At 37.9% G+C, this 72089-nt stretch overlaps 1 protein-coding gene across 1 annotated transcript; it reads right to left on the bottom strand.

The window, feature by feature from the left end:
* Positions 1-20986: 20986 nt before the first annotated feature.
* SYDE2 (synapse defective Rho GTPase homolog 2) lies at positions 20987-55923 on the bottom strand. Its single transcript, XM_029231173.1, has 7 exons — positions 55209-55923; positions 46489-47184; positions 40218-41320; positions 36448-36574; positions 29761-29942; positions 26743-26974; positions 20987-21981 (listed from the first exon to the last, which is right to left on the bottom strand). The coding sequence occupies exons 1-7, from the start codon at positions 55906-55908 to the stop codon at positions 21485-21487; spliced, it is 3537 nt and encodes a 1178-aa protein (XP_029087006.1). The 5' UTR covers positions 55909-55923; the 3' UTR covers positions 20987-21484.
* Positions 55924-72089: the final 16166 nt, after the last annotated feature.

Genomic DNA, 72089 nt, shown 5'->3' with positions numbered 1-72089 from the left:
AGCGAACACCAAGGCAGGACTAGATGTGCAGGAGATTTACCGGGAGACTGAGCAGGAGATGCCAGGGAGAGCCTTCAGACCTCAATGCAGGTCTGTTACCCATGGAAGGAGAGAGGGGAGGAAAGAGAACTGGGTAGGGTGAGTCTCAGACCACCCAGCATGCTCACTGAGGCTTTGGAATTTGGGCACACTCACTGTGCTGCCTCCTCCTTCCCTGGGATGAGTTTCTCCAAGGCTCTTCAGCTCCTCCAACAAATGTCTTTTTCTCTGGCTTGGATCCTCCATTTGGCAGACAAGGCCAGACCTGCTGAATCCCACCAGAGAACACAGTTGAGACTCAAGCTGGGAAGCTCTGGCTGAAAGTGTAGGAATATTGGGTGTGAATGAAAACAGAGTTGTGTCTCCTTTCAATTCCCACAGCTCTAGCCGTTCCCCCTACTGCGTTTTGGGTCAACCCAGTCTTCTTTGTCTGCGCTTAAGTCTTTTGGTCTGGTGTACAGTATAGTGAAAAGAAAGGGGTCTTGAGATCCTAGCAGAACTGAGTGCTAATCCCAGCTTCTTCACCCTAAGCGAACTGTTCTGTCCCCCAAGTCTTGTTTACATTATCTGTAAAATGGGGATAATAATCATACCTACTTCCTACAACAAAAATGTATATAAAACATCTGGCATATAGCTGGTGCTCAATAAATGGTGCCTCTTTTTCTTGCTTGGTGTCAGGTGTACACACTCACACACCAGAGAAACCATAGTGTTTCCTCTTTGTCCTATGTAATAATCTCTCATTTTCACATTTTTGTTATTATTATCATTATTATTATTATTTTACTTTTTGGCTGCACAGCGCAGCATGTGGGATCTTAGTTCCCCTACCAGGGATCGATCCCTTGCCCCCTGCAGTGGAAGTGCAGAGTCTTAACCACTGGACCACAGGGAAGTCCCCATTTTTGTTATTATTAACCATAATGAGAATGTCTCTCACTCCCAAATATGACCTAAGCGGGGGCTCTGCACACCTCGTTTAATATTAGCCTATGATCATTTTAGCACGAGACATGTTAGACATAGTATTTAAAATCTGAATGGTAGCTTTCTTTTTTGTAGAACTAAAATGCTTATGACTATTCTGAAAATTAATCATTCTAATAAGACTTGATTTATTTAGCCTAAATTTAATTATCATTCAGCTGTACAAACTGCTTTTCACCCACCAAGAAATGTTGCATAATTAAACCAGTGTATTTTCAGGCCCTCAGATAAACACATTGTGTGTGTGTGCTTTGGAGGAAAAGGCCATTGACTCTAGCACACATTGGCCCCGCCACACTTCCACAGCCTCACTAATCCACCACTGTAAATAATTAACGTCTCCCTGTGCCCTGCACCCCAGAGCCTGCTTGGGGTAGCTTCTCTGCACCCAGTTGCTAGGCTGCCATTGCCAGGTCAGATACTATGTGACTGAGCAAGGCCCCCACGACAGAAATTAAATATCTCAGTGAAGGGCAAATTAAACCTGTGTGATAAATTCACTCCTTCCATGGCTGGTGAACTGTTTGAGGGTCACAGGCTCATGTAAAACAGCTTTGCACCATCAGAGTAGAATCCCAAACATCAAAGAAACCAGCCATGGAAATCTACTGGGCAATTGATGGTTTAAAAAAATTGTGTAATTGCTTCCAAATGCTTTCTTTTTCACAAATAGGACACTAAAAATATATGCAGCGAGTATGGTAAATAATATAGGTTGTGTTTCTCTGCAATAATGCCAACATTCTAAACTTAAAAGGACAGAAAATAAGGTTTCTCTAAGTCACCTGTACATGTGATATTCTAGACTGTTTTTATACTTTTATTAAAGAGGAGAAGGAAAGAAGATATGAAATAGATTTCCTATTCTTCCCTGTCAACTAAAGATACATCTTCCAGTCCTTTTTAGAAGCCATATTTTTAAGAAGAATAATTCTCTTTTTAAAAAACCACTCTAAAAAAAGAAAACAACTCTAAATTGAATCTAATATATGGCAGGTGTCTGCTTTATTTCAGCCTGAATAAACAAGCTAAATTAACCACTGAAACTGATAATAATTTTTCACTATTTTTTTTTTTCGGTACGCGGGACTCGCTGTTGTGGCCTCTCCCACTGCGGAGCACAGGCTACGGACGCGCAGGCTCAGCGGCCATGGCTCACGGGCCCAGCCGCTCCGCGGCATGTGGGATCTTCCCGGACCGGGGCACGAACCCGTGTCCCCTGCATCGACAGGCGGACTCTCAACCACTGCGCCACCAGGGAAGCCCAATTTTTCACTTTTAATGAAGTTTCTTGACTGTATGGATCTAAATATAACAAATTAAAAAAAAAAACAAACAGAATACATTATCTCAATTATCCAGAAACCTAACCAGTAACTAGAACTTCAATGTGTTCTAGTTTGGCAATGAACACTTTTGACAACAAAACACACAAAAAATGTCTTATTATTAGGTATTTTTTATTAGCGACCAATTTCAGGGTCCATGCAAATATCAGTAGGATTCAGTCATGTCTGCAGGACGGAACAATAATTTCTTTTTTTTTTAATATATATTTTTAAAATTTATTCTATTTTTTTGGCTTCGTCGGGTCTTAGCTGTGGCATGCGGGATCATCGCTGAGGCATGCGGGATCTTCCGTTACGGCGCACGGGCTCTTCGCGCGGGCTTCTCCCTAGCTGTGGCGTGCCGGTTTTCTCTCTCTAGTTGTGACACGCAGGCTCCAGAGTGCGTGGAATCTGTAGTTTGCGGCACGCGGTCTCTCTAGCTGAGGTGCGTGAGATCAGTTTTCGTGGCGTGCGGGCTTAGCTGCCCGCCCCTCCACCCCCATGTGGGAACCTAGTTCCCCGACCAGGGATTAAACCCGCATCACCTGCATTGGAAGGCGGATTCTTTACCAATGGACCACCAGCGAAGTCCCCTGAACAATCATTTCTTTTTTTTTTTTTTTCATTTTTTCTTTTTTTTTTTTTTGGCGGTACGCTGGCCTCTCACTGTTGTGGCCTCTCCCGTTGCGGAGCACAAGCTCTGGACGCGCAGGCTCAGCGGCCATGGCTCACAGGCCCAGCCGCTCCGTGGCATGTGGGATCTTCCCGGACCGGGGCACGAACCCCCGTCCCCTGCATCAGCAGGCGGACTCTCAACCACTGCGCAACCAGGGAAGCCCGAACAATCATTTCTGATTGTCATTAGTATAGAGACAGTCAAGTAGAGTTTAAGCTCAGCTGCTCTCAACCTTTGTAATGTTGGGCAAATAACCTTTCTGATCCTCCATTTCTTCATCTAGTAAATAAGGATAATAATTCCCACTGCACGGAATTATCATGAAGATTATAGTCAGATAAAACATATGAAAGTTCCTTGTAAAATCTAATTGCTTTAAACGTAAATATGTACAATAATAATAATAGATAGTGAACTATTTCAGAATTGTAAGGTGATTTTGTGAATCATCAAACAAGTTTACTTATGTTTACTGTAGTATATTTTTATTACATTATAATTCCTGATAGTGTTAATTAATATTTAGCTAACCAAGATGTTCCATTCTCTTACCCCACCAAATATAAACAATTTATCTGTGTTAGTAGCCAATTGATTTGGCTTAAAAATTAAATGGGTCTTAAAGTCTGAAACTTAGGGGAAAATTAGACATTATCTTAGGAAAGAGAGCTACCTGTTTAAGAGGTCAGAAGACATTTTGTATGTGCCTCTCAACCCCATCCACGTCAACCAGAGAGCCATGTCGCCAATCACTCAGTTGCATGGGTTTTATTTTTTGAGACTATCAGAATTTTCTTTGTCTGCCCTTCTCCAGCCTCAAGAGTGAGCAAACCCCAGAAAAACACCCGGGCTCTAACTAGGGAGCCCTGGTGAGGCGACTGTGCATCCAGAGGGGTCTAGTCCCCAGAAATGACACACTGTAGACAGAGTTTGAAACAAATAGATTCTGCACCAGTTCATTATGAGAATCTTAATTTTAATTGATTCATAGTCATCTGGGCGGGAAACGGGTGACAGACACCATCAGTGCTTGTCAAACATCCACATGCACCTTTATATTTTCCAGCTTCCTTTGCAGTTAGGTTGGGGCTATGACTGAATTCTGAGCAACAGGATGTGGGTAGAAATGGTAGAAGCCACTTCCAGACTTTGCTTTAACTCATCTCATGAAATCCTCTGACTGTACCTTCCCCTGTTACGTGTATCAGATGCCATATTTATAAAATAGAGAAAAGTCTCTCAACCTGTTTCGGACTTCCCACAGGCAGGAAATAAACCTTTATTGTATCAAACCACCAAGACATCAGGGTTTATTTGTTACCCCTTCATAGCCTAGCCCATCCTGATGAAGTCAGATGAATGAGAGGACAGTCTCATTAGAACACATGTGCATAACTGTTAGTTGGAAATCAGGAACTGGGCTTAAATCTGTGCACATTTAATAAGACACTAGGAAAATTTAAAAAGCCATAACTAAAGATATCAAAAGAAAGAAAACTGTCTTAAATTGGAAATTACCTGGGTCTATGGGTTGAAAGAGTACACTATAGTCCAAGCAAAGTCCAACTTATTCAGTAAGTGGGTGAATTGAGATTTACATATTACTCCAAATCTCCTGTTTTAAGTACTCAACACTAAAGCCAAAGTGGTCATTTAAAAATCAAATCTGAGCCCCATCACTTGCCCACTTAAGACCTTTCAATGGCTGGCCCTCATTGGCTTCGGGATAGGGTCTAAGTTCTTTGCCTGCTTATGACACAGCCTGCTTGCTTTTTCAATCTTACAGGTTTGCCTTCCCTCACTTCCCCTCCAGACATTGCAATCCATGCTGTTCTCCACAAATGCTGTGCTCTCTCTTACCTCAGCTTCCTGGAAAATGCTATTCCCCTTCCACGGATAAAAAGCTACCAAGAATTCAAAAATGCTCTAAAATGGGGCTTCCTTGGTGGCGCAGTGGTTGAGAGTCCGCCTGCCGATGCAGGGGACACGGGTTCATGCCCCGGTCCGGGAAGATCCCACATGCCGCGGAGCGGCTGGGCCCGTGAGCCATGGCCGCTGAGCCTGCGCGTCCGGAGCCTGTGCTCCGCAATGGGAGAGGCCACAGCAGTGAGAGGCCCATGTACCGCAAAAAAAAAAAAAAAAAAAAAAAAAAAGATAGACTCTATTTCCCCTCCCCTTGAAATTGGGTGGGGCTTTGTGGTTGCCTCAAAGAATAGAATGCAGCAGAAATGATACTGCATGACTTCTGAGGCCAGGTCATACAGGGCAACACGGATATAGCTTCCATCTGGCCCACTCTCACTGGACGGACACTCACTCTTAGAACCCAGCCACCATGTTGTGAGGATGTCCAGGCTACATGGAGAAGGCACATGTAGATGTTCTAGGCAACAACCCCAGGTAAAGTTTCACCCAAAGGCCAGCGTCAACCACCATGCATGTGAATGAATGAGACTTCAGATGATTCTAGCCCTGAGCCGACGAACTACCGCAGCTGACGCTGCATGGAAGAGAGAGGAGTTATCCCTGCCAAGATCTGCCACAGACCAGATTTTTGAGCAAAGTAAACACTGTCACTATGTTAAGCTGTTAAGTTTTGGTGTGGTTTGTTACATAGCTACAGATAACGGGAAGAACCGCCTTATATGGCTCTTGTGATGATTAAATGAGATAAAACACAAAAAATTCCTAGTACAGTGTCCAAAGCATAGTAGATCCTCAATAATGTTAGTTTCCTATAATGTGTCAATAATTATGGAAATTATTCCAAAATAGTATATTTATTTATTTCTATCCCTACTTTGTTCAAGGAAGGGTTATAAGAAGCATAGTATATAGTGTCTCTGCTTTTAATACATATAATCTAGTAAGACTATTAACTATATACTCAAATGACTACAATAGAAAACAGAATGAAATAAGTGCTATGCACCTTAAAATTTGATAAATGTCCTTAATAAATATCAAACTATACGTAGTGCAAACCTCTGGTGAGTAGGATTACTTTTAAGCAAGTAAAGAGGGGAAACAGGTGCATAAACGAATATTCTTTCAACTGCATACTCCTCTGTACTGTTGGAATTACTACAGGAAACATGCATTTCTTTACTTATTATCCTCCTTTTACTGAAGTGTTACAAACAGTAGAGTGCACAAATTGTAAGCACGCAGCTGACTTAGTTTTTAGTTGTGTATACTCCCGTGTAATTATGTAACAACTACCCAAGCATGCATTAGTTCAATAAGCATTTTTTAATTTGAAAAATTATTTAAGGAAAAAAAAAAAGGGCTTCCCTGGTGGCACAGTGGTTGAGAGTCCGCCTGCCGATGCAGGGGACACGGGTTCGTGCCCTGGTCCGGGAAGATCCCACATGCCGCGGAGAGGCTGGGCCTGTGAGCCATGGCCTATGAGCCTGCGTGTCCGGAGCCTGTGCTCCGCAACGGGAGAGGCCACAACAGTGAGAAGCCCGCGTACCACAAAAAAAAAAAAAAAAAAAAAAATTATTTGCAACACAAACTAGACAGTGGATCAGTACCTCTAAAACACAAATAACTTATAAATTCATAAGAAAACAATGTCTAAGTAGAAAATTGGCAATTTATAAATGTAGAAATACAAATGGCCAAAAAACAAATAAAAGAAGTACATTTTTTTAAAATTTTGGTTTTAAATGTAAAAATTTTGTTTTTAAATGTACTTCTTTGCCTGTACATTGGTTAGGAAAGAAAGATTAATAATTCCCAGTATTGGTGAAGTTTTAGAGAAAGCAGCACAGCAGAGGAGTGGAAAGCAGTTTGACAGGATGTATTTTTAAATGACTTCCATTTACAATTGCTCTCTAATGTGGAGGTCTCTATGCTGAAAATTACAAAGTACTGATTAAATAAATCAAAGAAGACAAATAGACTTACGTTTATAAATTGGAAGACCCTGCATAGTAAAGATGTCAGTTCTCCCCCAAATGATATACAGATTTAATGCAATTCCTATCAAAATTCCAGCTAGCTTCTTTGTAGACATAGACAAGCTTATTCTAAAGTTTATATCATAAGGAAAAGACTCTGGGATAGTGTATTAATTATACTTTTAACTTCTGTAAATTGATGCTTTGACATCTACAAAATGGCTACCAGTTGTTCCCAGGTAAACCCTGGTCCACCCCAAAATATCAGGAGATTTGAGATAGCTCTGAACAATAGGCTCTAACAGTCACAGTGAACACAAATTTTGCAGGGTGCCACTTTCAAATGCACCTAGCCAGTCCTAAGCCAGCCTACCCCATCTCATCCACTCCTCCAGCAGGAATCACAATAAAGGCTCTTGCCCACGGGTCTCACAACCTACCCCAGTGCTTCCCCTGAGCGGCCTTGCGTGGTAGCTGCATCCCCCAGCCTTGCCCCTCACTCCCCGGAACTGTGAGCATAACAACGGTGAAACTCTTTCTGCTTTTTCTCTCTTGATCTGTGTCTGCCCTCACCATACCTCACCCAAGCTAATACGGTTAAAACAGCTAGCCCAAACAGTTTTATAAAAGAAGAAGACAGCGGAGGAACCACTCTTCTCGATGTTGAGATGATGTATAACTATATTTATCGACCAGGAAAGATACACAGAATATGACACTGAGTTAAAAAATACGTATAGAACAGTACATATATGGTCCCAGTTTTGTAAGATGTCATATATGTCACTACATAACTATTACATGGACTCTGAGTTGTCTGAAAGTATAGTCACTGACATGTAACCAATCCATATTTCGGATGTTCAGATAATTTTTACTTTCGTCTTTGTACTTTTCATGTTGTCTGAATTTTTAAAAGCAAACTGTTCTTATTAAAAAGAAACAAAGCCAGCTTTTTTTTTTTTTTTTTTTTTGCAGGACGCAGGCCTCTCACTGTTGTGGCCTCTCCCGTTGCGGAGCACAGGCTCCGGATACGCAGTCTCAGCGACCATGGCTCACGGGCCTAGCCGCTCCACGGCATGTGGGATCCTCCCAGACCGGGGCAAGAACCCGTGTCCGCTGAATCGGCAGGCGGACTCTCAACCACTGAGCCACCAGGGAAGCCCAAAGCCAGCTTTTAAAAAATCTATTAGCTTTAAACAAATATCATGCAAGAATAAAAGATATTAGAGAAATATTTCTGATGACTTTGAATACTTTATTTTGTAGTATCAAAACTCTTGCTCAAGCAAAATGTGCCTTAGAAAGGAATGAATACCTGCAAGCATTTGCAAAACAGCATTCTAAGCTTGGACATGCCCAGGTTGCTTTATTTTTGCCACCAACTAGCCCGAAGAACCCCAGCCTAGAGCAGGGGTTCTCAGCCTGGCTTGCATGTGAAAATGACCTGCGGTGACTATAAAAGGACAGATGCTCAGGCAGGGTTAAGAATCACTGGTCCAAAGCAGCAGACATAGGAGAACCAAGCAATCATAGGAAGGCATCTATTCTAGCTGCTTCTGAGGAAGCTCCTTCTGAATTTAGGCCTGAAGAGTTAGGCAGGTGAAGGGGAGCTGGGATGGAGGAGCTGAACAGGGTTTCTCAACCTTTGCACTGTTGTCATCTGGGGTTGAATCATTCCTTGCTGTGAGGGGCTGTCATCTGTATTATGGGAGGTTTGGCAGTATCCCTCTACTCACTAGATGCAAATAACATTTCTTCAGTTGTGACAACAAAAATGTCTCCAGTTATTGCAACTGTCCCTGTGGGGGAAGTGCGGGCAAAACTGGCACCTCTCATCCCAAGAACCACTGGGCTAGAAGGGAAGCAGGGAGTTCTCTGGAGCGGGAACTTCACTGCAGAGATGTAGGACCGAAGTGAAGCAATGCCCCAGCAGCTTGGTGCAGGGAGAGTGGGGACGGGGAAGGCAAGAAGCAGGTGAGTTTAGGAGGTAAGGGAGCCACTACCTATGTCATAAAACGCCATGATAAACTCATATTTTCATCACATTTTCAACATACAATTTTGCTCTGAAGTCTGCAAAACTGAGAGAAAAACAGCTAACCAAAACAATTAACAAGTAACAAATTTTTAAAATAGCAAAACTTAATCGCAAAAGACTGCGAAGTAGACTTCTGTGTTAGTTTCCTAACAAATTACCACACACTTAGCAGCTTAAAGCAATAGAAATTTGTTCTTTTACGGTTCTAGAGGCCAGAAGTCCGAACTGGGTCTCGCAGGACGGCTTTCTTCTGGAGGCAGTGGAGACCCTGCTTCTCCTTCTCCTGGCATCCCTCCTTCACAGCTCGTCACACAGCTCCGCCTCCACCTTCACTGCCCTTCACCTCTTCTGTGGTCAGACCTCCCTTGGCCTTTTATAAGGACACTTGTGTTTAGATTTAGGGTGCATCTGGATAATCCAGGGACATCTCCCCATCCCAAATCTTTCTCAGGGGTGGAACAGGAGATGAGGAGAAGTGGGTGAGCATTCCGCTTTAATGAAGACAGCTAATCTTCATTAATGGCTACATGGCTCATCTCCTTGAATCCATTATACCCATCACTCGAGATTTTTTGAAGCAAAGGGACATTTTTTAAGAGGTCTGTATCACTTGAGTATTTTATAACGGGCCTTTATGATTTGACAGTGGTTGTCTTTACTGCTGAAAACTGTTCATTGATGCCACCCTACTAAGAACGATAGCTAACATCTCATGAACCCTTACTAAACGCTCCTAAATGCTTTATTTTTTAATAAACACCATTGAATTGTACACTTTATTTTTATTATTTATTTATTTATGGCTGTGTTGGGTCCTCGCTGCTGTGCGCGGGCCCCCTCTAGTTGCAGCGAGCGGGGGCCACTGTTCGCTGCGGTGTGTGGGCCCCTCATCACCATGGCCTCTCTTGTTGCAGAGCACGGGCTCCAGGCACGCAGGCCTCAGCAGCTGTGGCGCACAGGCTTAGTTGCTCCGCGGCATGTGGGATCCCCCCGGACCAGGGCTCAAACACGTGTCACCTGCATTGGCAGGCAGACTCCCAACCACTGCGTCACCCAGGAAACCCCTAAATGCTTTAATATATTTTAATCCCCTCAACGATTCTGTGAAGTAGTCGGTACCATCCCCATTTTACAGTCAAGAAAACTGAGACAGAGAAAAATCAAGTTACTGTTCCAAGATATATGAGGCACAAACCAAGACTGGCTCCAGAGTTCCTGCTCTCACAGGCCATATTATGCTATGAATCTCAGAATATTGTGCTACTTGAATCTCATATGTACAATACACAAATATACACACATACACACCTTTAACAGTGTTACTAAGGTATAATTTACATGAAACACACTGTATATATTTAAAATATACAACTGGTTAGGTTTTGACGTATGTAAACACGCATGAAATTATCACCAAAATCAAGAAATAAACATCCATCAACCCAAAAGTTTCCTCATGCTCCTTTTTAATAGCTCCCTCTAGCATCTTCCCCTCAGTTCCCAGGTAACTGCTAATCTGCTATTTCTATTACTATAGGTTAACTTGTATTTTTCTAGAATTTTATATAAATCGAATTGTATGGTATATACTTATTTTGTCTTATTCTTTCACTTTTGAGATTCATCCATGTGTGTGTATCAATAGTTCATTACTTTTCATTGCTGAATTGTATTCCATTATATGGATATACCACAATTTGTTTGATGAACATTTGGATTGGTTGTTTCCTCTTTGGGTTCATTACAAATTATTCTCCTACAATCATTCCTGTCCAAGCCTTTTTATGGACATATGTTTTTTTTTTTCTCTTAGATAAATATCCAGGAGTAGAATGTCTGGATCATATGGTGTGGATAGATATAACTTTTTAAGATATTGCCAAATGTTTCCAAACAATTTTACACTGCCACCAGCAGTGATGGGAGTTCTAGTTCCTGTACGTTCTCACCAGTGTGGTCAGTCTTGTAAAATTAGCCATTCTAATTAGGATGTAGTGGTATCTTACTGTAGTTTTAATTTGCATTTCCCTAATGACTAATGCTGCTGAGCTTATTTTCATGTGTTTATTTTCTGTCCACATATCTTCTTTCATGAAATGTTTGTTCACATAGTTTGCTCATTCTTTTCTTTTTCTATTCAGGTTTGGGAGTTTTCTGTATACAAGTCCTTCACCAAATACATGCAAACATTTACTCCCACTCTGGTTTATCTTATCATTCTAACAGTGTTTTTCAAAGGGCAGAAGTTTTTAATTTTGATGAATTTCAGTTGAGCAATTTGTGTTTTTTTTAATGGATCATGTTTTTGGTGACCTGAGAAATTTTTGCATAACCCAAGTTTTTTTTCTAGAAGTTTTATACTTTTAGGCTTTACATTTAGATATATGATACTTTTCTAGCTGATTTTTGTATATATTATTGAAGGTGGGATTTTTTTTTTGCATATGAATGTCCAGTTGTTTCAACAACACTTGTTAAAAAACCTATCCTTTCTCCCCTGGATTCCTTTTGCCAAAAATCAGTCGTCCATATATGTATGAGTCTGTTTCTGAACTCTCTATTATGTTTCATGGATTTATTCATCTATCCTGATGCCAATACCATACTGTCTTGATTACTATCACTTTATAAGTCATCTTAAAATCAGGTAGTATTGGTTCTCCAGCATTGTTCTTTTTTTTTTCAATGTTGCTTTGGCTAGCCTAGACCTTCATATGTTAATTCACATATGCAATTCTGACTTTCATAAAATTTCCATTAAGTGATTTGCTAGAAACCCAAGCCCTTTGTGACTTGGGCCCTGTATAAATGCATTAAGGATAGAGCTGATAATGGCTTAAGTACTCTTCTGTGATGGCTGAGGATGTAAGTAGATATGGGAAAGGGAGACGGCTCATACAAAAGCTGACAATCTTCCAGAAGTGAATGTGACATTGGAAGCGTAACAGCAGCAGCAAGGGAGCCCACAGTCAACAGAAAGAACTGAGAGAAAATAAAAGAGTTCCTCTGACATTTTCTTATACATATTGTTTAAAAAGGGGCTTAGTAAGCTCTCATTTTACAGTCAGTAGTGTCTTTTTTTTTTTTTGCAACCCCCCGTGGTTTGCAGGATCTTAGTTCCCTGACCAGGGATTGAACCCTCGCCCTCAGCAGTGAAAGTGCCAAGTTCTAACCACGGGCCACCAGGGAATTCCCCCGCTGTCATTTTAAAATAAAGCACAGATTAAACCCTGTCATCAACACCCTAGTGTTTTACTCAGTCGAGGAGACTGCATACTTCCAGGTGAGCCTGTAGGACCAGATGGAAGGTGACTTTTCCCTGGAGGCAGAGCAGGAGGGGGAGCCAGATTCTTCTGGGCACAGGGGGGAAGGGCAAGACTGCTTGGGCCCCTGGGGCTCGAGGCTCCGGAGCTGGCACACGGCCTCAGGGCCTTGAGGAGAAAAGGACTGATCAAGAGAGGCGAGAATATGCCGAATTTCGGCCACTGTGCAGATTAACCAGGGTGCTGAATGGCAGCAACTTCCTAGCCATTACTCGGAAAATCTTTACATGTTGTTTCTGGCTGCCAACATGCAGTTCGGAGTTTCTATTTCCTGCTCCATTTGACCAAGGGTCCCCAGGTTCATCCTGTGACATTTGGTCACTGGAGGAGGAAGCAATAGGAGGTAATTGTTGGGCGATAACATTCTGTTCTTCTCCTGTTTCCATAAAAGGGAGGGAACTTCCCCACCTCTCAAGGGGAAAGAGTACGGGAGGAACTCTTCAGCTTCTCTCTGCCCCTCATTTACTGTTCCCCAAGTCACAAGAAGATGGACTTATCCGAGTGGGGAGTGGAGCAAGACACGAGCCTCCTTGGCTGGGTGCTTCCCTGTTCCCTCATGCTCAGAGCCAGCCTGTCGGTAATATGCACTTGTTTTTATATCTGTGACAGGCTCTACCTCTGCCAGGGGAGGCTTGATTTTAACCAATGCTGCCAGTGACTGGTGGGGACAATCAGATCACAGGGATGTAGAAAGAAGCCCAGTTCACCATAGACCCAAGTCGCATTGTCCACTTTGCCTTTATCAGTAGTGAATCTGATGGGCTCTAATTTCAGGAGGGAAAGATAGGCGTGTTGACGGTCTCCTACCTCACCTATGTTAGCAGAGGTAGTTGAGAGGAAGGTGTGCTGGCAGGAGAGGGCTAAACGTGTAAGAGGAAACAAAATGGAAAATGTGGTCAGGGCCACAGCGCTGAGAAGTCCCCAGAGTAGGAACTCAGGCTGCAAGGATTGGACTTTAGCTCTGTTCCTGCTGGTGTGGGTACTGTCGGACCACTGGGGTTGACAGCATAGGGCTCATGAAGAATGGATCCTGCTTGGGTCGTATGTCAGACAGGCTGCAGACAGATCCTTCCTAGCCCTGCTAGGAAACTCTTCACCCCTCTCATTGCCAGCTCAAGGTGAGATTCGGGCAAATCTGCATGTGGTGCTTTTGTCCCTCAAAAAGAGAACAGCCTGGTGTCATCTGTGTGTCCAACTTCCAATTCAGCTTTGACTTTGCGTGTCCCAATATTTGTGGTAGGAAAATTGGATAGAACAGGGACTATAATTCAGTATTGCCCTAAGTGTGGTATGCATGCCAAGGTGTACATTATGAATTTGTTTTAGTGTATTGAAAAAATATATGTAGTTAACTTGTTTATAACAAATGATACTGGTTTTCTGTTTATGGTAGCAGTATGAAGTTTTACTTTAATAATAAATTTAATTGAAAAAAATTTTAGAGAAAATTAGAAAATAATATTACACATGGTACTTGAATATGGCAGAAATTGTAGAGGTTGTCTGTGAATGATGGAAGTCTGGGATAGCTAAAAGTAATGTGGAAAGGAACACAAGACATCCAAAGTACGCATTACTTTTTAGAGGATTTTCACAGCAATTGATCTTTCTAATGATGATGAAACCTAGGATTTGCAGTGAATTCACATATTCCATGACTCTTTTAGAGGTTAATTATAATCACACAAAGTTGATCTCCGATTCAATTTTTTGTGGCGTCCAAAATGACACATTGTGACATGTACAGGAATTCTGTGACTTACTGTAAAATGTACCAAAAATTAAGAGAGATAATGGTGGATACATGGATATTTGATCAAGCAAATACATCAAAATGCTTACAATTAGAGACTCTAGATGATAGATATGTGTGTTCACTGTATAATTTTTAACTTTTCTTTATACTTTAAATGTTCATAATAAAATGTTGATGGGAAAAGATATTAATGTGCCTTCTTTTATGTGTAGATTGATTGACTTTACAGGTGACTTTTGACATCATGTACAGATCAAACACAGATTCATAACCTAGGACAGATGGCACTTCATGCTCTGACATTTCTCATCTACCTGGTTTAGACAAGCTGTTTTCACTTACCTAATGATTCAAACTTGCTCTTGGGTTAAATGTGGGCTTTACACTGGCGACAGGGGGGAAAGTCAGGCAAGAAGAGATGCAAAGAGATCCCTTTTCTTGAACAAAGGTCAGGAACAAGGGGTCACTGTTCAGTATCTTGTTGCTGTGAAAAAATGTGAGCTGCAGGCTCATCACTTTCACATAAACACCTTGAATGCAAATAACTTTCCCTTTTCTTGATTTAATATCCATTGTACTTTTCTAAAGTTGGAATCTTAAACTCTCGTTGGAAGAGTTTATTTTGAAGCGTAGAATTTCCAGTCAAAGAAATATGTAGAATATTGAGGCCAACACGAAGTTTTCACTACATAATACTTCCATTAAGCCAAAAAAGAAAGATTAACTCAACTGACTTAAAAGCATGCCAATGGCCTTATCAAACAAATAAGGATTAGGTTAACCCAACTCAGGGGCAATATTTAGGCATTTTTTCACTTAGTTAAAACAAGCACTTGTTTGAGAAAAATAAAAACATTAAATGTAGTGCCTGGCTCCCACAGTGGTCTGCTATTCTCTCTAATTAAAGAAAAGGAATTCTAAATATTTATAGGGTTCATTCAACTTTATGAAAATATTTTTTAATAAAATGAATAGGTTTTTCTAGTTCTAGTAAAAAGTGCACAAAAATTAAGAGGATACTGTTCACCATGATTTCTGTAAAGAAATAAATGATGCATTTTAGCAAAAGCTTTCTTAGAAACCTTCCTTTTTTATGGTGAGATGTACTTTTTCACACATCATTTAAATAATTGGTTCTACTGAGCTCTGCAGCAAAAAATTACTACAAAAAATTACCCCAAATTACCAATCCACTAACTTTAAGTCACTAATTTTCCCAATGCCACTCTAGTTCCAAAAGAAACATAAATTATTTTAAAAAGAGAGAGATGAAAGAAAGAAGAAAGAAAAAGAAAAGAAAGAAAGAAAGAGAAAGGAAGAAAGAAAGAGAGAGAAGGCATTACTTTCTTAACCACAAATGATTTATTGCTCAGGAGTGAATATTTGAAATATTACAGAGACATTGCATCACATAGTCCTTCGTCTTTTCCTGACAAAAGATAAGCATTCTCAGGGCTTCCCTGGTGGCGCAGTGTTTAAGAATATGCCTGGCAATGCAGGGGACATGGGTTCAAGCCCTGGTCTGGGAAGATCCTACATGCTGTGGAGCAACTAAGCCCATGTGCCACAACTATTGAAGCCCGTGAGCCTAGAGCCTGTGCTCCGCAACAAGAGAAGCCACTGCAGTGAGAAACCCTTGCACCGCCACGAAGAGCAGCCTGTGCTCGCCACAACTAGAGAAAGCCTGCGTGCAGCAACAAAGACCCAACACAGACAAAAACAAACAAATAAATTAAATAAATAAATTTTATAAAAAAGATAAGCATTCTCTAAGTATTCTCTAAGAATCCCTTTTTGTTCATTCATTTATTCGCAACGAAGAGCAGCCTGTGCTCGCCACAACTAGAGAAAGCCTGCGTGCAGCAACAAAGACCCAACACAGACAAAAACAAATAAATAAATAAATTTTATAAAAAAGATAAGCATTCTCTAAGTATTCTCTAAGAATCCCTTTTTGTTCATTCATTTATTAATAATTAACTGAACATCTTCTATGTTAAAAGTCCTAGGCCTATAGCAATGAACTAAATATACAAGATCCCTACTGCCACGGAAATTACATTCAAGAAGGGTGGACACAGATAATAATCAAATAAACAAGGTAATTTCAGATATTGATACACGTCTTGATAAAAATAAGGCAGGAAACATTTTCCAAAGTTATAAATGTCTATAGTTTAATCATTTAAGAGCCTAACTATTTTGTACTTGTTACAAGAAACAGAAATCTCCATCTTCTTCCTCCCCCAATTCTCAAAGCAGTTACTGATTGGGTTGACATTTAAGCAGAGATGTGAGATGACAAAAAAGCCACCCAAGTAAGATCTAGATAAGGAGCTTTCCAGACACTGGGAATGGCAAGTGCAAAGATCCTAAGACAGAAATGAGGTCTGCAGTATTGCTGAAGCACAGAGAGCAAGGGGAAAAGCCCAGGAAAGGATGTGGTTTATCTTTTTTAAAGATTACTTTAGCTTCAATAGATGGAATGGATTGTGGGTGTGGAGAGCGGAGAGTGATAGCAAAGAGATGAAATAGGAAGCGATTGAGAGATGATGGTGGCTTGGACTAGGGTGTTAGTAGTGACAATCTTAAGTGCACAGTTTCAGGAGATATCGTAGTCAGAACTGCTGACAGGTTGTGTATAAGGGGTAAGAGAAAGACTCCAAGTTTGGGGCAACAGGGCGAGATGAAGCCTAGGGAACTGTTGTGGACATTTGTCACTGCTCAGCATCTAAATCTCTTTTATTTTCACAGAATTTACCTTTGTGTAAGTTTCAGAGAAACGATGCTGACTAATTGCTGTCTGACTCCTGGAAGCTGGGGCACAATCTGATGTTTTTGTCACAGACTTTGAATCAGGAATGATAGCACTTCAATGTTTAATCACGTATGAGCCTTACTGAATTCAAAGTGAACACTGGACAGGGAAAAGAGAAAAGGGCATTCCTCTTTGTACCAGATTCCTCAGGTCAGCAAGACCCAAATTAGGACTTTCTGTTGATTATTAAACATACTACAACTTTATCACTATCCAAGTAGCTAAAAATTGATGTTTTAAAGTTATAAAATCCTAAGCCTCAAAGTCATTCTGTGGTTTGGAACTAAATTCTTTCCAGGAACCGTATTACTCCCAAACCTGTTTCTTTAGGATCCCTAATATAAAGCTGCACAATCTGAAAATTTCCAAAGACAGTTATGATGTGGGACTTTGCTTAGATATATATGAAGTCTTCTTGCTTTTTTATTCTTGAAGTGACTCTATGGGCATCATCACCAGGTACAGAAGCATTAGTACTTATAGTTAACAGGACTTTATAAGGCATTTCCATAACCACTGTATTAATAATAGCAACATCCATTACAAGGAACTCATTTAAAAAAATACAGTAGAGTCATGTCAGTCCCATTTGATAGTGACTCCATCCTTCAGTTGCTCAGGTCTTACTCTTTTCTCTCACAGTGCACTGGCAGGTTTCTTTGGCTCCTACTTCAAAAAGTATTGAAAATACAATCACTTCTATTGTTTCCTCCCTGGTCTGAATCACCTTCTTTCTTGCCTGGATTACTGCAAAGCTGGAGGCTAGAAGATAATACAGAGATGTCTTCAAAGTTTTAAAGGTAAATGAGTCTGAACCTGGAGCTGCAAGTCCAATCAAAGTGAAGTATGGGGAAGAAATAAAGGCCTTGTCAGACAGGTAAGGACTCAAAGTTTATCTCCCATGCGCCCTGTTTTGGGAGGTTTGTGTGTGTGGGGGGGGGGGTTACTTATAAATATACTTCAGCAAACAAAACAAAAAAAAATGAAAACAAGAACGAATAGGAGGGACTTCCCTGGAGGTCCAGTGGGTAAGACTACACACTTCCACGGCAGGGGGCACGGGTTCGATCCCTGGTCGGTGAACTAAGATCCCACATGACACGTGGCAAGGCCAAAAGAAAAAAAAAAGTCACGAAACAATAGGAAACAAAAAAAGTAGCACATAGGACTGCAAAGGAAATACATCCCAAGATAACAGCTAAAAATCACTTTGCCCAAGTGTGATAAAGCTGATTAAGAAGCTTAAAATGATCTCAGGGTTTATAGTAAAGAAAATATTTTTCTTCTGTCAAAGAAAATAAAGGCAATAATACACTTCAGGATGAGAGCTAAAAGCACTCTGAACAAATTTGGTAATTCAATGATAAAGCAAGTATTATAGTAAAGGAAGTATTTTTCTTCTGTCCCAAAAAAAAAGGTAATTTCTTACTCCAGGAAAAATTAAAATTTTCAAAAGCCATGACCCAATTATGAAGCAAGTAACACACAGTATGATTTGGAGAAATTGATGGCTATAAGGTAAAATAATCCATTTGACCTTTAGTTTGTATTCTGCTTAAATCAGTATATAGACTTAAGAATATAAGATTAGAGATATTGTAGAATCACCTGGTTTACCCATTAATATTTCTGCACAATCTAGCACAACTGCTAGTTATTGATTTATAGTTTTTAGCATCAATATATAAAGGAAAAACATACGTCAAGTATAGTTCCCCAAAACAATACACATCTATTAATGATTGATTATATAAACTAATAGTATAACTTATGGAAGTTGAAGGTAAAAGGCAGTAATGACTTGGAAAGTAAGTACAGGGTTGGTCATTTCCACAATGGTATGGAGTCAAGAGATGCTGTTTAAAACTGATGGATCAAGGAATAACAAAGTTATAGAGGAAACCAAAAGGAAAACTAAAAGAATAAATGGGGAGGAGGAATGGAGTGAGATAAATTGCTTATTACTCATAATGGACAACCAACAGATATCGCTTAAATGACAAATCAAGAAACAGCAGCAGTAAACCTAGAGTAACAGAGGAAGATACCTAAAGAATAAAAAGTGATTGTTTCCTCTGAGAAGTGGGATTGATGTGGATTTCAGAGAGGAACACTTTTAGTTTTTATTTTCCATCTACCTGAATTTTTTAAAATTTTTATTCAGGTACATGCACTAAAACTAAAATTGTTTTTAATCCTAAAAACCATTAGGGCTGGCAGGCTTAGTCGGAAATGAGAGTTGACTGTCTAACAGTACAGGAAGATCCCACGAGATTACAAAAAGGAGGTATAGAAGCTCAAAATAGATTTGAAGTAAAAGACCATATTAAATAAAGGCATCTACCTATTGAGCACTTCTGAATACAGCAGAGTCAATAAAAGAGGTTTATTGGGCTTCCCTGGTGGCGCAGTGGTTAAGAATCCACCTGCCAATGCAGGGGACACAGGTTCCAGCCCTGGCCCGGGAAGATCCCACATGCTGTGGAGAAACTAAGCCCGTGCGCCACAACTACTGAGACTGAGCTCTAGAGCCCACAAGCCACAGCCACTGAGCCCACGTGCCACAACTACTGAAGCCCACGTGCCTAGAGCCCGTGCTCTGCAACAAGAGAAGCCACAATGAGAAGCCCGCACACAACAATGAAGACCCAACACGGCCAAAAATAAATAAATTAATTAATTAATTTAAAAAATAAAAAAAAAAGAGGTTTATTATGACAGTGATTTAAACAACGTTTAGTATTTTCTACTTAAGATGGCAGAGATTAACTTTAAAACTATTCCCATTCAAAATAATGTAACAAAATAAGTGTGGCCCTTAAAGTACTGCAGATTCTGGAAAACTCAATTTTGGACAAAAAAAAGTTATTACATATTTTTATGGATAATATATGATGGTCCAATACTTTAACATGTTTGCTTTAAAAGAATGACTTTAAAATAAGTGACCCTTAAAAATCATTATAATAATTAATAGCATGACACCAAGGTTATATATTTTAATAAAGCTTTTACATTTCTGGAACAACTGAGTAATTCATACAATATACATGATATAGCAAACAAAAGGAAGAAGACTGACACAGTCTTCTTACAAAATATTTAGGTACATTTCTATTGACTGTTTACTCAATATATATATATCTGTCACATATTCTTTTGGGATTCTTCTGAATTGTTATACAAAGCTTTAAAAATGAAAGTTTCATATAAAAATAGTTATTTATCTGGTTTTTTAACAAGTAAATTTTCAAATTAAATAACAAGGTGTTCCACTTATCAATGTATATTGCATAGAAATAGTTAAATACTTTAATATTTAGAAAAACATCAAGGAGTCAGTTTTTTTAATGGCTGCTACATCTTTAAGTTGATAACTCAAATTTTATTAATAATTTTAAATTACACATTCTGTAGGTATAAAAGTTTAAAAAAATACATTCCGATTTAATAAAAAACTTCTAAATTTACATTTTCAAACACTGTTGTGACTGCTATAATGACTATCTTGAAGATATAATTAGCCAAAATAAGTTAATTTTTAAAAATCAATAACATGTAGTATGCTGGCAAGATTTCTTTAGAAACAAATGAAGGTAATTATAAAGTCAAAGTTATATATGTATTACAAATAAATATGTTCTAAGTATAATTACTTTGTTTTAAAAAGCAGAAGATAAAAACACATAGATTAGGTGAAGAATTTTAAATTTAAGTCACCAGCGCAGAAATCTCGAAACTTAATCCCTTAAAAAATTAGAAGATTTCAATTTAAAGGATGACTTCTCACTGGGGATATTGTGACTTTCTGTGAATCAAAAAAGGAAAGTCTATTTTTTCTATATTTAGATGTTTCTAGTGTTTTGGTTCAAGTGTTTCTATGCAACTCCTCCTTTAACTTAAATGTTATTTCCCTGAAAAGGACATTTTTAAGCTAATGATTTTGGCCTCATGACATATATTTTAAAGATACATGTGATTCTGCAGCCAATCCCTCCCCTCATTCTAATACCTATATATATATGCACTTATAAATATATACATATTTTTGGGATTATAAAAATATTTAATTTTATATTTAAATAATTACTGAATGTTAATACAGAATACATTAATATTTGTATAATTTTACTTTTATTTATAAAAAGGTTTTCTTATAGCAGCATTTGCATTGCAAATGAAATGTGATTGAATGATGTTGCAGTGTGCATGGACTCATACTGCAAATCAGACTAAGCAGCCACAGCATTCTTCTAGAAGGAACATCTGTTTCAGAAAAGCAGTTCCTATAAAGTACAAAAATCTTGAGGGGCTAATAACTTATGTGAATCTTAGAAGTGCATTTTAAAGTTATATCCATAGAATTGGCAAGATTTAAACAAATATCCACAAGAAGTCCAGGTTATCTTTTTACCTCAAGAAAAATTTTCTAATGAAATAAGTAAAAATTATGTTAATGAGTGATGTTTTTAATTGAATCACATTAACCTGTTAGAAAGTAACTGAAGCTTTCAAGAGTAAAAAATTTAAAACATCACTGTGAGGGATACAAGAAAGTGACAAAGATTATGTGAAACTTAAGACATTATTAAAAAAAAACTCTCAACCTCAAACACTCATATTAAGCTTGTTTTTGTTGAGTTCACGCTCCAGATTTCCGATCAAAGTATCGATACTTTCTTGTAGGTCTTTGAGATTGACTTTTCGGTCCCTAGACTCAATAGCCTGCATTGTCAAATATGTCTGAAATGTGCACTCTTTGGATGTGGGAGTTGGCTGTTCAATCATGATATCTGGTTCATACATTTTGCTACAGTTTTCTCCATTTTCTCTGTCTTCTGAAGGCACATCGTCATAATCCACATCATTTAAATTTTCTTTCATATTTAAAAAGTAGTTATCTCCACAGCTGCTCCAGTCTCCTGCATAACGATTACTTAGTGGACTGTCTAATCTGGTTTGCCTTGGCCTAAGTACTCTTGATGAATCAGTACCACTCAAATTTAACAGGTAAGGTCGTTCTTTCTTCCGCCTCAAATAATTTAGAGAAGACTTCTGCTCTGGGAACAAATTGTTTGCTGATTCTTTGATAGTTAAACGTTGCACTAGAAACAAACAATAAATTTGCTTTAGCGACAGTAATCCAACTGAATCCAATTTAAAAACACAGAGCTAAATATAAGCCATTTAATAATCAACTATAAACATGCATTAAAACAAACACATGCACACTACCAAAACAAAGCATTCCATAATTATTTTTTCTATCATCAGACATAATCAAGATTAGGGACAGAAGCCAGTAGAGTGTTCAGTGGTGCTAATTCATGCTATATCACAACATCCCCAAATAAATTTCCAATGTTGATTAACTTTCTGTGCAAGTTAATTATTATCTAGATGTAATTCAAACAGTAGCTAAGCTGGTAGCTTCTTCTAAATTAAAAGCTACAGCAAAAAGCAGGCAAGGCATGTTGGAGTACAAACGAAACAAAAGTTCCTTCATCTGCAAACATCTAAATGAGGCCAAGGCATCTAAAGTGCTCACTCTAAAAGTTCTAACCTTTGTGTTTTTTTGCAATTCTATTAGCAGCAGTGTCATAATTTACTTTAAGCAGCCCAAATTTCACTTTGATAAAATGAACGAAATCTAGACTTGTCCACTTGTTACCTGAGCTTGAGTATACGGCATTAGCTACTAAGAGTCTTCATTTATTGCCTGAAAATAGTACAGATATTTTATTTTCCCATTCTGGTTAGGAATCTAACAATCTCAAATAACATTCCTCATATTAAGACTATTTCCCCTATTAGTATGCATTGCACTGGCCAAATATATTACCATGGAGACACATTATTTCACAACAAACCAAGGCTTTACAGCTTATTCTTTTGTGTGTATTGAACAAAACACTTGTCGAATGGACTTAATTTAAATGTTGAGGCACGGCTATTAAAAACTGTCCATAATACCTTTCCCTTTCTGCTTGTTTATACTCCATTAATACTTCCCTTCACTAAGATAAAGGGAACATATAATCAGTGATAACGCACCAACTTTACACTCTCCAACATCTAATAAATACTTGTTTCCTACTGTATAAAATAATTGAAGAATAATACAAACATGTATATGGTTCTAGTTTTCCAGACATACAGTGATTTTATAACATTTTCAGAGATTGCATCATTTTTTAACTTATTTTATTAAAATACTTGATAACTTTGTATAGGTATGTCTTTAACATTTTTGTTTATCTGCATTTTTATGATGGTTATTACAGATCATTATGACAGCTAAAAGCACTTGATCTAAAGTTTTCTAGAAAATAAAGTTCTGATAATTACTTTACCTTGATATTTAATAACAATATTAATATAGAATGTCCTACGCCATTAACTGATGTAATTGCAGAATTGATATCTGAATTTTTCCACTGTTTAATTATTCATATTCCTTCTTCTGTTGAAACTGCTTCTCTCCTCTAAATCTCCTTGCTTTCCTCCCTTCATTTTCTGTGCTTTTCCTGTTCTTCTTAGTGCTTAAGTGTCATGCCTATTGTTTTTGCCAACCCATTACAGTACTCTGCTAACCTTGAGGTCAACTGGTTTGTGATCCAACCAAAGTAAAACATTTTTGATTCTGTGTTAAGCTTGTCTTATTTTGTCTACATTTTCCGACATTCACCTGCAAAGCCCACATTCATTTTACTGTCAGGTGCTTAAAGTTGTTTAACCAAGTTCCTATCCAAACATTATTTTTGTATATTTTCTTGGAAAATATTTAAGAAACAATTATAATATTTTACACCTTTTAGACTAAAACTTCAATTTCTACAAAATCAACTTTACTAGCTTTTTAAACTACTGATGGTGAAATGGTTTCCTATTAAATATGTAGATAAAATGGTTAATTTTAACCCCAAAAGAAAAGTTCTGGTTTTCTTAGCACTGTTGACTACTTACCTTCAACAGGATAAAATGAACATGCAGTCTATAAATTTGCTGAAAATTTTTCCAAACATAATGATAATTACTAAGAAACTTTATTTTCTTATCTTGTTTTCTTCCAATAGATTTCTATTTTTAGTCACCACTTTATTAGCTTTTTATCTATAGTATAATTACCTTATTTAACACAATATATTGGGTGTCTAGTTAGTGCCAAGTATTCTGTTAGGACCTGGAAATATAAGGGTAAGCAAAATATAGTCCCTGACCTCATGAAGCTTAGTCTAGTGAGAAAAATGAAACAAAAAGAATTAGGGAAAATTGATAGCTTTTCCAAAAGAAAAATAAAAAGAAAGCCCTATCCCGAATCTATTCATCATAAAATATGTGATACACCAAACAGCTGGTCTAAGAGTTACACACTCTCTAAAGCTATTTCCCCATCTATAAAGTGAAAGGGTAGCCTATCATTAATTTCCAATACTCTTAAAACAGCAACCCTATTTTTAAAAAGCAACTACTTTGTAAAAACCCAGTACATAAGAAAGATGAAAAGAAGACTGTTTTGGTCAAAAGGGAAATATGTTTCCATTTTGCTCCCTCACCTGTTGCCAATCTGGCCTCAAGGCTGCTTCTAAAGAACTTAGGGCTTTGGCAGAAGACAATCTGAAAAGCAATTGGCAGGCTGACTTTTACCTTCCAGTACCAATATGCCAGGGTTCTAACTGATCACTTTGAATGAAGACAGATTTTTCAAGTAGAAAGCTCAAAGAAAATTATATTCTTGCCCAAAATTTAAAAATAACACAGAACAAAATAAAAAGTTAAGGAAGTAAAAAGGCAGGTGGGCAGCAAAGGGTGGAACCAATTCTTTTTACCTCTGGAGTAGGAGAAGTTCCAAAAAGAAAAATAAGTAGGATACAGATAGCAAGGGAGCTAAAACCTTCCACTGAATGCATAGAGATGAGCATTCACCAAGTTAATATGGTGTGGCCCAGTCTCTACGTCACCATCAATTTTCTCAGGCTCAGTAAGTGCACTATATCTACTTGATTTCTGCCTCTTGAATCCAAAAGCAAGTGATGTTAGAGGGCAAAACTAACTGCTGTTTCCTCTTATCTTTCTGCCCTGTTCTGTCCTTTGTTTGAGGTATTATAACTAAAGAAAAGAAACAGGTTATAGACGATGGGGCAGTTATTTTTAAATCCAATCACACAAACGTTTGGAATAAGGAACTGTACATTAGGAGACAATTGCTTAAGGTTGTCATTGAAATACTGTACAGTGAATCTCAAGTCTGAACCTGCCCTTTTTCTATAACATACAAGTTAAGTTTTTGCTCCTAAACCCGAGACTAAGATGACTATTACAAACCAATGAAATGATATTAACCACTGGTACAGAATTAATGATAAAGAACTCAGGTACTGATAGTAAACTTAGTATCTCCAGGCAAACAAGTTTTCATTTGTGATTAGAATAAGATGGCTCCTTTCCCAATTCCTCATGTTTATTAAAATTAAAGCAGTTCTAGGAAAGGCTAAGAAACACACATTTAAAACTTGAACCTGAGTGATTTCTTATGTTGGGCACCAAGTGCAGAAATCAGACCAATTAACCAGAGCATCTTCATTCAGGACTTTTAAATAATAAGTAACACATACTAACTCAGGTAAAATATAAATTAGAAATGATTTTTTAAGCCTGTGTTTAAAAGAAGGCAAAAATGTTAACTCTACAAATTTAAAAGTTGAAAATTTTTATTAGCTTAATTTTTAATTCATTTTTTTAAATTAATTAGATTTTTTAAAAGACTAAATCAAGCAATCCTTTGTACTTTGGTATATTCTTCTCATATACATTAATAAAAGAGTAACACAGCACATTTACTGAGGGCTAACTTTATGCTAAACTCTCTGCTCATTTCCTTAGATGCTTTATCTCAATCTTCACAAAAACCCTGAGGTAGGCACTATTTATAGAGAAGCAAACTGAGGCCTAGGAAAACTAGTGTTTGCCTGAGTCCACACTGTTGGTGAGTGCCACAGTCGAATCCGAATCTAAGCCTGACTACAGGGCCCAAGCACTTCTACCACTGTGCACTACAATAAGCATCTAAGTACCTTCACACTTGGTACTATGCAGGGGAGGGGAGGGAAGCAGGGGCTACTACCATGTAAGAAATTTTTGGAACCTAAATACAGGATCCTTTATAAAACATCTAACTAAATACATATTCCTTTTAGCTCTGAAACTACATAAGAGATGTATTAGAAAAATAACTGTCAGCCTTTTGTTATTGAGTAGAATGGGGATGGATAAGAAAGATGGAAAGATTGCAGGTAATTGTCAGCTCAAGGCTGGATAACTTGAAGAATGACCATGAATACAGTATAGACATCAGTAGGAAGAACTGATTTAAGGAGAAAAATGAATTCTGCTTTATATCAGTTGAAATAAAAACGAGAAGGGTAAAGAAATTAATATTTTACTGAGTACCTATTATGTGCTAAGAGCTGTGCTGAACACCTTACACACATAATTCTTTATTTAATCCTCCTATAAATTCTATAAACATATTACTAATCCACAGGACAAAAGATGATACTGAGGCTCTATGATGTTAAAGAACTTGTCCAAGGTCAGACTGCTAATAAGTGACACAACCAGGATTCAAATCCAGAGCTGACCAAATCCAGAATGTATACATTGATCTATCTCTACGTCTACAATAGTATCAGCAAAAGCAGAAAATTTTAATGGAGAAATCTAAAGGGCAGGTATCAATTCATAACTATTTTAAAAAGCAAAATCTAGAAAAGATTTTCTTCAATCATACATGGGCATATTTAATGATTAGCTAATTCAAACACCCTATCATTGAAAGAGAAAAATATTTCCATAGAATCATTTACCTGGCCAGAGTTGAAGTAAGTAATGAAGAACTTCAATATGTTTTTTAAAATCCAAAGCACTTGCAAGTTCTTCTGAATCAGTAAAGACTCTGTTGTTATGGCTGGAAGTCTCTTGCCTCTGACTTAATAATACGGGTCCAAAGCACACAGCCAAATTCTGGCAAGTCATCTTATTCACGTCACGATAAGAAGCCACCAATTTCAAATGATCCAACAACATCATTAGGGTTGCCTAAATTGAATTAAATTAAATTTCACTTAACACAGTCACACAGGGGCAAATTCAAGGACACAATTTATACCAGAAAATATAGATGGGCGTACTATCACTTTTTAAAAGGTTGTTTCAAAGATTTGATTGTAAGTTGGATGTTTGGAACTTGAAATATATTTTCTTATAGAAATGTTACACAGGGCCCTTAGGTTTCAGTGACATAATCTGATTCATTAAATGGTTAAAATATACATTCTATAAAGTGCTCATGAATGCATTCCAAATTTCAGCTGGAGTCCCTGGGAAAATATACCATCAACTTTTTCCTCTCTTCCCTCCTCTAAAAAGATAACAGCAAAGGCTACAATGGAAAGGGGATTAGGGTGAGAATGTTTATTTTTAAGTTCAGATAAATCCTGTAGTCATAAGTAGGGACAAACATCCTAAAATCTAGGGAGCCAACCATGGCTAGGTTCTATTGTGATCCAGTTAGGAAAAAGGTCAATGCGCTTCTTAGCTAATAAATATTTTAAGTAGACAAACCATGGAAAAGGGAAGAATAGTATAATTAGAAATGAAAAAAAAATTGATTGAAAAATATTTTTTTAAATCCTTGAAAAAACTAGTAAGGGGAGTTTGTTCAAGAAGTTAGAATGGTTATTTAGGTTTAAGCAGTTATGGAAAGGAATGATGTTTTTTGATATACTAGCATATGATCAATCATTTAACAAAGTGTGTAATTTCTTCTTCATAATTGTGTTGAAGAAATAAGTGCCAACTATAATCCGTAATTTTTAAAAATTATTAAAGAAAGAAAAAAAATCAAAATGACATTTCTGGAGTCAAAGTGACAACTGGATTTGATGATTAGAAGGTAACTAGTAACCTTAGCAAGAACAGGTCCACAGAGGTGGAGCAGGAAGCCAGATGACAATATTCTGAGTAGTAAATGAGTGGTGAAGAAGTGATAACCACCAGAATAAACGTTTGCTCAATGTTTAGTTGTGAAGGGAAGGAATGAGGGGAAAATTGGATCTAGGGTAGACTAGATTGATATTTTGAAATCAAAATGGATCTAGAGTAGACTAGACTGATATTTTGAAATCAAAACCAGTCTCACACATTGATTAACACAGTTAACACACACACACACACACACACAAACACACACACACAACTGGTTAAATACATTAGGTTCAATCTCAATAGCAAGCCAAGAAACACAACCTAAAATAAGAAATCTTTTTTTTTTTGTCTACGAAATAAGATCAGCCAAAAAATGTACTTGTTGTGTCCCTTCTGAAAAGTAATATGACAAATGTATTAAGAGCCTCAAAATGTTCACATTATTTAAATCAGCAATTCCACTCTGAAATTCTATTCCAAATAAGTAATTCTAACTGAAAAGAAATCTGTGGACAAATATATACAAATAGGTTCAAACCCTAAATATTACACAAAACAGAATGGTGATAAATCGTCAGATCTACTCAATGGAATATTATGCAGCCTTTTTAGAAAGAATATTAACAGCATGAACTTTAAGGCCAGAAAGACCTAAATTCATATGATAGACTACAACACTCAAAAAAGCTATATACTCTTGGGCAAGTGATTTACATTCCCTGACACTCAAACCTTCACTTATAAGTAAAATGACACGTATAACTTTACCTTATATTGGTGAAGGGATATTTCTACCCCACACCCCACGCTTCTGCTTCTGTCTACCTTTGTAGCTGCTCCCCTTCCCCACTCAAAGGAGCAGTAATTGCTAATCTAACCAGACAGAGTACAGGCCATTCAGATGACTACAATCAACTAGTGAATTAAGGTATTGGGCTTAAAACATTTCTACCCACTCACTCTTGGACTTTCTGTTCTCATATGATAAGAAATATAGGGACTTCCCCGGTGGTCCAGTGGCTGAGACTCCGTGCTCCCAATGCAAGGGTCACGGGTTCGATCCCTGGTCAAGGGACTAGATCCCACACGCCGCAACGAAGACCCCACACAGCCAAATAAATAAATAAATAAATTTTAAAAAGAAAGAAGCATAGGCAAAGCCAGCCTCATCTGGATAAGCCTGGCCACATTTCTTTCCCTTATTTTCCCTTTTGTTCTAAGGAACAAGAGCTAAAGTTAGGCTAAAACTAGTTCTGCAGACTCAGTCATCCTATCTCTCCTGCAGGCATACCTGAAGATACTGGTCCCAAGATTCAGATTGTGGGGAGGGGGCAAATGGAAAGAGACAAGGAGGAAGGAAATGGTGGTGGTGAGGGTTGTTTAAGTCTTGAGGCTAAGCCATGTACACCAATCAGGTACCATATTTTTTAAATACTAAAAGGAACTACACCAAAATGTTAAGTATCGTTGCCTTTAGATATTGATAATTATAATTTCCATTCTTCTTTTCTATATCTTCCTAAATTTTCTATAATAAACATATATCATTTTAATAATAACAATACTCTTTTAAAACTTATAGGGAGTATTCATGCCTAGGCTAAAATCATATACAGAAAAGATAAAATTATTTTCTAGATTTATTCTGTTTAAGAAGCAGCTTCTAGATTTATGCTGTTTAAGTAGCCTTTGGCAAAGGCAGAGCTAAAACTCATGAGTGCTACGAATGTCAGATATCTAAAAAATTATTTGTAGCTCTGGAGCTAAGTATACAATTCATTAGCTGGCTTCCAGAAAGAATGCATACCAATTGTGCTTACCTTCAATGCACACCAATTGTGCTTACCTTCAATGCATATCAACTGTGCTTACCTTCAATGCATATCAACTGTGCTTACCTTCTCGACGTCAGGCAGACAATCCAGCAGGTCAACAGTGTACTTAGAATCACTTGGATCATTCTCACAACCATTTGATGACATTTTCAAAGGATGTTTTGCCATTGCATCTAATACAGCCTCATAAAGCTGCTTTGTTATCAGAGGAGAAGGAAGTTCTCTTAAATAATCCTTAAGAACACCTTCAGAAAACAAACCAGAGACAGATGGCAATTAGTCTTTAGAGGGAAATAAAAAACTGTGGTGAATTTTTTTTCAAAGAATTGTTACAGCGAACTTTTAACACTCTGAAAACAATAAAAGCAACAATGTAAAAAGAAGTATTATAACAAAACAATAGCAATTTGTATCCTTAGAAATTGCTTCACTAATTGACTTGTTTTGAAACCATGCTAATAATGTACACACATAATAGCCAATTATCATACATATTAGGTTTGTTCATAAAGTAAATCCCTTATAAAAAGCTCCTCTAAGTGCATGTAAAAGAAAATAAGGCATACTAATATTAATTTTAAATTATTCCATTTATGTGAATTTTTAATTTCTAGGCTTTTCATAAGCCCATGCAAATAAGTGAGCTATATAAATATATTTCCTCTTTAATACAGAAGATATGGCTTAAACATACATACTGGATAGTCTGGATAATCTCTAATGCTATACTATGGAAGGAAAAAATCATTCCTAAAACCAAACAAATGAAACCAAAAGCCAAGAACAGAAAACATCAGACTTGTCACTATAGTAAGAATGAGGTTAAGTCAATTTCAAACACACCACAAGTAGTTATGAACTAAGAGATGATATACCTATAGTAGAGGAAACAGGAAAGAGTAATTAATGGTTGTTACATATAAGGAAGGTAGGTAAGATACTAGCTAAAGGCTAGAATGTGATCACAAGGAAATATAGAAGACATTTCTGACACCAAAAACCTTAATAGAGACAATATTGATTTAGAAAATGCTCTCAGCTTAGCCAGGAATTTAGTTTGAGAGCTTAATTTGAATTTAAACATGATCATAAAGGAAGTTTCCCATCTAATAAATCTTTTAAATTTGATAGACCATGGTTCATTAGTTTCTTATGCATCCTTCCAGTATTTGCTTATGCAAATGTAAATAATATATTACTATTTGTTTCCCTTTATTACATAAAAGATAGCATATATGTCCTGTTCTGTTTCCTGCTTTTTCATTTAACATCACATCCTTGCCATATTTTCAGTACACAGAGATTTTCTTCAAACATTTGTACAGTCACATCACAGTATTCCAATGTATGGATGCCCCATAATTTGATCTAGTCAGTTACAATAGACAGCTACTTAGGTTCTTTCTAATCTTTTGTTATTTCAAAACATGCTACAATGAATAACCTGCACATCATTACTTTGTATGTATGCAGGTATGTTGGTAGGACGAATTCCCAAAACAGGACCACTGGGTCAAAAATACATTTGTCATTTTGAGGGAAAAGGAGGTGTAAGGATATTTCCTAGGTCTGGGGCTTCAGCATCTAGGTGAATAACAGTGCTATTACTTGAAATAGGAGAAGAAGGAGTAAAACCATGTTTTAGGGTACAGGAAGGAGTTTCATTTTGAACGTATTAAGCTTAAGGTATCTACGGGACATTCAAGCCTACTGGATATAAAAATCTGAGGCTCAGGAAAGAGATGGCTGGAGACACAGACCTGAGAATGATCAACTTAAAGATGATAACTGGAAACTTGGGAATGACTGCGATAATCAGGGCAGCATACAGCATGATATGAGAAGGCCTAGTGATAAGAGAAGGCCATGAAGAACATCAGTAGGAAGAATGGCTAAAGGAGTATGAGTGGTAAGAAGAGGCAGGATGGGGGTGGGGGTGAGACAGGCAAACATGCTGCAAGGAAGTCAAGGAAAGAACGTTTCAAGAGTTTAAGGTAGCAGTTGGTACCCAATAAGAGTTAGGTTAGATAAGAAGAGTGTTCTGGATTGGTCATTTGTATGTTAAAATCATTCAGGATGATGGCAGGACTCCAGTTGGAAATCTAACCATAGGCGAGGTATCAAAGTCTTCACTGAATAAATGGGAATGCCCAAGAGTTCTGTAGGTGATGTTAAATACGAAAGGCAGAGGTGGTGCAAGAGTGTGCCATGAGCCTCCAAAAAGCCTTATTCCTTCATTGAGCATAAGTTCCTACTCAATAGTAAAAAGGTAATAACCTGGAAATAGCACTAAGGAGCCAAGAGGATATTGACCAAACTTCTTTTTTTTAAATTTATTTATTTTATGTATTTATTTTTGGCTGCGTTGGGTCTTCATCGCTGTGCACAGGCTTTCTCTAGTTGCGGCGAGCGGGGGCTACTCCTCGTTGCGGTGCGCGGGCTTCTCACTGCAGTGGCTTCTCTTGTTACAGAGCACGGGCTCTAGGCACGTGGGCTCAACAGCTGTGGCTCGCGGGCCCCAGAGCGCAGGCTCAGCAGTTGCAGCGCACGGGCCCAGCTGCTCTGCGGCATGTGGGATCTTCCTGGACCAGAGCTCGAACCCGCGTCCCCCGCATTGGCAGATGGATTCTCAACCACTGCGCCACCAGGGAAGCCCCAAACTTTTTCTTCAATATATACAAAGAGATACAACATATATAAAGTGCTTGGCATATAATAATAATCAATACATGTTAGACATACAGTGATGATAATGATAAAGCATTTTGTACACAGTACGCATGCAACAATTGTTTATTCACATTCCTTAACTTATATCATGTGATCTTTACTACTATCATTAGTTTCCTACAATGAATTGCAACATTCAGTGTAAAGAGCATTGAGTTACAATTAGAAAGTGAAAATGCAATTTTCTGTAGCTGCCAAATAAAGACACTACTAACCCTTTAGGGCATAATCTTTTTTAAAGGTTCCATAGTTGTTCCTTGACAAAGCAAGACTTGTTAGCTCTTATAAAACTCAATATGCCCTGGTAGCTTGAGACTTGCCCTGTAATGCAATTATATTAAATCAAAACCTAAAAGATCTCCAGAAAAGATAACTTTATACCTTAGTGAAACATGTATTTCAAATATCATTATCCTTTATATGATTAATATGCTAAACAACTATTAATATAAATGGAATTTTAAATTAACCCAAGTTCAAGATTACTTTGCTTCACTATAATTTGAGGGCAAATAAGAGAGAATTATTATAACAAATATTAAGCACTTAAAGTATGCTCAATGAACATTATGTTCAATGAAGTAAAAATTATAGTTGCTTTTCTATAAGCAGACAAACGTCACAGGAAAAATAATCAAAAGATTTTATAAAATGAAACAGAGAGATGGTACTCATAGTGCGTTGTAACATGTATGATATGACTACTCATCAGTCTAGAAATTAGCTATATGGCCTTATCCCAAAAACTTAGTGATAGGCAGGAGCATCTTAAAGCCATATTGCCTTCTTAACATCTTTCAAACACTTTGGGACATAAAAACCGTAAGATAATAAAATTGTGGTGACAATCTTTAATGTGACAGGAGCTACTTCAAAAAAGACTTGGGGAGAATTTATGATGAAGTTTATTTAATGCAACACAGTAAAACTTTTATCATGTACTTGAAGCAGGCAATTATTGATAAATAAAGAGCTGGGTCTAGTTACATCTCTTAAGCTGCCCTGTAATAGTTAGATACTATGAAACCATATGCCTCTCACCCTCATTCAGGCACAGGACCAACTACACAGAGAAATTCTACTCATCCCCATGGTGGGATATACGTATCACTACACTAAAAACAAGTCATTCTAATCTCTAAAACTACTTCTTCTCAGAGGCTGGTTTGAAGTACCTATATTTTATTAATTCTCAATCACAAAATTCACCCTGTTCTCTCTGCCTAAAACTCTAATAATCACTAAATAAATAATGTTGACTTTTCCAATTTCTTCTCTTGTACTATGAATAGATTTTATACCTTAAATTTTGCACCTGACTGAAAAAAATCTGGTTTGTCTGGAGCACTTCATTCTGTATTCCAGACAAGCCAGCTACTAAGAATGCATTAAATTGTGAGTAAACTCTATCATTCACTCCATTAATATCTCTTCTTTTAGACCTACTTAACAGTTAATTATATTTTAAAGTTTACTTGAAATGTGAGTTCACGTGGAACAAACACATGAGGCAACACTATTACTGGCCAGTTCCCCAAATCAACAATACCCTTTACTTTGAGCCACGATGAGCCCTTGTGTATATTTTATTGCAATTTCAATGATATTTCTCAGGCAAACCTTAAGTCATCCCATTGGCTTTTTATCAAGAATGAAAACAGCTCTAGGTTCTTCTGAAAAACAGGTTTACTGAAATGGAATATACAAAGAATAAAGCCAAGAAATACCCAATTCATAAATTATGTAAACTCTCAATTTTAGAAAAGAATGCTTCTATGAATGTTTCATTGACCTATTGTCATACCTTCTGCATAGGCTGCAAATTTCCAACTAAGGACCTTCTCTTATAACAAATAATCAATTCAAACCACATCACTTCATCTTTTTAAATTATACACATTTGACATAAAATTTTTATCTCCAAGAAAGTCTTCAACCAAGACAAAATCTCCTTTTATTTAGTTATAGAGTGTAATTTTCTGAGGATTGCTATTTATAAAATTTTTCTTTAATAAATTCATAAAATGAGTCCTTTGCTGATTTTGTTAATTACACATTATTAAGGGAAAAATTCTACTTTTTTGTAGAAATGACCCATTTTTTAGTAGAAATAATATGCCTTCTTCCTTTATAAAATAAAAGTAACCATTATTTCTGGTTTGCTAAAACTTAAGAGAAAGAAAAAGTGCTTTGGTTTGCTCCCTCTCCGAATTAAAATGCTTGGGATCGAAGTTTTAGTTATCCAAGAATATAATATTAAATATTCTATGAAATATAGTCATTCAGAGTTCAGAGATTGGGAAGCTCAGTTATCTGGAAAGCCTCAATCCTAACAGTTAGCTTTAAGGATTTCAACTAATAAAAATCTCTTGAATATGTGCAAGTTGAACCTTCCTCCAATTCTCACCTAGACAATTAATTGTGTGTAAAATAAGAAAGCAAATTAGAAGAGAAAAACAAACGCTATTACAGCAAGAAAAAAAAAAACGGTAGTTGACAGTAGAGAGAAGAGAAAGACTATCAAAATACATAGATGATCTAGAAATACATACCAAAGCATCTGTAGGTGAAAGGATGTGATAGCTGAGATATGGTTCAAAATAATCCAAGTTTGGGGAGAATCAAATGAGGGGTATAAATGAGACAGGTTTGGTCATGTGTTGATTATGGAAGCCAGGTGATGGATAAAGAAGGTTTATCATAGTATTCTCTCTACTTGTGTATATGCTTGAAAACTTTGCTAATAAAAAGTAAAACAACAACAAAAAACAAACATGGAATTATAAGCCAATAGGCCTCGAATATCGATTAGTTATGAAAAATGTCCTAATGGCCAAATTCAAAGGCCTTTTTTCTGTTCTCATTTTATATGATCTCTCAGAATGACAGTGCATCACACCTTTCCTTAACACTCTGTAGTCTCTTGTTTCCCATACTTTCTGACTCCTTTCCTCTCAATCTCTTTAGCTGTTTCTTCTTTCTTTGCCTGCCTCCAAAGTTTGGAGATCCTCAAAGTTCTTGTCTTTTCAAACTCTATAGACAACTGCAAGGCGTTAATTACAACTAGTGCCAATGACCATCAAATTGCCGTTTTCTACCCCCACCAGTCGGGGTATTAGAAGTGTATTTACAATGCTATACATTGGATTGCATTCATCACCTGGGTCAACAGCAGATCCCTCACATTCTACTTATATCCTCTCCTTAGCTGTAGGAGATATATCCTTGATATATCTACTGAGATCTCCTACTAGTACATCAAATTCAATATGTAAGTTTGAAAAAGAAACCCAATTCATAATCTTTTTCTACATTTCTCCACCGAAAGCAGTAGCTTTCCTCTCAGCTTTCTTACTTCTGCTAATGGAACCCAATCAACCAGATGTCAAAGTCAGGATTGTCTGGGCCCTCCCTTTCTTCAAATACTTTCAATTCTATTTCTTCCTGCTGTTGCTGCTGCTGCCAGATGCCATCCAATCTCATTACCTCCTTGCTGAGACTATTGCCAAGGCTTCCTAACTGGTTTTCCTTCCTCTTGTATCTTCTAATTTCAGTCCATCACACAGACTTGCCAGATAAATATTCCTGAAGACTATCTCTAAAGATTTCACTCCCCTGCTCAAAAATCGTTGATGGATCCCCTCTGCCTAGTAAATAAATCTAAATTCTCTAACCAGATAGTCAATGCCCCTTATATTATGTCAACTCCAGTCAAACTGAACTCTGATGACATTTTATTTATCTCTCTATGAAGAAAAGGTGCCCTTTTCCTTCTGTTAGCTACTACAGTTAATTTAATGTAGGTCTCTTCCTCCCAACACTTGTTGGCTGTTTGAGGACAGGGACCATATCTTGGTATCTCCCCACAGAAAATAACACAATAGTGTTTGTAAAAGAAGGAAAATAAGACTGCAGAATAAAACCAAATTAAATTTAGGCTACAAAATAGTACTTCAATTCTCTTTCGTGCAGATGTAGTCTTTCCAGAATGTGTACATAAAAATAACATCTATTTATTACCTGTTATTACATTTATATCTGGGTATTGGCTTTCACACAGACCAACAGCTTTGCTATCCCTCTCAAAAGCCTCTCGAAGTTCTTTCTTGACTGCTGCCGAGCCACATAATCGGTACAGGCCTACTACCTAGAAATAAAATTATGGCCACATTATGGTAAATTGGATAAAGAGAAAATATTATAGTGCAGTATGTATAAATCACATGAACTTGGCAATCTAATATGTTCTGATGGCATTTAATTAAAAATATCTCAAACATAGCTTTTGAAATCTCACCATAGACTATACTGATTATAGTTATAGTTATATAGTTTAATAAAAAATTATATTATTTCCTTTAAATCTGAACAATATACTGTGATTTCTGTAATGCTGCCTATCATATCTTAAGCAAAGATACAATCCTTACCCTTTAGTTTTACATGCTCAAACAATATCTCCATGCCCCAAGATGTTGCCCTTTCACATCTTTTGCTCTAGACTGAAGTAATACAGCACAGCAGTTAAACTAGGGTTTTGGATTCATAAAGCCCCACACTATCACTCCTTGCTTGGTGAATTTGAGCAAGTTACTTAATCTCTTTAAAACTCGAAAAAAGTATATTTTTGAAATAAGGTTCCAGTATACTATTTGTGTAAAGTTATCTTTAAAAAAAAAAAAAAGTTTCTGAGGAAGAAATAAAAATAAATCTAGGATTTTTTAACTTATCAAATTAATTGATTATAAAGCAATGAAGGAAATTCAATTAAAATAATATATTAAAGGTAAAATAAAACTTCTAGTTCAAAATGTATATAAGATGCAAAGACATCACTCACTCTCCCCTCAACCTACGTTAAAAAGATTTGTTTTTTAAACACTGTTAGTTCAGTATAAATTCACTAAGAGGAAATCAACATGGTATCTTAAAGAGAAAACATGCCTGATTAAGCAATTGGAGTTTTTTAAAATGATAAACCTTCAAGAAAATTGAGGAAAGCGGTTGTCACCTATACTTCCACATCAAAGACTATTTAGGAAGTTTAATCACCTTGAATTGAAAGAAGTTACAGATAAAGAAATTATTTCAAGACAGAAATAAAGTGAAAACACCCAGTGCAATCCCCAAGGATTTGAACTAGGAATCACTTTAAAATGCTAAAAGTGATCTAGAGGAAGAATGCAAATGAAATTTCCCGGTTTACTTATGACAACCTCTTCTGAGTTTTTAAATAACTGATAGAATACACTACAGAAAGTGGGTCTCAACATAGGAAAGCGTCAGTAATGGATACATGGAAATGTTATCCAAAATACTTGCGATGACAAGCATTAAGTATTAATTGAAAGATAGTAAAGAACCTACAACTATTTCTAAGAGAAGGTAATTCAAGGTGCTGCTGCATTCAAAAGAATCAACATGATATGGGAAATCGGGAAGGTACTGGAAAGAAAATTCAAATTTCCTGTTCTTATCCACATTCATGTTACATTCACATCATCACAAGAAAGAAAAGTAGAACGGTAGATGATCCAGACAATGAAACTAAAATATTAAACAGGATCAAAGGAAATGCTACCACATGAGAAGAAACTAACTTGAGTACAGCCCTTCTGGTGTATGCATACTTAAGTGTCACAAAATTTCATAAGGATGTATCCTCTTAAACTTGAGAAAGAGATGAACCTAGAACAAATTAAAGAAAGCAATACTTCAATAGCAAGTAATAAATTAATGGAACATGTTATCCCAAAAGCTGCAATTACAAATATAGTTTTAAAGGTGAATAAAAGAAGGAAGAGCTAATATAGATATGTCAGGCAGGGATATTTTAGGATATATCCCTACCTTCAGAGGCTGACTTCTTGAATCAAACACTTGAAGTACATGCTTGATGCCTCTATTGAGGACAGAATCTGAACCGGATGGACCATGAGGATGATTTCTATACTAATTTTCCCTATTGGAAGCAGGAGACAGGTGGTAGTAGCCTTCAAAGTATTTCGAAGATATCACAAACCATTTTTTGTTTGACTATCAAAACCTGATGTTCATTGTAAAAAAAACAAGAATAATTACTGACTAGAGAGGTAAACAAAATTTAAGCAGTATGCTGCTCTGTAAACTGCAGGCACAATCAGCCTCTTTCTGTGCGTGTGTTGGGGTGCAACAGGGAGAAGCACAAGAGACAAAACAAGAAAAGGTGTTGAAAAAGTACAGCTCCAAACATACAACTGTAAATTTTTTTTTACTTTTTATTTCACAGGAAATAATTCTTTATTAAAATAAAACTTTCTAAACTTTAAGTATAGAAATAAAAAGCATTGCTAAAAATATTTTCTTGCATTTAAAATCAGTTATTACAGTCTTATATACTTGCTCTTTATAAAATATTTTCAGAAAATAGACTGTAAAAGTACAGCATTATTTGAGTTACTTATTTTAATATACAATTGTAAAAGTTTCTGTTTAAATAATTAGCTTTAAAGTCTGCCTAATCTCTGGCCTCCCTACATGCTGCGTGGAAAAAAAAAAATACAGGAAAAACAGAGGACCTTAAGAAAAAAGTAACTGGACCAAAAGTTGGATTGGAAACTGAAGGCCTCACTTCCACCCAGACAACGTAAACTTGACTTGATGGAATCACATATCTGAAAAGAGGTTTCAAAAATTCAAATGTCCTACCTCTCAGCTTCAGGAAGCTACTGCATCTATTTTTATTTAATATAAGCAAAAAAGACCCACAGAGATTAAGTGACTTGCCCAACATCACACAGCCAATGATGGATGAGAAACCAGAATCCAAGTCTCTTGTACCTTTATACAAAACTCCACTAACTTATGCAATTTCTATCATTTCCATGTTAAATTCAAGGTAGATTATTTTAAGTTTGCATCTACATTCTTATAAAGAAATCATATTTCAGATTTTGTGGTATTTATCCTCGATATTTTTTAATGAATGTTATAAATTCTGATAGCACTAAAGCAAAATACTTCAGAACATAATGATGCTTAGGCTTATTTTGTATTGCAAAAAATTAGTATAAATAATTACTTAACCTCATTAATATCCTCAGTCATACACTGTTTCTCATTGTCATAGTCTACATGTATAAATGAAAATAAAGATAAGGTCTACTAACTAGTTAACATTTACATATCTTATTACAAATAACACCAGGTTTTTTGTTTGTTCTAATGAACTGCTTTTACCTTCTTTAAAAGGAAAAGAGAATGAGATGTGCTTTTATTAGTAGGACCTCTCCTTATCCTCCATGCTATCCCAAAGGTAAGACATGGATAAGCTTATGCTTTCCAAAGAGTGGAACTGAGGGAGAACAGGGAATAAGGGCAGGGAGTTAATTTTAGGAGTGAAACAGGGTTATAATATTCACTGTCGAACTCTCTACCAAAAGAACATCAAAACATTCAGAAACATTCCTTAAATGAATTAGGCTTAGCCTATGTTATCAGCTCTGGCTTTTCCTAGGAATGCCATTGTAAAGCAATCTTCATCTTTAAGTATAAGACCATGCAGCTCTGCATCACAACATAAATTATGGAACCATCTAGCACGCTTTCAATCACTGACAACATAGGTTAAGGCATAAATTACATCCTAAACAGCAATGGAATAAAAATAAAGAATCGGAATGAGAAAAAGTCTAAATTGGATTTTTTTAACTTACCTTGAACTCCTTCCCCCAAGACTTACTATAAATAAATTTAATTATTACTCAAATAGACAAATAAGGGGGCAGTAGAGAAACACAGTAAAATAATACCTGACAGCCTCTCTTTTCAATTTCCATAATACATTTCTGAATCAGGAGTGGTACCATCAAGCCTATATTTTCTTTCTCTACAACTTTTCGAATATCAACACCAAATATTACTGGTTCTCGATTTATATCTAGTCCATGAAGTGAATTCTCCCACTGTTCCAAAAGAGTCACTTTCACATAAATAAGACCTCTAGGTTCAAGTTTGACAGCCAACAGATGTGTCTTTGTCACTCTGAATAAGGTGGGAAGAACAACAGTTCCATGACAACACACTCGATTTTTTCTTGGAGTGGGTTCCCAACTGAATACTACTAATTTCAAATGCTGTGCATTTTCAATTTCTATGTTGAAAGTGTGATCCATGTCTAAAAACGTTGTCCGACATGTGAGCAAAGCTGTTCTGGCTTTGTTTACTGAATCTACCTGAATTGCACAAAAGACATCTTTTGAATCTATCCGAGGTGGTTTTAAATCCTCAGCACCATAGAAATGCACACTCATGAGCCCAGATATGTACTGAGAACACTTAGGTTGATCAGAAAAGCTATAATGTCTAAAAGCATCAATGTCTATTTCATTCTTGCTACAACTATTTGGAATTATTTCTTTTCCTTTTGCAAATTTGTTTTCACATCCATGTTTGCTAGATTTAGCTATAAGTTCAGGAGAATCTCCATCACTGAGGTAACCACTTTTGCAGGAATACTTAGAACTCACAGAGGTTTTCTTCTGGTAGCTGTGCTGAGAAGACACACTAGTATCAAGATGGTACCGGCTTATAACATTCCTCTTAGCAGCTGTGGTTGTGTTCCCAGAAGGTAGAATAACAGCATGATGAATTTCTTGCCAGTTACATTTAGACAAGGAAGGAGTATTATCCGGACTGTTTCCATAATTCAAGTTTCCTTTAACACTTAGTTTCCGGCTAAATTCTGGCAACCTTTTCATTCTCATGGAAAGTTTCCTCACAGTTCGTGGAGATTTTATTTTATCCGGGAAAGACCAATGAATTGAACTGCCTTTTTTCACAGGGCTAGGGCTTGGAGAAGATGGTCCTGTAACTCCCAAATCAGGCTTATTTGTAGCAGCTACTATCCCAGGACCTTGAAAATAAAAGACATTATAAGGTGAAATGTTTTGAGTCCTACTTTTATTTTTACTTTATAAAACACCAACTTAACAAGCTCTCACATGGACACAAATCTTTCCTGTTTCATCTTAAGGGTGAGATTTAGTCAAAAGTTTAGATGAATCTCCATTACCATGTTCAAGCAGAATATCAAGATCTACAAACGGCTTCCGGTGGAAAGAAATATCTCCCTCTCCATCTGCCCTTCTATTCTGACGCTTTGGAGGAAAGGTAATACAGGTTCCTTTTAAATCTTTCCCACTGCAATATACTTCAGTGAGCATGTGTTTATAACTGTAAACAGTGAATATCAGAGAAAACTAGGAAAGCTTCCTATTTTAATATGTTCATTTTAACATATTAAAACATTAATTTCAACATGTTTCCTATTTTAATATGTTTATTTATAAATTCTACCTAATATAAGAATGATTCCTCTATATTTACAATACTCTAAAAACTAAATTTCATCACATAGCATTGCTGGTTAAAAAAAAAAGTTAAAAACCAAACAAGTGTATAATTTTGACAACTAAGAGCCAACTTAATTGGCTCTAAAATTCTATTAGAACAGGCTTCCCTGGTGGGGCAGTGGTTGAGAGTCCGCCTGCCGATGCAGGGAACACGGGTTCGTGCCCCGGTCCGGGAAGATACAACATGCCGCAGAGCGGCTGGGCCCGTGAGCCATGGCCGCTGAGCCTGCGCGTCCAGAGCCCGTGCTCCACAACGGGAGAGGCCACAACAGCGAGAGGCCCACGTACCAAAAAAAATTGTATTAGAACATATCACCAAAGATTATATAGAATGAACTCTAGTTAATCAAGAATAACTGAATAATGAATATCATAAACCTACCTGAATAATTTTTTAAATGTATAGACATTTTCTTTCTTGTATTATCTTTATGCAATAATTCCGTAGAACTTCAAAAGCTAAATTAGGGCGTTTCTTTGCTATTTTAATATATTAAATGACAGTACAGAGATAAAGTATGTTTTCTTATAATTTTCAATTTTCATAAAAAGTGTTAAAATTCTTTCGAATTCTTCTCCACACAAAAATAGTTTTATTTTTTCCTAAATGTCAAAATTACTCAGGTTTACAATAAAACGTTTTTTAAAAATTCAAAAAAGTACAAATAAAGTAAATAATAGCCCACATTGCCAAGAGATTAACCACTGTAAAACCACACTACCAGGAGATTAATCATGGTAAATATTGTGGTGAAAATAATATTAAAAGTAGTTTCTATTGTTATTATTAAATTATTAATATTTAGTTATTATTAAAATTAATACCAGCCAACATTTACTGAGCTAGACAAAGTGTGAAAAATTAATTTAATAATTAGTATGGGCAGACCCTCATTTAACTCTCATAATAACCTTCAGAGTTAAGATACCATTACCACCCCATTCTCCAGGTAAGGAACCTCATGCATGAGCTAATTTGTCTAAGATCACAAAGCTGGTAAGTGGAAGAATCAGGACTCAAACCTAAACACAGGCTTTCAGAATCTATGCTCTAAAGTACTACGCTTTCAGTCTCTCCATCCTTTTAAACAATTTTCTGTCCATACATATACATCAAACTGATTTTCAGATACCTTTTCTCAACTATTATTAAGAAGTTAAAATATTCCATTTAACCTTAAACTTTCAATCCCCCCCCCAAAAAAAAGAATGTAAAGACTAATCAATTTCATTTAAAAATCTGAACCTGTTCCTAGTAAGTTTTCAAATTAATAGAACAAAGTGAAAATAACTTCTAAAACTCTGTTGGTATTATCCCAATTATTTAAAATTTAAATTAATTGTTCATACTTTATTTAATAATTCCTTATAAAGATCCTTAATGACCCTAATATCAGAGGTTACTCTATGTAATACTACATTTGACAACTAAAATGAGAAAAAAGTGTTTATTCATTTCAAAAATCAGTAGATTAAATGACCTTTCTTTAAAGTATTAATATAGTATTCTCCCCCCACCCTTCAATGTGTCCTATTGACAAAGTAGTTTCTTTGTAGAGAAAGGACTATTTTAAGTATGCCTGCTGGGCTTTTCTGGTAAGCAACTAATAAGAAATGGAGTGTTTGATAAACTAGACAAAGCGTTCCCTTGTACTGTAAATTGTAGTACAATTCTACTGGTTTCCTGGTCTAAAACATTCTATAGTAGTCAGAGTCCTACTGTAGTCTACAATCTATTTTGTCATCGCCTAAAAAAGCTACTCAGTATATGAAATTGCTCTAGGTTTTATTAAATCAATAAAGAGTTAATCTAACATACTGACTTTTTTACATATTATGCATTAAATATCTCCTACTGAAGTCCTTACCTAATTATTAAAATGAAATACTGTATTTGTTAGCAATTTCTACTGCAGACAAGACTGAATTTATTTTTTTTAAATGTTTTGTTTTTATAAAATCCAAGAGCTGAAATATGACCAATTTGAACAATCACTTAAAATTAAACCAAAATTATACTAACCAAATCACAGATTAGCTACAGCTTATAAGGGGAAAACATAAAATGAAAATCTTTAAATATAAATTTATGAACCAGGCTTGAATCAATTGAAACTGGCACACTCCTTCAGCATCTAGAGCAGTAACTGGCACATACCAGAAACACAGTGTTTATTGAATAAATGAATTAACCAATTGTTAATTGTCTATAAATTGGTGAACCTTTCAGGAAATACAATATAGATATTACCTATAATAGTTACCAGCTAAAAAGACCAAGTAAAGATACTAGTAATGGATCCTAATGAAGCAAAATAGATCATGATAAAGATCACTGCAACAGTAGTGGAGTCTATTAACACCCAACATTAAGGAACCAGTCAAACAGATTAGGGCACATCAACTCAATTAAATACTTTAAAAATAGGGAAACAATCATAAGATTAATCTACATGTAACAACACAAAATATAGATAGCAAGTGAAATTAGCAAAAACCAAAAAGAGTCCACTATGTCAGCAACTAGGTAAAAGATACATAAACAACCAGAAGTTAAAAGGGAAAAAACAAGTCACAATTGTGTTAGGATGATCATAAAATTGTCATTCATATTAAAAATACTTAAACTTTCTTATTTCTTAAACAAAAAATTATTTTGAAATTCAACCATTCTCTTTGCCTATTTCTCAACAGATTTCTGCCAATGTTGCTAAAGAAAACATACCACTTTAGGTAAATGACCTTTCTGATCAAACTAAAGCAAAAAGATGACATATAAACGAACTGTCCAAATACTTCCTTTGGTCAACTTAAGAACGTGCTTGTTGTAATAATATACTTAAGAGAAGAATAACAGTAAGAAAGGAGACATAATTGGCAGCCCTACTGTACTTTCAAATTTGGGTGGTTTTTTTGTTTTTTTGGTAATGTCTGTCAGTCTTTACAGATTCACAATTTGCCGCAAACATAAAATAATAAAGTTTAAAGACAGTACTTAAAGTGTATATCACTTTACAGACACTGGCTCTCTAATGTTGCTCTTATACTTACGCCCTCTTGCCTTTTCTGCACCATTCCAGACCCATCACTGTCTGCCCTACTCCCGCAAGCCTTCCTCATCACTCCATCCTGATCACAACCTCTGTTCCAAACTATTATTTTATAGACTATTTATACCTCTTCCCATCCATATTACAAAAGAAACACACATTTGCTCTGGAAAATCAGACTACAATTAGAAATGCACACACACAATTTTAATCCCAACACAGGGGGTAACGATGGGTCAAGCATTAACAGTTCCAGGACAGCTTTTCATTGTTTCTTTCAAAATTGACATCATACAGTTCACACTGTTTTTTAACTCACTTTCTTTCTTATCAATATAATATTTACTCCTTCTCCTCATACCCCTGAGAAAAGGATCCAAATGCAAGTAGATTAATTGTAAAGTACAAAAAGATCAGCAAGAAAGTGAGAAAATTCAAGGTGAATTATCAAGCCTGCTACCACTATGGGCACCTGGAGCTTAACTTCATGAGAAAACTCTGGGAAACAATATACAATTATCCCACCCAAGTGTGGAGGGAGCTGGGGTAGGCCTATACCAACTCCTGTCAGTCACTTGTTGAGGGGCACTCCCAGGATGTCCTGCAGGAGACTCTCTAACACTTTGGAAGGAGTCCTCAAGTAGAGATGCAGATACTGATTTTTGGAAGTAGGCTGCCTCCATTTAAATAAGTAATAAAACCCAAGGGATATGGACAAGTACTAACAGCATCTTCTATACCCCACATCTTTGACTACTCTGTATCATTTGAAATTTTATAAATTAAAATGACTCATTATATAGAACTGCTTTCTATTCAACATTTAATAACTGCAACTAAAAGTGCTTAGGTAGTGTTTTCTTGGGTAGTGTGTCTGGGACTAAATTTAAAAAGAAGCACACCAGAAATCAAGGCAATCAAGGAAAAATAACACCATTAGGTTGAACTATATGAATTGCCAGGTTTTTGTTTTTGTTTTCAGACCAAAAACTGTTAAATATTGGCAGTTTCATATGGTTCAACCTAATACATATCAAACTTCAATTATTTCCTTTCTGGGTTCCATATTTATTGTAGCACCTATTTGCAAGATCTTTACTTCTACCTCTCCTTTCTTTTTCTCTTCTTCCTTTCCTTTGTTTCTGAGGAAATGTAGGCACAAAAGTGAAAACTAATGACTGCTAGTACACTGAATATACAATTTTTCATTTGTGGCCAGACCAGGTGTGAATGAATGAATGAATAAATGAATGAATGAAGCAAAACAAGACATACATGAAGAATATATCTCTTCCAGTCCCTGTGACTCCATTCTTTCAACTAAGAGAAAAGTAATTACTGCCTCAAAGGATAGACATACTAAAACCACACCATACACACTAAAAGTTGGTGTAGGACTACCCCAGCTCCTTCACCCCTTACAAAACCAAGTCTGTAATAGGAATAATTAAACCACCATGTATATAAAAATGTTTATAAACCTTTTTCAGTTTTATTTTCATGAAAATATACTCACTTTGTAAGGAAAAGTACATAGCTACAATAGACATCTATATTTAGTTTTAGATACTGCCAAAGAATTGAAAAATGGAAGAAGGCAGATATATGATCATCTTTACCTGCAAAAGGAGATTTCAACGTGGGACTCTCCTCTACTATTATACCTTCTTGTGTCTTGTGTCCATGCCTTTGCTTGTACTGCTCCACAAACTCTGTGGAATAGATGGAATCTATAGGATTTATTTCATTTGACTGTGTAGTCTGAACATCACCTGTGTGTTCAGAAGAGCACAGCAAGTCTTCAGTGTGCTGCTCTTCTTTCATTAGGTCACTACCAGATAATACTCTCAAACCGACATCAGGAAACTTCAGAACAGCAGAGTCTGCCTCCCCAAAACTCAAGGCATTTGAAGTACCAAAGTCATCATCCTCAGGAATGGGGTTGTACCATATTTCTCCTTCATCATCTGCATCATTTTCCTCATTAAAGTCTAATGAACAGTCTCTTGATAATGAAGAATTTGTGGCAGTACACACCATATACGTACAATATTCTTCAGATGATTTGAGGAAAGGTCGTGACAGCTGCAGTTTAGGTAGAGAAACGGGTGAGATGGATAAATGACTTATATCTTGGCATTTCTTATTTTTGTCTTCCAAATTAAAAGATCTCAGAGTACTCTGATATAGCCAATTGCGTTTCTTTGACACAGTGATGCTATTAAGTGGCTTATGACCCCTGAAGCCAATATTATCCTTCAGATCTTCAAGTTCTCTTCTCTTCATTGAAGACTCATAGACATTTTCAAATAAGTCTGTTTCAAAGAAAAAAGAAGGCAGAATATAATGCCTGGCATACCAAGAAAGGCATGTCACTTAAGACCAGTTATTAAAATACTATTTTTAGGGGCTTCCCTGGTGGCGCAGTGGTTAAGGGTCCACCTGCCAATGCAGGGGATGCAGGTTCGAGCCCTGGTCCGGGAAGATCCCACATGCCATGGAGCAACTAAGCCCGTGCACCACAACTACTGAGCCTGCGCTCTAGAGCCCGCGAACCACAACTACTGAGCCCGCGTGCCACATCTATTGAAGCCCACGCGCCTAGAGCCCGTGCTCTGCAACAAGAGAAGCCATGACAATGAGAAGCTCCCACACCGCAACGAAGGGTAGTCCCCCTCACCGCAACTAGAGAAAGCCCACATGCAGCAACGAAGACCCAATGCAGCCAAAAATAAAAATAAATAAAATTATTAGAAAATATATATATACTATTTTTAAAAAGATAAAAAGAAAGAAAAGTAATATTAATCACATTCAGAGACAAAAATTGAACAAGACAAATTTTGGATTTTCCACCTAAACATGATTTCTATTATTTAGATATCAGACTGCTAGTATAGGTATCATAAGAATTCTAAGAAAAAGGATAAACAAACTCTGAGACTGCCTTTATAAATATCATAGGGCTAAAAAAGCTTTACCCTAAGCAAAACATGCTTTATAAAAAGCTTGTATAGAATGCTTTATACACAGTATGCCTTTAATTAATATTTGAGTAATTTTAAACTCACTGCTACAAGGACTTTGGCAAACACAAGTAAGATTACTACCTTTTCATACAAAGATTAACTTTGAATAAATCTTTCAAAACAATTGTGCCTTACTTATTACTGAATGTCTTACTGATTATTAAAATTTCAAAATAACATCTGTTTCCTAACCATATAGTGCAGTAGCAACTTATGCAGAGTTTAAGTTCTAAATATCTAGGGCAAAAATAAAAATAAAAGTCCGTAAGGAGGCCCTTGATTAGGACCAGGTATCCTGTCTCACAACAAGCACAACACAGCTATATTATTGACAGGTACAAACTTGAGCAGCAAGAATACAAGAATGAACAAAATAGCCCCTGCTCTTAAGGAATTCATAGCCCAATGGAGGATGTCAAATACTTAGATATGTGTATGTATTAATATAATGTGATAAGACTCTAAAAATGTATATGTAACATTAATTCCATATAAAGGGGAAAATTTTTTGCACTTCCAAAGAGTTACATAAAGCCAGCTTCCCGGCTTCAATGACAGTCAATAAGCTAAATAAATATATATCATAAACTAACTCACTACCCATAGATAATTAAAACAAAACCACATTTCGTTCGTGCCCCGTTGCGGCTGGGCCCGTGAGCCAGTGAGCCATGGCCACTGAGCCTGCGCATCCAGAGCCTGTGCTCCACAACGGGAGAGGCCACAACAGTAAGAGGCCCGCATACAGCACAAAAAAAAAAAAAAAAAAAAAAAGGACCTACTATAATTTTTTTTTTTTTTTTTGCTGTACGCGGGCCTCTCTCGCCCGCCGCAGAGCACAGGCTCCGGACACGCAGGCTCAGCGGCCATGGCTCAACGGGCCCAGCCACTCCGCGACATGTGGGATCTTCCCAGTGCAGGGCACGAACCCGTGTCCCCTGCATCGGCAGGCGGACTCTCAACCACTGAGCCACCAGGGAAGCCCCTTTCAGAGTTTTTTGATGTACATTGTAAATGAAATAAACATGCTTCTACTTGTACTATATTCCAAGGAACTACAATGAGAAAAATAAAGCTACCAGTATCCCATATTTAAACCGATACATCTATTGATATGTAATGAATATGTAATATTAAAAGGAATAATTACATCGTGAGACACAATACAACTATTTTTCATGAAACTGCAAACTACATAAACTTGAGATGAAACAGTCTGCTTGCTATTGCTGAATATTTAAAAACACATAATGCTGAAGTTTAGAGATAAAGAGGTACATTATTATACGTTCTGATAAAAACCAAATTTATTCCGTTATTAAAACTGAATATAAGCGACACATTATTCAAGGTAGAAAATTTTACTTGGGCAATTATTTATATATAACTTAAAGGATTTCATTTTTATCTCAGTTAATTAAATGGATGCCTATGAATATAAGTTACACAGAAATGGAAAGCTATTTACCATCTTCTCTTCACTCCCCATTTATGCTAAAATTAATGTTAAACCTTACTGGCATAAATGTAAAAGTTACCTTTAGCTTCAAATTTTATATATATGTGTGTGTGTGTATATATATATATTGACATTTATATATTTATATGTTGAAAGAAGACAAAAGTAAAAAAGATATAAAAATAAGTGTGCAAAGTTGCAAGGCAAAAAAGTCTTTATTCTCTTGCAACTATAAACGTTATGGTATAACTATCAGACTCTAATTAGTCATTTTCCTTGAAAATCTGTAAGAGAATGCGGAAGTGGCAATTAAAAGTTTTTCACTCAGAAAAATATTTACATAGTGGTGAACTACTCAAGCCAATTTTGTGTTCTCAACTATTACGTATTTCATAATAAATCTAGATGAGTTACTATTACTAAACATTTAACTAGTGCCCCAGATCAAAATCAACAGCAAACTTTCTGGGAAATTATGTACTGCAGCCCTCATTGAAAATGTATAGTATCTACAACATCTTTTCATCATTTAAAACATTCTACCGCAAAAACAAACTTGTTTTAGCTTACTTCTCTTTTAAAAATCCTAAATAAAAGCATTCTTATGAACAATGTATTTGAGCTTAAATAAATAAAAGCAGCCCTGCTTATAGAGTCAAGCTTGGCAGCCCAAATGAAATTACTAGAATAAACTTAAGCCTTAGGTTTACATATGAGTGTGTTTATATGTATGTCTTTATCTTTCCCAGATAAATCTAAATGAGGAGAGGGGTACAATGAAAAGAAAAAAGGTATTTTTCTATCTTTTATTTTTCCTCCCTTGTGACTAGCAATAAAAACTCTTAAGAAAAAAGCTGTGTGCTAGCTTTGGGGACAGGAAAGTAGAGAAGGAAACTTTGAGACTCTTTTCAGTTCCCTGAAAGTAATGAGGAGGAACAAGAGAAAAGAAGCACAGAAGAAAAGATGAGTAGAATAAATAAGTGCTCCTAAAGTGGTGTCCTCTAGTTCAATTCCCAATGCTCCCTAAAGCAGTCCTTCTCAACTTCAGATCATTTCACTCTCTATCCAGAATCCTAATATATTTTCACAAAGCCTGCTTGCCTTTCTCTTGATAACAGCTAAGCGCCAGGCATGGTACCAAATGGATTATCTTTTTTCATCATCACAGCAACCTGAGGACTGAGGCTATGCAGAGCTGAGTAACTTGTCCAAGGTCATAAGGCTGGTAAGTGGTAGATTTGATCAGAAACCCAGAATCTCTATTCTATTAGCCATTACACTATATGGCATTCTTTCTTGCAGATTCTAAAATCTCACTTTTGTTGGTGCAAGATGAGACTAACATGGAGGGATCTGCTTAAATTTGTCATATATAAGTAGTAAGTATAAATTCATACACATAAAACTGAAGCAGAAAGAGCTCAAGTGCTTTGCTCTAATAGGGGTTAGTTTAAGTATCAAGTATCAGAATAAAGTAGAATGCTTTTTCAAAACTTTTTAAAATGTATCAAGATAGGTGATTGAGATACTGAGAATTCTAGAGCCTACTACTCAAAGTGTGTACCAAACAGCAGCATCTACACTGCAAGTTCGTTAAAATGCAGAATCTCAAGGTCCCACCCCCATACATATTAAATCTTCATTTTAACAAGACTTTCAGAGAATTCATATACACATTAAGTTTGAAAAGCTCTGCTCTATAACTGTGAACCACACGTTGAGTGGCAAAGGTCTGGAAAACAGCCTTAGGATTCTCAAAACATAAACACCACTTATAAATGGAGGACTTTCAAAAATCAACACAACACTATTTTCTGCTGAATTTGTAACTCTCAATGTTTTCCTGCCACCAGCAACTCCAATGTTTTATGGCACTCTTCCCAAAACAAAAAACAAAAACAAAAAAATGGACTCACTTGCTTCTGGGGCCACGATGGCAGAATTTCTAACAGAAGAATTTAGAGCTAGAAGACACTCAAAAAGTATTTGCCTATAGTTACTAGTCTTGAAAGGGCTAATGCATAAAAGAATTTGTTGGAAAAATTCATAAAGATAATGTAGCTCATAAAGTTAAGAAATTGAAGCTACAAATACTTGAGAAGGGAATAGATAGAAATCTGCATTAACAGTGTCAACTTCACTTTAAGATATAATGCACAAGATCACACCAGCTATTTAATACTACCTTTAAAGAACTGTCTAAAGATTTTGAACAGAATATTACATGCCCCAATTTTTTTTTCTTTCACAGATCACGGAGCAAGAAGAGTAGAGTCAAAGTAGGCTAATTATTTTTAAAGCAGTAAAAGGCCAAAATAGCTCAACCCAGTGCTTTCCGATTTATTTTTGAGTACTATATGCTAATTAAAACTTATTTATAAAGAGTTATAATGAAGTATAGTCAGCAAATAGATTAAAATTCCTTTGTAACCTTAAGGCTTGAAGAAACTTTACAATATTTACCATGTGTAATGACTTTAGATTTCTTAAATAATCATCTCAATTAGTAACAAATTGGTCAATCTGTGAGCACTACATTCCCAACTGCATCAAATCATTGGCAGTATTATACTATCAAAAGTTTTAGTGGTTCTTAGTAGGAGCCAGAAATCAAAACTGAATATCATTTTGGCTTCCATTTGTCATATGGCTTCAAAAATTTCCAAAACACCTAAGTAGATTAGGTATTTCTATCTCCTTACATAGTTATTCTGTGTTATAAATTCTAACTATAACTATTTTGAAAGAAAACATCGCCACAAATAATATTGTACAGAAAAATGTGATATAAACCTTCTAAGCTGTTTTTTTTTAATACATTTATTTATTTATTTATATTCATTTTTGGCTGCATTGGGTCTTCGTTGTTGGCGCGGGCTTTCTCTAGTTGTGGCGAGCAGGCGGCTACTCTTCGTTGCAGTGCACAGGCTTCTCACTGTGGTGGCTTCTCTTGTTGCGGAGCACAGGCTCTAGGCGTGTGGGCTTCAGTAACTATGGCAGGCAGGCTCAGTAGTTGTGGCTCGCGGGCTCTAGAGCACAGGCTCAGTAGTTGTGGCGCACGGGCTTAGTTGCTCCGCAGCATGTGAGATCTTCCCGGACCAGGGCTGGAATCTGTGTCCCCAACACTGGCAGGCAGATTCTTAACCACTGCGCCACCAGGGAAGTCCCCTTTTGAGCTATTTAACATCTTTATACAACCAAGAATGTACTGCTTCATCGGGACTGCCCAGTTAACTTTTAAGAAAACATGATTAAAAGTAGAATCCAAGTAACCAATTTGAACTAAACATTTAAAGGTAAAGGTTTAAGATGGATAAAGCAATTGACTAAAAGAAAGACTTTAAACCTATTCTAGGATTCCCCCATCTTCTTTGCAACTTTGAGGAAGTTACTTACCCCTCTAAACCTTGTTGAAATTCCATCCATCTCCTCAGTCCAAGCAATTTAATAGAATTAATTGGATCAAACCTCTAAAGAAATTTAGAGTCCCTTTGACCTTATATAAATGGGGTTTTGGAGTCATAAAGACCTGAGTTTGAATCCACATAATAGTTTGAATCTATATACTAGTATACATAAACCAAATACTAGTTTAAGTGACCTTGGGCAAACTACTTAACCCCTTCTTTGCTTTTGCTGTTGTTGTGCAATAACAGCTGTCATACCTCCATGGAGGGGGGAGGGGAGGGAAGTAATAAAGATTATATGAAAACCCCACAAAGTATTCAGAATGGTTTTAATAAGTTCAACTAACCTTCATAAAAAACAGTTTAAAAAAAAATTAACTCTTCAAATCTATACTAGATATATAAACATTGCACAAATTATTTTTATCTTTCCTAAAAGATGAACTGATGATTTGAAAGGAAATAACATCTGAGAAAGTTTTTAAAACCAGAGATTATCTAAGCTTTTGTTTAGATTTCTTGTAAAATATCTAAAATACCATCACATAATAATTCTAATGTGTCATTTAATTTCTTTTAAAATTGGTTTCATTTAATTAGTTTCTCAATGAAAAAATCAATGAATTCATTCCTAAGAGTTACTACAGTTATTATTAGTTTTAAAACACTTCAATGTTTACACAACAACTGAGGGTGTTAAAAGCCATCAGATAGTAATGTCTAACCTTTGCAACAAAAGGGTAATACATATTTTACTGAAGTTTTATACAGATTTTTGTTATGGCTAAAAATTAACTGTCTTAAAAAGAGTTAACTGAACCAAAATCAGTGGAGGTAAAGATATAATAGCACTAAAACGTAATAAATGATTACAAATACTTTACTACTGGAAATGCATATTTTAATATAAACTTAGCATAAAGTACACCTCTCTTCACAAAAATTTACATTCTACTATCTTTTTTTTTTTTTTTTTTTTTTATTATTATTATTTTTTTGCGGTACGCGGGCCTCTCACTGTTGCAGCCTCTCCCGTTGCAGAGCACAGGCTCCGGACGCGCAGGCTCAGCAGCCATGGCTCACGGGCCCAGCCGCTCCGCGGCATGTGGGATCTTCCCGGACTGGGGCACGAACCCGTGTCCCCTGCATCGGCAGGCAGACTCTCAACCACTGCGCCACCAGGGAAGCCCTCTACTATCTTTTTATTCAGGTGGAATGGAATAAATTTGAGGGAAATTGACAGGTGTGGGTTAGAGATTTATAGATTCAAAAGAACTTCTCATTTTGTATACACTTGAAGTGAATTATTTGATTTGTCCTCATTGTGTAATAAAAAGTTTTGTGAACTTTGTTTCTCCCCGTTTTTTGTTTATTGGTTTAAAAAGTTAATGTGTACAAACCTAGTCCTGTAGGATTTGTAATTCTTAACAGAGAAACTGCCAAGTACTGTGAATACTTTTACATTTAAGCATTTAATATTTTTTAAAGTATTACTGATGTGTAAGTCATTATGTTCACTAAAAGTCTTTAAAAGTGTAGTCCGAAAGATCATGTTGTTTTTGGCTCAGTTTAAAGGTACTTCTTTCACAAGAGAATTCTTTTACTATTTACAACATAAGAGATTTCTAGAATGGATAACTTAAACCTTCAGTGAAAACTAAAAATCACACACATAAAATAGGGAGTAAAATCCTATTATTAGGACAAATATACTTTTTACAAATTCCTTTAACTGCCTACACTTTCTTAAAAAGTACATAAGACATACTTTTCTTCTGATTAAAATCCAAGTGCCCTTCATTTTCCACAATAATAAGATTACCCACATTGTTATGTTTTTAGGTGGGGGGGGAGGGGAGGGAAAGGTGAAGAGAAGAAACGTGAAATCCTACCTGACTAAAAAGAAGTATTACCATGATAGTTTTTTCGGTTTGGTTTGGTTTTGGGTTTTGGTTGTGTGTATCTGTGTACACAAACGTTTCTGACCGGGAGGTGTAATGAGTAAAATGACAGTTTATGAAGCCCATAAAGTCTAACTTGGATCAAATTCAAATTCACAAACTCCACAAAAGTCTACAGATTAGCCCTGAGCTACAAAGAATAAAAGTCAAGGCAGCGCCGGCCAACTCTTAAGCCGAGACTGAAAAGCAAACTGTGGTGAACTTAACCTTTACTCACTGTTGCGCTTAGAACTAGGTACACTGGTTCTTAGAGAAGAAAAAACAAAAACCCCAAGTTCCTCATGCCACTGTCTTAAAAAAACAAACAAACAAACCCGAGATAAGGCATTATACTAGGTAACCTGGAAATGGCATTAGGCTGCCACTGACGTGACCCTCACTTTGGCACCAGCACGTACCGTAGTCTGCAAAACCATACCTTCTTCTTCGCTCTTAAGACAGAAGCCCGGTCGGTAAACACATTTTGATTGCAAGGTATCCTACCTGTCAGTGTAATTCTTTGGTCTGGCGGCACCGAGACGACTTGGCTTTCCCGCATTTTCAAAGCGCCCAGATTTGGAGACGTTGCCTGCGCTCGGGTGACTTCGGGGGGTGTCCTACGAGCGCGACCCTTCATTCCCAGAGACAGCAGGCGTCCTTTGTACATCCACTTCTGCAGCTTCTTGACTGTCACCGCGGGCGGTTTGAGGAAGGGGAGCCCCTCCTGTCCGTCTTCTTTGCCGCGGCTTCCCGAGGAGCGGCGGGGGTCCTCGGAGCTGGGAGGCCGGAGGCCGGAGGGCGCCGCGGCCCGGGAGCTGCCTCCGCTCCAGCCGTCCATCCCGTCTCCACGTGGCGGGGGCTCGTCCGTTTCCCCGCGAGCGCCGCACCTGATCCAGCTGTCGCTCCGCCACCGCTGTAAGGAAGGCGGCTTGGCACCCACGCGGAGGCTGTCGAGGCTTCTGCTGCAGGACAGCCGCATCCGAGGAGTCCGCGGGCGGCCTCCCCCCGACTCCCTCGGAGGCGACCGGGGCGGGGACACCTGCTGCCAAGGGCAGTCGCCGCCTCCCCGCTCGCAGTCTCGGGGGGCCGCCGCGCCGCAGGGGTAAGGCGGCTGGTCCGGAGCCCGGGCTCCCGCAGGGCAGCCGCGATCCGCCCTGCCCCGGTCGCCCTGCCGCCTGCCCGAGTCAGGGGGCAGGTCGTGCATGGCCTGGATCAGCAGATAATAGGCCTCTCGCAACTGGGTCTGCAGCCTGCCTGTCTCCAGACGGCCGCCCTCCGCCCCTGGGGAGGAGCCAGCGGCCGGGGGAGGCGGGGGCCACCGCTCCGCCTCCGCCCCCTCAGGCTCCGGCGCGGGCTGGGAGCCGCTGGGCAGGTTCTCGTAGTAGTCGGCGTCGTCCTCCTCGTCCTCTACGCTGCCCTCGGAGCCCGGCGGAGCGTGCAGAGAGGCGCGAGTGAGCCCGCGGCCCGAGGGTGCGGCCTCCTTCCCGCCGCGCGGCCGAGGCCCGAGCGCCCCCGACCTCTCCGGCCGCCCTCCCGCGACCCGCGCCTCAGGACCCCACGCCTGAGGCGACGGCGGCGGTCGCTCCAGGCTCGGCCGGGCTCCGCCGGCGCGCTCGCGTAGGGGTCCGTCCGGAGCACCCCCGGCATCTCCCTCGGCAGCCGAAGAGGCCGCCACGGTGGCTGCTGTGGCCACCCGGCGCCCGGGCCCCCCGGCGGCACGAGGACCCCGCCTCCCCCGGAGCCTGGACAGCGTCCTCCTCAAAGGGTCCGTCATCCCCCTCCGCCTCAGCAGCCAGGCTCGCCCCTGGTGCGGGGAGAGCTCGGAGTCCCGCTCGGGAGGAAGCCGCGCTCGCGGCGGCGGCGGCGGCGGCGGCGGCGGCTCCCCATGACCGACACTGGCCCTCGCGGGCTCCTCACATTCTTGGCATAACTCTGCCGCGGGACGGGTGGGGGAGGGCGGCGGCGCCGCAGAGCGCATGCCCCGGAGCCCCGGGCCGCAACGGGGCGCGCGGGCTGCCGGCTGCTGCTCTGCGGGCGTCGGGCGAGGCAAGGCGGAGGGCGGGGAAGGGAGGTGGGTGAGAGCTAAGGAAGACCGAGGGATGCAGAGAGAACGTACCGAGGGGGGTGGGGGGGTTGCAGTAAGAGTCGAGGCGGGAAAAAGAAAGAGCGGGAAGGTGAGTCTGCGCTGGAGGCTGCAAAGTTCTGGTCGGGGAGACGGAGAAAGGGAAAGTGCCCTCCTGCCTGCCACTCAGTCACCTTCACCACCCTCCGCATTGCCACCACTGCACGAGGCGTGTCCTACAGTGCAAGTCCTAGCTTGAGAGAAAACAAAGATTGTTTTGACGGATAAGGTATGAGTACAGGTGTATCTCACTTAGTGAAGTGTGTTCTAGAAACGTTCCGAATCATTTTAATTTGTACAGGGAGCTGCCCATTTAAAGGAAATTTGCAGAGATTCCTTTTCAATTAGGAAGAACCCTTTTGCCCAAAAAAATCACCACTGGTGTCTCTTTTTAAAGTCTATTTTTCTTTCTTCCTTCCTTCCTTCCTTCCTCCCTCCCTCCCTCCCTCCTTCCCTCCCTTCCTTCCTTCCTTCCTGTTAATGCATGCTAACACAAAATTAATTGTAGCATAAACCAAAACTTGTAAAACGGAGGCGCAAATATAGCCTCCCCCATCACCTAACACTTTGTTTTAATTAAAACTGGGTTGAAAAACAATTGGGTTGAAACTGAGAAACAATGTTATTTGGAAATACCAACTCTCTCTCAAAAGCATTAAATTCCATGTTCTGTGTAACATTTGTAAAATACCTTGTGTTGCCACAGAGCAGTGGACCTGTTTGTGGTTGATAAGAATCAATCTGATTTCAGAGTTAAACTTTTTAGCGCTTACGTATTACTAACTCCTAGCACAGTACTTGCACCTAGTAAGTACTCAAGAAATATTTGTTGAATAAACAAATGCTTGCATGAGTAAATTTAACTGACCCTATTTTCAACGATATATATCTATGTAAGTTCCTTTTTTTTTTTTTTTTTCCTGTCAGTCAAAGGCTCCAGCCTCTAAATGTGCTTTGACCTATACTTCCTTTATTAGTACCTAGTCTCTGCATCCTGGAATAATTTTACCTGCATCTCTATTTGCAGAAATCTTACCCATCCTCTAAGATTCCATTCAGCTGCCTTCTTCATGAAGTCGTCTCTGATCTTCCACATGGACACGATCTCTCTTCCTCCAAACTCCAATAGTACTTTATTCATACCCACTCAAAGTATGTTTATTATTTTTTTTTTACAAGGTGCACCCTATCTCCCATACAAGAAAATTCATAAACTCCTTGAGGGCAGAGACTATTTATACTTGACTTTTATATTCTTCATAGAGTATAACATCTTATACACTGTACATGACGAATAAATATTTTAAAACTAATGTCAACTTTAATTTGAAGGAAGCAAATGACTTTAATTTCCAGTCTATTGCCTGACTCTCCACTAGACCATACTCTATTAGTGTTGTTTTAAAATTCTTTCAGTGATGTGTAAGAACATACTTTGTTAAATAATCTTAATTCTCATCTAGGAAAATACAGTGAAATGTTACACTACAATTTGCATACATTACTATTTATAGTTCTACACTATTTTTATTCTGTGGAACCAAAGCTATTTAATGAATAGTCAAGGCATAAAATTATGTCCCAGTGAAATATTCCCACAGGAAATGGCTGATGATAAAGCTGCCAATGGTGTCTATAAACACAATTTGATCTCTATCTCAGAAATTGTTTCCATTCCAACTCTTGTTTGCAAAATCTTTTTATTCTTTGTAGTTAACACAGTTGTTAAGAATACCATAAGTTGCATATCTATGTTAAAATGAATAGAAAAATGTAAGGTGGTAGGTCTTGGTTGAACTTCATCCTTAATTCAACTTGTCATCTTGTTGAGTTCAGGAACTATAAAACATTGGCCAGTATAAAATATTATGCAATGTTCTAAGAATTATTCAGAACTAAGTCTGATGCTGTACGGCACAACTGAACTTAAAGTTGCTTTAAAGTTGAGAATGTTCTAACGCATAAATTCCCAATTTTTAAGAAGTATTTTGGGTCACAACAGCAATGTAGGCAGTCATAGCTATGTGACACTATTTAATGACTTTAGAAATGCAAATCCCACTTTTCTGTATGTGCATAACACTTCAATAAGTTTATAAAAATGTAATTCTAAGAAGACAGTGCCCTCAAAACTTACATATGCATATAATTAAGACAGTGACAAGATATGAACATAAGCTATATTGTGTAAAATCCTTTTTGTGTTTTAACAATTTCTACCCTATTCCCACAGTTACCTCAATTTTCATATGTTTCTAATCAACAGATTCCTATGAAAACTAGGAGGTAGGGATATATTTTCCAGTGTTTGTACTTGCTTCTCAGTGACTTGGAAATCATTCTGATTCCCCATGAATTAACAACTATGTGTCGGCACTATCACAAAAGATAAAATAACTATGGGATAACAGGGCTCTAGTAAGCAGGGAGGTAAACTAGAGATGGGGTCATACTGAATTTAGGAAAAGGCGGGAAAGGCAGGGCAGGTTGAGGCAGAGGGCTAAGTCTAACAGCAGTAGAAGGGAAATATCTAGGTATCTTATGGTTATTTTCTAGGCAATGTAGGGTGCATTTCTCACTGCTACTCAGTCTTCCATTCTTGGTTCTTAGTGGAACCAAAGGCAAGTTTAACTTGGCATTTGCCCAGTTCTCTCTCTCTAAACTGCCTTATGGGGATCCTCTGGTGTAGACCTACATGGTCTGCCATGCAGTTCCATAAATAATTGAATAAAAAGTGCTTCAGCCTAAAGCTGACCACATCACCACTGCCCTGGGAATCAAAGAAGGCATGTCCTCAATAGAGCAATTTTTTCTGTTAGTTTTCTCATAACTGTCTGGCAATTGGTAATATTCTTCACCTCATCCCACACCTCCAACCAAAGTAATAAATAGGAGGCTTTTGCTAAGTACATATGTATTTTCTAATATTTAGAAATTTATAATGTTTTAGAATATTCACTATTTCAGCTTCTCGTATTACATATTTGGGATATGCAGAGTAGCTTGCTCAAGGTCACCATAATAAGTGAAGAGGAATTCAGACCCCATCTATCTGATTCCAAAACCACTACAGCCCTGGGATATTTCCTTGTATAGAAAAAGAGAACAGACATTTTCTACTTGCACTGACTTGAACCTTTGTTTTCATAAATTATTTAGTTGGTTACCTTTCAGAAAAGATTTTAATATTTTATGAGCTTTTGTGAAATGCAGCTGAACATTGGAAAGCTGCTTGTTCAACATTTGGAATACTTCTCTGTGCAGTCCTCTTCAAGGGTGTTAGAACTAAATCCTATAATGTATTCCCACTTAACTGTAAATATTAAGCCACAATGTGAAACTGCATCCTGTAAATGTCATCTAATTTGAAAAGTAGGACAAGCTACAATTAAATACTTTAAAGACAAAATATATGCATCCTTAAAACCACAGGAGCCCTCAGATAAGCCCCTTGAAAAGCGAACTGGTATAGCGTGTCTTTCCTAAATGACTTGTGCCTCAGGATAACCCATAGTTGAAGGTAATTTGCTCTTTTGCAGAGTTGTCATTCTAATAACAAGATTTGATGCAATATCAACATTTTTTACCTTAAAGAAATAATGGCTCTACGAATGGACCTAGGCAAAAGTCACCAATGACTACTAACATCACAAAGGGAGAAAGAGACAACCTGACACTACACGGCCTCTGATCCAGTACACAACTCCACCTATGATGTATTCTTACCCAAAATGAAACCTGAGTCTGATCAAGATCTGATTACCAATTTCCAGGAATTACAGAGAACAGAGGAACATGTTAGATAGCACCATGGGAATGTGATCACAAAATCCAGACTATGGGAAGCTACAGGTCAAAGGATCCAGTTTCTTCAACATATTAACCAATTGCACTGTATGAACTTTCAAAATTTTAATTGGAATCCAGCTTTTCAAATAGATCCTGGCAACTGTTTTAAAGCAATACAACTTTGAGGGCAGCCAAATAATATACACTGCAGGGATGTCAAGAGAATGTTGAAATCTAGATCCAAGAACTATATAATTCCAAACTGAGTGGTATAATGAAAATGATCTGAAATCTGATAGAACTAGTTCAAATCCTAATTTGGTCAATCATATACCCCAAAACCACTGATCATGGTGAACTTTTGCTCATCTTTGCCAATTCCAGATCAGTATTTCCCCTTCCTTCTAAAATTCCACAGCTCTTTTGAAATACCACCTGCTGCCTCTGCTTTTGTAGTCATCTACCAACTTCCCCTTCATTCCTGCTAACATCTACCTCAATATTTCTCTCCACTATTTTTCTTGTCATCACTCTTGGTGATTTCATTACTCACAGAAAGGATCCACCCAATACCCTGGCCTATTGTTTTCTTGAACTTCTCTAATAATCTTGTCCTTCATCCACTTCAGCCACCCAGTCCTAGAGTCATATATTAGACTTTGTCATAACCAGTAACTGCAAACTCTTCAGACACCACTTCCTGTTTTCCAGCTCACTCCCTATAGCACTGCCTGCAACAATACTTTGATCCCACTATCCCTCCAGTCTATCACTCCCCTTCTTGCTTTCCCAGTTTAGATTGCATGGTCTTCGTATAATCAGTCCCTAGCATACATCCTCAACTCTTTTGTCCCTCTTTCCCATTGTCCTACTCATTTGGCAAAACCCCAATCCCTGGTTAAAACTAACTTTCCCACATACTTTGCACTGATACTTGAATGGCTTAATGTGACTGGAGAAAAACATCACAGACTTCAAGTGGTTCCTGGATGCTGCCAGATGACTCCACTAAATAACCCAGTGCATTCATTCTCTTCCCTTTCTGAACTTAATTTTGACACCACCCCCCTCCTCACTCTGTTATCACTTTTCTTTTTGTTACACTGAGATAATGGAAACATTCAGGAGAGAGCTTCCTTGTTCTTCCACCACGAAATCTACCAGCTGGCATTACCTGATACTCCACCTCCCTTACTCCCTTACATTAGATGGGCTGCCCTGCACCTGCCTGAGGCTAACTTTCTGACCTTTCTCCTCTCCTCCCTCCTCTCCTCGCCCTCCAACACCCCAAACACACTCTTGCCTCAGAGCCTTTGCATTTGTTGTTCCCTCTGCCTGAAATGATTTCATTTCAGGGAGCCTTGCTCCCTCCTTCCATTCAGGTCTCACCACCAATGTTACCTCCTCAGAGAGCCCTTCCCTGACCACTTTACCTAAAATAATACCCCTATCTATTCATTTTGCTTTATTTCTCTCCATTGTACCTATTACTATTTAATACTGCATGAGATGTCCATTTATTTGTTTATGTGACACCAGCAACACCCCCAAATGCTGTAACCTCACCTGGTAGATTAGTGCTCCATACTTATTTGTTGAATGAATGTGTGACTTTCACACCCAAGAGCAAGTTAATATATGTTTCCATTTCCTCCCTGGTAAAATCAGATTGCTACTGTTCAGCAGGGTATAGATGAACCTTAAAAACATCATGCTCGGCAGTTCCCTGGTGGTCCAGTGGTTAGGACTCGGAGCTTTCACTACCGTGAGCCCTGGGAGGTTTAGTCCCTGGTCAGGGAAGGAACTAAGATGCTGCAAGCTGCACTTTGCGGAGTTGGGGAGGCGTTATGCTAAGTGAAAGAGGCTAGACACAAAAGGTGACATATTTTATGATTTCATTTATGTGAACTATTCAGAATAAGCAAATCCATAGAGACAGAAAATGGATTAGTAGTTGCCGGGGACTGGGGGAAGATGAAGATTGATTGCTAAAGGGCATGGGATTTCTTTTTAAAATGATGAGACTATTCTAGAATTAGATTGTGGTGATGGTTGCACAACCTTGTAAATATACTAGAAATCACTGAATTGTAGACTTTAAAATGGTGAATTTTATGGTAAGCAAATTACATCTCATTTTTTTAAAAGAGGCTCTATTTTCCTGCCCTTTTATCTTTATACTCCCAGCTAATATTCATGGAAAATCTCAATGAAAGAAAAATGTTTTAAAGGAACCTTTAAGAGAAGATTGGAGATGCAAATAAGAACAGCTTGGCTGCTGTTTCACTGGGCAAAATCTGTCAGAAATGCTTTCATATACCAAATCCTAGGTTTTCGATAGAGCTTCTACATATTCAACAAATAAATACCAGTGGCTTCTTACTTACAGTTTACTTTTCTCTGTCAATTACCAAGTAATAGACTTGGTATCAATTATTGGTATCAATTATCAATTTTCTCAATCAATTACCAAATTATCAATATGAAATATTGTCAATATTTGGTAATTATCAATATCAATTACCAAATCTAGACTTACAAAATTAAATAAACAAGAAGACTTTTCTGACCCCCTCAACCTCTCACTACCACCAAGAAAACAAAGACAAAAGCATTTTCGGCATTTAGAAATAACCTCCTTTCATTTCTTACTTGGAAACTCATGGTTCTTTCATGTAAACAAAACCAGAGCATTACTTACACTTATAAGCAAGAAACTACAAAAAAAAAAAAAGAAACCCATAATTACAGTGAGAGAGGTAAGTAAGTAAACACAGTTTTAGCCTTTTGTATTCTTCTACTGGAGGATTTTGTCTAAAGCACAGGGTAAGGAGCTATTTATTTTTGCAAGAGCAGGGAACCAGTTGGGAAAACCAAACCAAAAACTGCCTGATAACTTTTCTCCTGATTAAAATCATCTTCTGATTACTCAGTTACATGTCAAGAGGGAACTTCGGGTAAGCACTTATTTATTAACTATTTCAGGTAATCCGGAAAGAATGCTAGGCTCCTTTTACTGTATAAAACCAGTTATTTTCCTCCCAATCTCATTTTTGTGAGAGCGCATATAACTATTAATGAATAACTATTAATAACTATTAATACCTCCATGATTTTACTTTAGAAAAATCTCAATTTTATTTCAGGTGCTGTTTTAAATTGTGGTACATGAATCATTTATGACACATACAAGAGAGGGGGACATAGTATATGCAAGATCAGAAATGCCCATTCAGTGTAGAAGTGGTAGATGCCAAGAAACACATTTCAAGTGGTGCTATGGACTAAATATTTGCATCTTCCCAAATTTCATATGTTGAAGCCCCGATGTGATAATATCTGGCGATGGCACCTTTGGGAGGTAATTAGGTCAAGAGAGTGGGGCCCCGGTTTAATGGAATTACTGTCCTTGTGAGAAGAGACACCAGACAGCTTGATTCCTTTCTCCAAATACAGACCGAGGAAAGTCCGTGTGAGCTTTTCTTAGTCCATTTGGGCTGCTATAACAAAAATACCAAAGACTGGGTGGCTTATCAACATCAAACATTTATTTCTCACTGGTCCATGGGCAGAGAAGTCCAAGATCAAGGAACAACAGACTTGGTGCCTGGTGAGAACCCACTTCCTGGTTCACATAGGGCCATCTTTTCTCTGTTCTCACATGGTGAAAGGGGCAAGGAAGCTCTTTAGACTCTCTTTTATAAGGGCACTAAACCCATTCATGTTGGCTCTACACACATGACGTAATCACCTTCCAAAGGCCCCACTCCCAAATACCACCCAAATACACTGGGCATTAAGATTCAACGTATGAGTTTGGGGCACACAAACATTCAGTCTTTAGTGTGAGCTCCTCTGCAAGCCAAGGAGAGAACCCTCACCAGAAACCAACCATGTGAGCACTCTGATCTTGGATTTCCAGCCTCCAGAATTGTAAGAAAATAAATTTCTATTGTTTGAGCCACCCAGTCTATTGTATTTTTGTTACAGCATCCTGAGCAGACTAAGACAAGTGTGTCCTTTTAAATAGGAGGGCTCTTAAAGTAACATGTTATAGAAGTGGTAAATTGAAGTGGTAAAAGATTTAGTTTTATGCATATTTGTGACAATACTGATGAACACACCAGAAAGTTATGACAATTTCTTTGCTCTGAAAAATTCTGCCTCCAGTTATTAATTACAACAAGACAATAATTTCCAAAGAAATTCTTTCTTGCATTATACTTTCATTGATGGCTGGGATCATGTGTTATTCTTTGAACCCATAGGGCCCAACATTGCACATCCCAACCTATTCTTTGAAATCTGGACAGTAGTCTCAAGTCACATGCCTGTTCACAAAACACACCTTCTTATCATTTTTACTAAGCAACTCATCCAAGAGTTAATGAAGTTCTTTCACACATGAATAATGAATTCAAGATGAAGAATAGGACCATCTATTTTTTCACCATAGTAAACAAAGTCACCATCTCTATTGACTCATTTACGATGAAGCATGATAACAGTTTTCCTAGATGCACCTAGAGATGCAAATAATTAGCTTGAAAGCTTGTTTCACTGGGCAATCACTGTCAGAAAGGCTTTCACACATTGTATCCCAGAAAATAAATTTCTATTGTTTGAGCCACCCAGTCTATTGTATTTTTGTTACAGCATCCTGAGCAGACTAAGACAAGTGTGTTCTTTTAAATAGGAGGGCTCTTAAAGTAACATGTTATAGAAGTGGTAAATTGAAGTGGTAAAAGATTTAGTCTTATGCATATATGCATTGTAACCTATTTTTCAACAGAGCCCTCAATTCTACATATTCAACTAATACATATAAGTGGCTTCTTTCTTTATTTTTGGCTGCTTTGGGTCTTCGTTGCTGCGCGTGGGCTTTCTCTAGTTGTGGCGAGCAGGGGCTACTCTTTGTTGCAGTGCGCAGGCTTCTCATTGCGGTGGCTTCTCTTGTTGCAGAGCACGGGCTCTAGGCGTGCAGGCTTCAGTAGCTGCGGCTCGCAGGCTCAGTAGTTGTCACTCGCGGGCTCCAGAGCGCGGGCTCAGTAGTGTTGGCGCACAGACTTAGTTGCTCCGCGGCATGTGGGATCTTCCCAGACTAAGGCTCGAACCCGTGTCCCCTGCATTGGCAGGCGGATTCTTAAACACTGCGTCAACTAGGATGTCCCATGGCTTCTTTATTAAGAGAAGATAAGAGCCTACAAAGTTATCGACAGTGTAATGGTCAACAGAGGGGCCAGCGCCTACAAAAACTTGGTAATTGTGCTGAAAGATGCTAAAGAGGAGTTTCATGCAAAGACAACTTGATCTCAGACATCTACAACAGAGTCCAAGCTCAGTGCCCACCAGGGTCTGGCAGGTCTTATCAATGATTTTACAGTCCAGGGATAGAACCAGAGAACATGCCTGCCTATTAAAAGGGAACAACTGCTTTCCCAGCTCAAGGAATGAAGAACTACAAAGAACCACCCCCTCTTCCTTGTCTCATCGTCGTCTTTTTTTTTTATTTTTCTTGCCACGCTGCACAGGCATGCGGTCCCACACCAGGGATCCAACCCGTGCCCCGTGCAGTGGAAGTGCAGTCTTAACCTCTGAACCGCCAGGGAAGTCCCTCATCTTCCTTTTTTTAACTGACTAAGGATGTGAATTTAAAAAAATACTATACAGGTTAACTGTGAGTGGATCATCCAAATACATGTACTGGTTTCCAGTTTTTGACCTCTTGCCTTCAAGGAATACACAAAAATTGTTTCCAGAAGAAAGGAAAGTTCAGTGCCATAATTTAAAATAACCTATTGTTGGGCTTCCCTGGTGGCGCAGTGGTTGAGAGTCTGCCTGCTGATGCAGGGGACACGGGTTCATGCCCCGGTCCGGGAAGATCCCACATGCCGTGGAGCGGCTGGGCCCGTGAGCCATGGCCGCTGAGCCTGCGCGTCCGGAGCCTGTGCTCTGCAATGGGAGAGGCCACAACAGTGAGAGGCCCGCGTACCGTAAAAAAAAAATAAAATAAAAATAACCTATTGTCAACCCCAGTATCCAATGGGCCAGTGTCTATGTTGATGATCAAATTTCCTTCTCCTGCCTTATTTCTCTCATCAGCATATAATCTCAGCATCAGCATAGGCTTCATGAATTTTATTGATAGTAAGTGGTTTTACTTCACCTCCTAGTCTGATTCTCACCAAAAGTCTTTGGGAGTAGGTAGAACAGAGACTGTCATAACCACATTCAGATGAGACCCCTGAGACCCAGGGGGAAGACATTTAATGATAGTTAGTCAGGACCAAGGAGGATCCAAGCCCAGTTTTCCAAGCTTCTAACACAAATACCTTCATTTTTAAAAGCATTTTTAAAAGCTTTTAAAAGCATTTAAAAGCATGAATCTGATGAAAATGATTCTTTCTTTAAAATCATAGATAACTTGGAAAATATAGAAAAGAAAAGATAAGTGAAAAAAATCTCATGTAACCACCCCCCCTACACACACATAACTGCTAAAGTGGAATTTAACTTCACATGGTGGATAGTTACTGCTGGGAAACCATGTTTTTCAATGTTTCAACAATGTCAATAGTAGTATTGAAATACTATTCTGGTAATACAAAACAATTATCTTAGAATGTGATGTTTTATTATAACAGCAACATGGTACTAGCGAGTGTATTTGATCTAAAATGTCTGAGGAAAGAAAAAGTAAAAACTTACTTTACAACAAGAATTTCAAATGACCCAATAGGGAATGTCATTTTTACCAGGATCTCTATGAAATTACATTGAAAAAAAAAGTTTTTTTTAAATGCAGAAGTTCACTAATCTGAAAACTTTTTTTTTTTTACTCTGTACACCAGTCAGCAACCTCTTAATTCCATACCCAAAGATTGTTCAAATAAAAAGGGAACAAAGCTCTGAAACAAAGTTCACTGCATAAGTCAAGACTGCCTGGAGGTATGAGAAGTTTTATGTCTCTGTTTACCCCAGGAGTGAATTAAATAAATGCGTATTTAAAATATGAATCACAGTTATATTTGTTCCACATACTACACACAGGGAGAAACAATAGAATTCTTTCTCAGATATAATTTATTAATGAAAACTGAATGTACACCCACAGGTCCAGATGGATCCCCCTAGAATGCAGTCATGACAAGTACAATAAAATATCTGTGAAGCAAAAAGGCAAACTAGGGTCTTGGGTAAAATGTACACTCTTATCTCTTAATTGTAAAACATGAACAGAATGCATACAACACCTGTTTGAAAACTCTGAAGAGTAAATAGTAGCAGGTGGATTGGGGAAGATCAGAGTTCAAAGGACACCAAATTGGTGGTGAGTTTACCTTTTTTTTAAATTCCAGTACCCCTTGACCTGAATGCAATGTAACCTCACACCTGGAAGTAGGCACTGGGACCCAAAAAAGGAGACCTCCAGGAGAAGCCCTTTAGTCTGTCTCATGGAGGTGGAAGGGAACCCCAAATGCTCAGAGAAAGTACAGAAATCCCTGGGGTTTTTTTCTTCTTTCTGTTCCCTCGTGCTCCAGAAACTAAGCAGTCCTGTGGTAGTGATGGTAGAGGCCACAACGGCAGCTAAAGAAGCCAACACTGTAAGGTAGGGAAACTTTCACTTTGAATGGTGGAGCTGTAACCTCCCCCCCTAAGAAGGTGAGACAAACCCCATTGCTTTTTTCTCTCTCTCCATCCTTCTGCTGCTTACCCTGGATGCAAGCACAGTCATAGAAGTAACAGCAGAGAGATGTAACTAACACCTCAGCTTGGTGGCGCACAGACCAAAAAGTGGAGCACCAAGGAAATGAAAAGGACCTGAGAGATTGTGCCATAGAATGGTTGTCTGTGAGTCCCCAAAATTCATATGTTCAAACCTAATGCCCAATGTGATGGTATTAGGAATGGGCCCTTGGGGAGGTGCTTAGGTCATGAGGGTGCAGCCTTCATGAATGGGATTAGTGCTCTTAAAAAAGTGACCCTAAGGAGTTCCCTCACCCCTTCCACCATGTGAGAATACACAGTGAGAGGACAGCCACCTATAAATCAGGAAGTGAGCCCTCATCAGACACCAAATCTGTCGGTGCCTTAATCTTGGACTTCCCAGCCTCCAGAATTGCAATAAATAAACTGTAAAAATAAATGTTTATTGTTTAAGTCACCTAGTCTGGTGTTTTTGTTATAGCAGCCTGAACAGACTGAGACAGATTGTTCATGAACTCCTGGGCTCACCATGAGCTATGCATGTGTGGATCTGATCCTAATCAGCATATCAAAGACTTTGAGAACTGAACTAACAGATACATCACCACCCATGCCCCAAACTAACTAACAGATGACCTACATGTGGGACAGATCTGAACAGTGCTGCAAAGGTTTGAAAAACTGACCTTACATTGGAAGCAGAACCCACAGAAGGTTGGTTGAAACTTGCAGCCTTAACCTAGCCAGATTGATTGCCTGTTTAAAAAAAAAAAAAAAAAATCTACATTCTCTATAGGATTTTAACAAGACCCAGAGTTTCAGAACATAAAACTCAGTATGTGCGGGCTATAAGCCAAAATTACTCGGCGTACAAATAACCAAGAAAATCTTAACTTGCATAGGAAAAGATGATCAATAGATATAAATACCAGCATGACACAGATGTTGGTTTTATCTGACAAAGACTTTAAAACAGCTATTACATAAATACTTCAACAAACAATTGGAAATATTCTGAAGTAAAAAAAATAGAAGGTTTCAGCAAAAAAATATAGAACATATAAAGAAGAACCAAGTGAAAATTTTATAACTGAAAAATACAGCGATCAAAATTTAAAACTTCACTGGATAGGCTCAAAAGAATGGAGATGATGGAGAAAGAATCAATGAACTTAAAGATATATCAATATAAAATTTCCAATCTGAACAACACAGAAGAAAGATTTTTAGAAAAATGAACAGAGGCTCAGAGATCTATGGGTTAATAACAAAAGATCTAACAATCACATCATCAGAGCCCCAGAAGGAGAGGAGAATGTGATGATGAAAAAAATATTTGAGGATGAAATGACTGAAAACTTCCCAAGTTTGACGAAAGACATAAACATAGAGATTTAAGAAATTCAGCTAACTCCCCAAAAAAACAAATCTAAAGAAATCCATGCCCAGACGTCATAATCAACCTACTGAAAACTACAAAGAAAAAAATCTTAAAAGCAGCCAGAGGAAAAATTATGTGTTATCTCATTACCTACCTTTGAACAATGGTTCCAATGACTACAGATTTCTCATCAGAGCCATGGAGATTAGAAGAAAATAGCACATTTTTCAAATGCCGAGAAAACTGTCAACTCAGAATTGTATACTGACATAAGCCATCCTTCAGATTCCTAAAGGGAATGGTGACATAAAACATTCTTAGATGAAGAAAAACATTGCCAGTAGACTTGCTCTAAAGGAATTTTTCAAGTTCTTCAGACATAAGAGAAATAATACCAGAAAGAAACTTGATTAGAGTATTCATTCCATTTACATTTCATGAAATTATTTATGTATTTGGATTTAGTCTACCATTTTATTCCTTATTTTTTGTATGTTTCCACTGTTTCCCATTTTTTCTCTTCTTTTAGGTTTTTTAACACTTTCTTGTATTCCACTTTAACTTATCTATGGCGATTTTCCCCCCCATGGTGATTTTGACTCTATCTCTTTGTAATGTTTTTTAGTTGGTCTTTCTAAGGATATAATGTATCTACTTAACTTTTCACAGTCCACTTAAAATTAATATTTTGCCACTTCAAGTGGAATGTGGAAGCAACCAACATATACGCCCTCTTACCCTCTCCCTTTGTATTATAATTGTCTTATCCCTTACATCTACCTACATTGAAACCCCATATTAGAAATCTTATAATTTTGACTTCAACCTTCAAATATATTTTGAAGAATTTAAGAGGAAAAGAATAGACTATTACATTTACCTAGATATACACGATTTCTGTTGCTCCTCCTTCATTCCTTCAGTGAAATGATCTGGTAGAATGAAGTGGATGTTTTCCCCTCAACAGGACTGACCTGATTGCCAACTGCTGCCTAATATACCATCAGCTTCATTCACACTGTCTTCAGTGTGGCAACGTTCCTACCGGGAGTGACCCAGTGCTTTGGCGGCAGATCGACTATGTTGAGCAACTTCTGTCATGTCCTCCTTGACGTGACAACCTTTGGCCTCCTAGAACACTTCGGCCAGCACCACCATCCATGGACTTACAGAAGGTCATCTTATTCTCCATCATACCTTTGATCCTGCATGAGGAATTCATGATACAAAAGCGGTGTGGCACAGGATATGTGCTCAGAGTTCATGGTCTTATCACTTATCCCATCACCCAGAGCAGGTAACTTTCTAGAATGGTGGAATGGCCTGAAGGCTCAGCTACGGTGCCAAGGGGAAGACAATGCCCTGTGAAAGGATGATGTTATAGGATGCAGTGTATGCTTTTTATCAGCAGCTGGGACTACTTATACAATAGCAAGAATATACGAGTCCTAGAATCAAAGGCTAGTGTCTTAGCTCAAGCTGCTATAACAAAATACCATAGACTGGGTGGCTTAAACAACAGAATTTTATTTCCCACAGTTCTGGAGGCTAAAAGTCCAAGATCAAGGTGTGGCAGATTTGGTGTCTAGTTAGGGCCCACTTCCTGCCTGGCAGACAGTGCCTTCTTGCTGTTGTGCTCACATGGCCTTTCCTCAGTGCATGATCCTTGAGAGAGAGAAAACTCTTGTGTCTCTTCTTCTTCTAATGAGAATACCAGTCCCATCAGGAAGGCACCACCCTTGTGACCTCATCTAGACCTCATTACCGCTCAAAGGCTCTACCTCCAAATATCATCCCACTGGTGGTTAAAGATTCAACATATATGAATTGGGCGGGGAGACAAACATGCAATCCATAATAGGTCGAAGTAGCAGGGAGAGATTTCCTCTCACTATTATGTCTAACAACCCACTCCGCCCCCCCTTCCCCAACACACACACACAATATTTGCTTTCTGTATCTGAAACTTTGAGCTCTGTTGGGGAGATCATAGGCCCCTTCAGAAGAATGCATCCATTTTGTGTCAAGGGACACAAAAATGTTTCCACTGAATTGTAATTTGAAGCAACCAAATTTGGGGCTCCTCATGCCATTGAACTAACAGATAAGAAGGATGGTGTATCAGTCAGCAATTGCTGCAGTAACACTGCACAACAAACAACCATGAAATCTCAAGGGCATGCAACAATTATTATTTACTTTTTGCTCATGGGTTTGCAAGTCAATTGGGGCAGCTCTGATAAGACTACAGGTCAGTTTAGCTATACATGCCTCATTTTGCTGCCTGGCTGAAGGAGCAGTAGCTACCCCTGGCATGTCTCTTATGGCCTAGGCTTGGAGCTGACATTTTATTTCTGCTCACGTTCCATTGGTCAAAGAAAGTCAC

Source organism: Monodon monoceros, unplaced genomic scaffold, assembly GCF_005190385.1.
Source record: "Monodon monoceros isolate NGI ecotype Baffin Bay Population unplaced genomic scaffold, NGI_Narwhal_1 Super_Scaffold_18, whole genome shotgun sequence".
Classification (NCBI taxonomy): Eukaryota; Metazoa; Chordata; class Mammalia; order Artiodactyla; family Monodontidae; genus Monodon; species Monodon monoceros.
The sequence above is the reverse complement of the archived record's forward strand: the minus strand, read 5'-3'. Positions and strand labels throughout refer to the sequence as shown.

What these genes read in the sequence shown, in the direction of transcription:
- SYDE2 (XM_029231173.1), bottom strand. Translation starts at nt 55,908, where the DNA reads ATGCACGACCTGCCCCCTGACTCGGGCAGGCGGCAGGGCGACCGGGGC. An exon ending in CCAAAGAATTACACTGACAG is followed by an intron (nt 47,185 to 55,208) that starts GTAGGATACCTT and finishes TCTTTGAAACAG; the next exon opens with ACTTATTTGAAAATGTCTAT. An exon ending in GTCTGCCTGACGTCGAGAAG is followed by an intron (nt 26,975 to 29,760) that starts GTAAGCACAGTT and finishes AATTCAATTTAG; the next exon opens with GCAACCCTAATGATGTTGTT.